The sequence below is a fragment of the Macaca thibetana genome, chromosome 9 (assembly GCF_024542745.1).
Source record: "Macaca thibetana thibetana isolate TM-01 chromosome 9, ASM2454274v1, whole genome shotgun sequence".
In the NCBI taxonomy this organism is placed as follows: domain Eukaryota; kingdom Metazoa; phylum Chordata; class Mammalia; order Primates; family Cercopithecidae; genus Macaca; species Macaca thibetana.
In genome coordinates, this window is record NC_065586.1 from 84,933,525 (window position 1) to 85,005,613 (window position 72,089).

The window sequence follows — 72,089 nt, forward strand, 5'->3', positions numbered from 1 at the left end:
CACTTTCTTAGATGTTTCTGTAAAGCTGTGTTTTGGATGGGATTAACATTTACATCTTTAAACTCTGAGTAAAACATTTGCCTTCTATAATGTCAACAGTCCTTATCCAATTAGTTGAAGACTTAAAAAAAAAAAAACCATACTTATATGGTATGGTTTGAAAAAGGATGATTGTCCAAAATCTCCAACATCTGGTAGAGTGCCTGAAATTCTATTATTAAGATTTTATTACTTTGCCCTTGAAGGACTCTCAGGAGTATGCTGGCAAAATAAAAATAACCTTTAGAGATGCCCAAACTGTTTTCCCTAGAAACACCAGCATTTATTAGGTGTTCATTCAATAGATTCTTCAAAGAGTTCCATAGACAAAGAAGTTTGGGGAACAGTATACATAATTACCCCACCCTTTAATATTAGCATGTTAAAGGCCCTGAGAAGTTTTGGATTAAGAAAGTTTTCAAATTAAATTAACCCAGAATTTTCTAAGATTATTTGACCATGAAACATATTTCTCCCCACACAGCACCTATTCCTATCTCCTTGAACTTGAGGATAATTAGATGTACAAGGGTAGGAGGTAGGGGAAGGGGGTATGGCATAGAAAGAGCAGGACCTTGGAAGCAAGAATAACCAAGTTTAATTCCTGACTCTGCTGTTTATTAACTAACCAACGTTGCCAATGTTGCTGAAGCTTTTTTTGGCTACTTTTTTTTAATTTGTAAAGTAAGTTTAATAATCACTCACCTCACTGGGCTATAATGATAAGTATTAAGTAAGGAAGATCCACATATGCGAGTTTCTGGCTTATAATTCACATTCAAGAGATACTGATTTTGTCAGTTGTCCTTTCCCCTTTTTTCTCTCTTCCCTCCTTCCATTCCTTCTTCCCTTACCTCTCCTTTTCTTCCTTCCCACCTCTTTTCCTTCCTTCTTTTTACATTTTTTATTTAAATGAACTTTTTATTTTGGAATAGTTTTGGGATTTCAGAAAAGTTGCAAAGATAATACAGAGAATGCCCATATACCATCCTCCCTGTCCCACTTGTTTCTGTGTCTATTAGATGCTCAGAGTGTGTGCACAAGGCTGGCACACCCAGGGTCTTCCTCATGGCACTAACAGTCTACTGAAGGGTGGAACAGAGACAAACTAGTCAACACCTACAAGACTGCTGGTAAGTGCAGTGACAGATGCAAAACACAGGATGATGGAAAGCACTCAGAAGGGTAACCTAACCTAGATTTGAGGGCCCGAACAGGCTCCAGAAGAAAATGTCAACTAAGAGGAAGCCTGAAGGATGAACAGTGAGCCAAGCAAAGGGTTATTAATGTGTTACTAATGGGTTGAATCTAACTGGGAAGGGAGAGAGGCGGCAGAGTGAGGTGCACAGCTTGGTGGATGATGCCAAAGGAATACTGAAACCTTCAGTGTGTCCAAATTCAGGTTCAGTAATGATGGTATTATCCAAACATACCTTCTGTAAAATTCATGCAAAACTACCTAAGAGCTATCTACTATTCCAAAAGAATAGTAACTTTGAACAGTGTTCACCAGAGCATGAAAGAATTAGAAGTTGTTTTTTTTTTTTTTCTTTAAAGAAAACTGGCCAGGAAATAATGAGTAACGAAGGACAGGAAGTAATTCTGAATGTTTAATATAGCTGGGGCTGTGCAATCTGCCTTAAGTTGTTAGCTTTGTTTTCCTCTTGAGAAATAAAAAGGGGCCCTCCCTTTTCAGAGCCCTATGGCGCAATATCTGTACTTTTTCATATGGCGACCTGTCCATTGCAGGAACGTCTGTGAGCCTCTGTTGCAGCCACAACATAGACAGCTCAGTCAAATGCCCCGCAAGTCTTCCTCTGACTGACTCCAGCTATTAGCCAAGGTTGTGCACCCAGGCAGGACCTGTGCACTCTGAGCTGCTTTCTCCTTCAAGACGTCCTCAACTTCCCAGGTTGAACTGCAGCGGAAGTCTTTAGAAGGGTCAGCAGGCAGGCTCTCGAGGTCCTCACCTGAAGTGAGCTTGCCAGCCACTGCAGGAACGCCCCGGGACGGGGAATGCCCATTTGTGCAACAAACCCTGACTCCTTCCTCACCCTGACTTCTCCCCCTCCCCATCCGCGCGCAGGCCAAGTTGCTGAATCAATGGAGCCCTCCCCAACCCGGGCGTTCCCCAGCGAGGCTTCCTTCCCATCCTCCTGACCACGGGGGCTTTTCGTGAGCTCGTCTCTGATCTCGCGCAAGAGTGACACACAGGTGTTCAAAGACGCTTCTGGGGAGTGAGGGAAGCGGTTTACGAGTGACTTGGCTGGAGCGCCAGGGGCGGGCACTGGCACGGAACACACCCTGAGGCCAGCCCTGGCTGCCCAGGCGGAGCTGCCGCTTCTCCCGCGGTTGGTGGACCCGCTCAGCGCGGAATTGGGGAGGCTCTTTCACTTCGGAGGATTGCTCAACAACCATGCTGGGCACCTGGACCCTCCTACCTCTGGTGAGCCCTCTCCTGCCCGGGTGGAGGCTTACTCGGTCTTAGTCCCGGGGATAGGCAAAGTGGGGTGGGCGCGGGACGCGTGCGGGACTGCTGCGGCAGCGGCGCACGAGGGCACCTGGGAGCGGCGGGCTGCTGCGGGAGGCGTTGGAGACTGGCTCCCGGGGGCTGTTGGGATCTTTTCTCGGGCCCGGGTGCTCAGAACGCTGGAGGACTCGCTTTTCTAGGGACTTGATGCAAAGTGCTGACCCCGCGGGGCAGGCGGGGCAGTTCCGGCACTCCTCGGAGACCACTGTGCTCCACGTAGAGGTGGGTGTGGGGGGCGGACAGGAATTGAAGCGGAAGTTTGGGAAGCTTTAGGGTCCCTGAAGGAGGACCCCGGTTGGAGAGAGGAGCGGAACTCCTGGACAAGCCCTGACAAGCCAAGCCAAAGGTCCTCTGCGGCGCTGGTGGGTGAGCGCGCGCCGCCCCGCGGGGGCGGGGAGAGAGCCTGTAGCCTTCAGAACAGATATTGCTCATTTTCTGGCAGTTCTCAGACGTAGGAAATAAGTCAGCCCCGAAGCAGTGGTTAAACCGGAGGGCTCGGAAGAACGGCACCGTTTCTTTCTCGAAAAAGTTATATGGGGGCTGAATGAGCTTCTGGAGGCTTGTTTACCTTTTTTTATTGTCATACAGAAAAAGAAACTGTCGTCTCCCTTCCGGGAATTCTCTCCTTAACACTGTAAGTCGCTGCCTGAGTGGTTTCATTTTGTTTTGTTTTTCTGCCCTTCTCTTTCTTCTTTTGCCCTTTCTTAGCTTGCACTCCCATGGTAGTTTCTGCTTGGTCTCCTGCTGGGGTGGTACCCGTTCCCACCACACAGAACCTGGCGCCTATTATTGGCCAAGAAACTTGAGTAGCCTGTTTTGAAAAGTCCCTCGCTCAGAAATGCCAGCTTGCGATGGCTGAACGAAGAGACGTGGATCCAGGAGGCTCATTGGAGTACCGGAGCCTCTGAGAGTCCATGGATTTTTTTTTTTTTTTTTTTTTTTTTTTTGGCCCCAACAAAGTGCCAAGCATAGCAAGAGAAATGTTTACAAATGTGCTCTCCGTGGATTCTCAGGAGAGCCATGTAGTAGGGAAGATGACCACATCCCCACTTTACAGAAGGCGAAATGAGGTTCAGAGAGCTTCAGTAATTCAACCAAGATCACACAGCTAGTAAATGGCAGATATGGGATTGAACTCAGATCTAACTCCAAAACTCAGGCTGTTCCCTGATTGCATCTGATATCCAGATTACTGATATCCAGATTACACCAAAAGGCTGAGATGTCTGGGTCCATTTTATGATTAGAAAAAAAAAAAAAAATCCTCCTGTGCCTTTCAGAAATAATGTGCACTATTTGGGCTTCTTTAGAAACTTCCTTGGAGAAAATTTATGATTCAAGATTGAGAAACCATTTATACAATCTCAGACCACACTCTTCTCTCCCTTGTTATTAACCATTGCACTAATGCAATGTTGGCTGCTTTGAAAATCTCTTAGTTCATGGACAGCAGTATTAGCAAAGTGTAAGAAAATTGCCAAAGCTTGGAGCTATGCTTATTGAACTATTGTACCAATAGCACCTTTACCAGAGGCTGCGTGTGTTTAAAGCCCGAAGAAAACTGCTTTTCTGAAAGAATACAGACACACACACACACACGCATATATAAATACACATACATTTATGTATATATACATATTATAATACCTATAAGTTAGGTGTAATTTATAATATTTGTATATGATATATGGCCTAGGAAATTAAGGCTTATTAAATAAAATTTATAAATGCAGATGAGTCAAATACAAAAATCAGACATAACCCTATCACCTAAGTAATCATTTTTTACGTTTTGCGGTATATCTTCCATTTATCCCCTTTAATAGAACTCTTTTAAATTTAGTTACACAGAAATTGGTTTTGCACTCAGGACATGCCTAACATCAGGCCTTTATCCTTAAAGAAGTTTCGACACTCTTGTGTCACCTCATGTGTCTCCAGAAAATGTTTGCTTTTATGCCTTCACAGTTAGTGCTTTCTTAGTAGTAGCAATAAATAAAATGGATGCAAAATGCTAATTACTTGGAATACAGAAGCAAATTTTAAATTCTATTAATGGGCTGGACGTAGATGGGTGGGGAGCTGTTTTCTGCTTTTCCCCTCTTTCCCTAGTCCTCTGACTCTGATGATAACTACAGTCAACAAATATCCCCATCCTTAACCCCTTTTGCTTCTCTTTCTCTTTCCTTCTCTCAACCTTCCTGGTATTAGTTTTCTCTTTCCTATTTCTCAGTGTTTTCACTTCGACACTTAACAATAACAAAGTTCGAAATCCCAAAATATTGGCAAATATCTAAAGGAGACAGAAAAAGAGTCAAACTTACTTTACAAATTTGTTTGAGAAATAGCTGTGTTTGCTTTTTTTTTTTTTTTTTTAATTGTGCATGACCCTGTTATTGGCCAAGAAACTTGAGCAGCCTGTTTTGGAAAGTCCCTCACTCAGAAATGCCAGCTTGCAGATGCCTAATCGAAGGGATGTGGATCCATGAGGCTCATTTGAATTCCGAAGCCTCTGAGAGTCCATGGATTTTTATTTAATTGGGCCCCAACAGGTTTTGTCTTGCATTATTTAGGACATTGGCCAGGCAATCACTGGACAGCCAGTTTTATCTCCTTTACATTTTTTAGAATGGTTATCTTATGGTCAAAGGAAGGGAGAGGGCCTTTGGAAAATAAAGCTGTATATTTACAAGTAGTCATACAGAATAGTTTTGTGGGGAAAATAAAGAAAGTTATTTAATTTGTAATTTAATCATTTTTCTTAAACCAACCCAATGAACATAAAACGGACTATTTAATCATTTTTGTAGTTTAATTTGTAATTTAATAATTTTTCTTAAGCCAACCTGATGAACATAAATTGGGCTATTTATTTTCATTTTTAATGGGCTGTACTTACATCGCAAAGGACTTGAGAAGTCTTATAAATACAATAAAATAATAAATGTGAATTAAGACATTAGCAACCAGGATGGAAAAACCCAAATTTATAAATGATGGCAAGGTTTGCAAGCAAAAATTAAATTGATAAATGGCATCACCCCCACTACCAGCTACAGTTAGGCTAATGAAAAATCCTCTAATGTTCGTGCCTGAAATACAGTTACCACCCTTAGTGGCAAATTAGACTTTAATTTAGAGAGAAAAAAAATTTCTTGCACTGACTTTAGAGAGGGGAAAAGATAAAATAATTAGAGGCAAAGAAGATCTGGAATTTAGACGTTGTCTCTGAGTAAGGTCTTTGAGACACTGGACAAGTAATTTCCTTCTGAATACTCTCAAATTAACACATAGAAGAAGTGACAATGTTTCAAAGGAACCTCTTTGAAGGCTACTAGAATGCTTTAGGGGTGCCAAATTACCAGAGTAAACCGCCAGTTTGAGAGAATAACTGTTTGTTAAGAGATGGTCTGAAACCTAAGTAAGGAAATCCCCCCACTTGAAAGCCCCTAGGAAGTTAATTGCTTTTGGCGAATTATCTTAGGCCCCAAAAGTCCCTTGGTGAGCACATGTTTTGTAATAGGGACTAAAGACTAATGACTTATGGTGAAAAATGAAATAACACCACTTAAAACTTGAAATTGACAAAAAGCAACTTGAAACCAAATTAAGGACAGTGAACCCATCCGTTTCTTCTTTTTAAATAGGTAAATGTAGAAAAAATGACCAGACAATGTAAAACAAAAAGCAAATATTTAAAAACTACATTTATACTTTATCTCACCCAACTAATGTAAAGAATTTTGATTTGACTTATAAATTCCTAGCCTTGTCTACACATATACATAATTGCATGTTTAATTTGAGCTATATATAGTCTGCTTTTTGTTCCTTTGAATGTTACACAAACCTTTTTCTATTTCTGCATAATTTTTATCTTGTGTTTTTTATTGGATACATTATAGAGAAAGCATTTATTAAATGAGCTGGGATTACTATAATTTTTATTACTTTTTAATTTATTTATTACTTATTTTTATAATTTACTATTAGAAAAAAGCATTTCTTGAATGTACTGATATATATATATGTGTGTGTGTGTATATATATGTATGTGTGTGTATATGTGTGTGTGTATATATATGTGTGTGTGTATATATATATATGACTTTTTCTTGTTACCCAAAAATTACTCATAGAACTTACATATGAAAATTGTAGTACTTATGATGAAAAATCATAAAATAAGACAATTTAAAACTTGATAAAAAGCAACATAATATTATATGTTGTACCTTGTACTTCCTTATAAGGTACAACACTGTAAGAACCTTAGTGTATAGTTTTCTTTTTGCTATATATGTATTCATAAAAGTGGAAAAATAGCATTTAACTAATAAATCCTCTTTATTTTCTGGAAAATCCTTGCTTTAAAAAAAGTCTTTAGCTTTTTATATAGTTAGACTTCTAACACCAATTAAATATCTTCAATTCAGTCTCAAGCAGGAACAAATCTTCAGTCCACTTGCCTACCTTTATTGTCTTTGAAACGACAGTGTGAGTAGTAAAGCCCAAATCAGAGAGAAGTTGACTTTTGTAAGATTGGTAACTTCACCTTCCCCGGAAGGAAATGAGGTGGTTCTTCCCTTTGATCAGAACTGCTTTCTTGATTTGAAATAAACTGTTGTACAGCCCAGTCACCCCATCTTTAGGCATTTAGAAATAGCAATCATAGTTATATAGGACAACTTGCCTGAGTCCCACTAAGTAGAAATGATAGTGAATTTAGTATAAGATTATACCTTTAGGCTGGGCGGTTGACTCACACCTGTCACTCAGCACTTTGGAAGGCCAAGGTGGTTGGATCATGGATCAATTGAGATTAGGAGTTTGAGACCAGCCTGGCCAACATGGTGAAAACTAGACTCTATTGAAAATACACAAGTTAGCTGGGTGTGGTAGCATGCCTGTCATCTCAGCTACTCGGGAGGTTGGGGCAGGAGAATTGCTGGAACCCGTGAGGCGGAAGTTGCAGTGAGCCAAGATCATGCCACTGCACTCCAGGCTGGGCGACAGAGTAAGACTCCATCTAAAAAGAAAACAAACAAACAAAAAATTGTATCTTTAGAGCAAGGCCAGCCTTGTAAATTAACAAATCTGACTACAAATTCAATCAGCAGATATACTCAGCCCAGCAAAGTGAGCAAGCTTACTGTAGGTTGTGTTAAGGCATGGACTGGGATAAACAGGCAAAATTAGAGTAAATTTGACAATTTGACATTGGATTCATTAATGACAGCCTGTCCTTCGATGAAGTCAGGCAGCATTGTGTTTCTATTCACCTCTGTGTTTTGTGAGGCTATAAAAATATAAGATGTGAGAAATGTGAATACTTTTTATTTGTGAGGGCAGAGATCTTGAAGAAGAGAGTGAGAGGAAGTCAGAGTATGAGGGTGAAGGCTCTTGTTTTCTGCTGAGGATTTAGCTTTGGTTTTTAGCCATTCTCACAAAGAGATCATTGGTCCTAATTAACTGGTTGTTGTTGTTTTTCACATGAATGTCTGTAAGGATTTAGGCTTGATTTTAAAAATTGGGCCTATACTCACAGAAAGACAAATACTGCATGATCTCACTTATATGTGGAATCTAAAAGATTCAAATCCATAAAAGTAAAGAGTAGAATAGTGGTTACCAGAGGCTGGTAGGGGGCAAAGTTGGGAGAGTTAGGGAGATATTGGTCAAAGGATACAAAAAGATACAAAATTTCAGTTAGGAGGAATAAGTTCAAGAGATCTAGTGTACAACTTGATGTCTATAGCTAATAACAATGTATTGTATACTTGAAAATTACTAAGAGTAGATTTTAAGTGTTCTCCTCACACACAAAAAAAGAAAATGAATAAGTATGTGAAGGAATGCCCAATGTTAATTAGCTCAGTTTAGCTAATTATCTTCCAAAATATGTACACAATTCAAGACATCATGTTACATACCATAAATATATACAATTTTTTATTTGTCAAATAAAAAACAATACAAAAAAACCCTGGACCTATACTGCCTACAGGCAGTCTTGTTAGCCTGCAGATAAAGCGTGTATGTGTATATGCACACGTGCATTTATTTATTTTTAGTATTAGTCACCACCGTCTAAGTGTTGGGGGATTTTGCTTTCACTTGAAAAATGGAAGATCTGGGCTCCCATACCACATGGCCCCTGTTCCCCTGGGGCTCAGCAATGGTTGCTCCTTTGCCCCTCCTCTCTCGGTAGTCTCTTATCCCAGGTTGCTTTATTCTTGTATGACCCAGGTGGCCCCTCTAGGCTTGTAAGGACTCTGGGGCTGTATTTTAGGGCTCTATAGCCCTCACATTACCCATTTCCTCTACCAAAGATCATTTCTTTTCTCTTACAGGCTTATTTTTGGAAGGGTCATTATTTCTTCATGAGAAGTCAAATTCTGATTTGCAAGTGCTGAACACAGATGCCTTTAGTCTGTAAAACTCATATTCTCACATGTAAATGTAGTAACCTGCTAACCTCAGATTTTGCTTCCTCTAACTTAGTTGCCCTGCAACTGTGATGAGCATCAGAATCACCAAGGGTACTTCCCCATTCTCAGAGATCCTGATTCCTTAGGTCTGTGTGGGGGCCTTAATAAATAATGCATCACTACAGGATTCTGATGTCTGTCGGGGTCTTGAGAACTATTTTTCTAACTCTAGCACTAAAATCAAAATGTAATTTCAGATGGAATTTCCTAGGCTCATTCGTTTTGTTTTATGTATGGCTTGGCCAGTCATGGATCTAATCAGTAACTTGCAACTGTTGCTTCAACTACCTCTGTCCTGGACTTTCCAGAGATTCGCTTTAAGAAAGAAAGAGGACATCCCTGGGATAAGACTACCATGTATATTTTTATGTACACATGTTAAAAAAACATATAAACAAATGGGATCTTTGCTTATCTCTTTCATGTAGAAAAATTTATTTCGCTTATATTTCAGGTTTTTGGTAATGTAGTAGGACAAGATGGCATCACTATATCCCTGTTTTTTACACAGATATATTAGAGATCTTATTGGAAATGTTAAACTATTCAATAATAAACTATTCGTCTTTTAGAATTTCTTTTTCCTCAAGTGTTGATAAGTACCTGAAAGTCTACAAGCAGACAAGAAGAATTAGTCAGTGGAACTTCATTTCTTGCTCCGTTTTTGTCCTCAGCAGTAGAGGGTGGTAAGATTTCAACCCAGCCTAGCAGGACCAATAAGTCTGGAAAGAAGTAGCTCCAGTTCATATTGGCACCTGCTAATTCTAGTTCCGAAGACCATGGGAAATCTCTTGCCTATTTAGCTCAGTGATCATCCAAGATGGAAAATTCTTGGGCTCAGCTGTGAGGGATCCCAAGTTTATAGGTACCACTAATGTCTCACAAATCAAGAATCCAAGAGAATCAAGAATCCAAGAGAATCAAGAGACTGTAGTTCATTCCTTATATTAAATTCTTAGACTGCTGACTGGGTCGGCAGTTTTGGAGGCTAGAAGCCTGATATCAAGGTGCCAGCTGGACTGGTTCCTTCTGAGGACCACGAGGGCAGGATCTGTTCCAGGCTTGTAAATGGGCTTCTTTTCCATGTGTCTTCACATTATCTTCCTCTGTTTGTATGTGTGTCCAAATTTCCTCGTCGTCATCTTCTTTTTTAAATTTAGAAGTGTATACTGTTTAATCTACAAGGTTTATATAGCTTTAGCTAAAAATAGAAAAAAAAGCAAAACAAAAACAGTAAAGCCAAGACACTCTTCCAAAGTCTGGACCCTTCCAGCCTTCCAAATACAAGAGCTCTGGAAGTTGTATATACCAAATTTCCTCTTCTTAAAAGGTCACCAGTCACATTGGATTAAGGCTCACCCTATTAACACCATTTTAACTTAATCACCTCTGTAAAGGCCCTATCTCCCGATACTGTCACATTCGGAGGCTCAGGAAGTTAGGGTATCAGTATCAATGTATGAATTTGGGAGTGGGGGGAGGACACGATTTAGCCCATGACAGTCCTGAATCTCCTTTGCTGGATGCATGACTGCGGGCCAGTCACTTCACCAGTTGGGACATTGCCATCTCTATCAGAAAAGGGGTTTGGGCTAGGTCATCTATAAAGTCCTTTCTGCTCTAAATTGTAAATACAATGAGATACCAACTTTTAGTTTAATTGTTTAAAATTTTAGAAGCTAACTGGATGTTTTGCTGGTGTCAACACCCCCCTTTAGAAAAAAAAATTCGGCCGGGCATGGTGGCTCATGCCTGTAATTCCAGCACTTTGGGATGCCGAGGCAGGCAGATCACGAGGTCAAGAGATCGAGACCATCTGGCCAACATGGTGAAACCCCGCCTCTACTAAAAATACAAAAATTAACTGGGTGTGGTGGTGAGCATCTGTAGTCCCAGCTGCTCGGGAGTCTGAGGCGGGAGAATCACTTGAACCCAGGAGGCGGAGGTTGCAGTGAGCTAAGATCACGCCCTGCACTCTAGCCTGGCAACAGAGGGAGACTCCATCTCAAAAAAAAAAAAAAAAAATTCTCACTTTTTGTTTCTATTGTCCTCTCAAGTACCCCTCTGCCTTCTGTTACTTCTTTGCTGCATTCTGAGAGGATTGGGGTGGGGAGCACTCTTTCCTGTAGAACCCCATAACCCATCTATTTTCATCAATCTATTTGAAATTCAAAGCCAGGGGTTAAAATGTCTGTTTTCAATTTGAGATGTCTAACTTTCAGATAAATCTATTAACATGCATTTCTAAGTGACTTTTAAGCTAAGCATTTTATTTTATTAAGCTTGTATAGAAGGGTAACCATTATACTTATATAATAAAGTGCACTTTCAAAAATAGTTCAAATATAAAATAATATTCATAATATTTTATGACAAACCTCCTAGAACTTATATGTGTCTTTCTCCCCAGAGTAGTCTCTATGGGTGCCTAAACAATACTGCATTATTAGATTTTTTTCAGTTTATAAGCCACACAAGAAAGTTAGCCCATGTCATCTCTAGAAGTATAAAAATAGGCAGTGTTCTGAGAGATATATCTGTTTATTCCTAGTTCAGTAACAGCACAATGAAATGCTAATTTATGAAGCACTTTTTGTTTATCTTATTGTCTCATTGGCAACCAGCAACTCCTGTTGCATTTTTGACATGGGAATCTATCAGGGTGTGGTTAATAAAGTACATTTCCATGGTAAGTATTCTCTAAGAAAAAATAAACCAAGATTTCATCAGAGACAAAAATTACTGCAAACTGTAGTTACCAGTTTCTGGTGATTTGTATAACTGAGCTTTTGATTTCAAAAATTAAAAAGTTCTCTTTAGTGTAACATATTTTTGTGTCCAATAATTTTACTTCAAAAACAAAAGAGAATTTTCTTTACCATCAAACAATGTTGCTATAATGAGTGGTGATATATTTAGTCCTAGTGGACCAAAGAGAAATAAAACGGCTTTGATTATGCTGGTTTAAGAAAATATATCCGATTAAACAAAGGTTAATATTTATGATGTTTGATTTAGTAAAATTATAAGACTACCAAAGAAAGCTAGAAGAGCAAAAGAACCCAAAATTTATATAAAGAATTAAATGTTAATAATTCAAAGGTTTAGAATTTTTTCCACCTTTCGAATACTAAGTTGCTGTTATAGATTTACTACCGTTATTACCCCTATTTTCCATTTTACTAAAAAATAATAACACAGGTGATTATGATAAATCAGTATAGATCTTTAGGCTCAACACAACCTTGCTAACTTTTAAATCTTTTTATTATACAACAAACACATATGCGTTATCAAGAAAAGATGAGTTAAGCAAAATGAAAAAAAAAATAGTCTTAGCAACTAGAAATAAGCACCATTAAAATTTCTGTGTATTAAAAGATAATATACTGCTGAATTTTTTTTTCTTGAAATGTCCCTCTTTTCTTTTGCTTTTCGTTTTCTTAATCCCTAACCTTCTAGTGTTGAATTTTCTGGACCACCGTTATACCCCCTCATCAAGAGGGCATTTTTTCCTGCAGTAGCTGAGCACAATGGTCATATTGAAGAAATTCTCTCGTGGGGCTTTGCCTAGAGGTAAAATCCTCTTGGCCGGGTGTGATGGCTCATGTCTGTAATCCCAGCACTTTGGGAAGCCGAGGCGGGAGGATCTTCTGAGGTCAGCAGTTTGAGAGCAGCCTAGCCAACATGGTGAAATGCCATCTATACTAAAAATACAAAAAATTAGCCATTATAATGGCGCATTCCTGTAATCCCACCTACTCCGGAGGCTGAGGCAGGAGAATCACTTGAATGCTGGAGGCAGAGGTTGCAGTGACCCGAGATCTAGATTGTGCCACTGCACTTCAGCCTGGGTGACAGAACAAGACTCTGTCTAAAAAAAAAAAAAACAAAAACAAAAAAAAACAAACCCACAAAAACAAAACAAAAACAAACAAACAAAAAACACCAAAGTAAAACCCTCTTCACGGTGATGACTATAAAGCTTGCTTTTGCCTCTCTCTGTCACAACAAACTGTTTGCAGTCTGATGCTGTGCTCAAAATTGAGAATTCTCACTGACTGTTCCAGGCATCTGTCTACTCATTCTTGCCATGCTGAGGGCTGTCATTTCTCACCGCTGAATGCCTTTTTTTTTTTCTGCTTTTTAAAAATCTTTTCCTGTTTGCTTTGAACTTCAGTAAGAACAGTTTTAAAAAAAAGTATATTAAGAAGGTAATATACTTTTATTTATTTATTTTTTGTTTTTTTTTCCTTCTTCTTCTTTTGGTTCCTTTTTAAATCCATTTGCCACACTGACACTGGAATAAGCCCTGAATGGGGGTCTGTATTTCTTCCAGTAGTTAAATTCAGTCACTGAGCTGTTGCTGTATTTGTAACTGCCATGCTAGATCCGGGGCTGACCATTCCTGAGAAAGTGTGGAGATCGTTTTAGACTGGCATGGTGCTGGGGCAGGGCGTCAGTCATTATCTTCTGTGTCTGCTAATTCTTGCATCATTTCTTCTACTCTGTAACCTGGTTGGCTATGAAAAGTAATTCTTCCTCACTGATGCTGCAGGCAATGGGTGAATATCCAATTGTTCTCTGAGTTTCTTGTCATGGGATACAAAGAACAAATCTCATGTGTCCCTGTTTCTGAGAGGTTCAAAGGGAATGCACAGATTCTGGCATAGGATGACTTCCAGCTTCTAACTATTTGTCTATGCATTCCATTTCCTCACCCCTGCCAGAGGTTACAATCATGGTCACGGCTGTTCTGAGAAATTCAGTGCCAAAACTGGAGGGAGGGAAATGCAAACTCAGCTTCTTCCCAAGCTTCTGGGCGCGGCTGGCAAGTTTTGCATTCCCTGCCAGCAAGAGCCCTGGCTTTAGGAGTCTTGCTACAGCTTTCCCAGACTGGAGGTCTTCCGGCTGACTTCTGGTTCTTAGCGAATTCCTGCCAAACACCTCCCCTTTCCCCAGTATCCATTTGTTTTGAAGGTTCTTTGCAGTCTTCTTGCCAATAATTGTCTATAAACAAATGGAGTTGTTTGCATGCCTAGGTGGAGTAAAATATTTAGGAAACTATTCTATAAATATGAAACAGCCCAGATTTGGGCCAGAAGTCCTGGCTCTGAGTCTCTTGTTAGCCACTCTTAACTGTGAGTTTTTGGACAAATCTTTTCTCGCCCTCAGAACCTGAGGTCTGAACTGCTATACAGGTGACCTTGCTGCCTTCTCGGAGAGAAATCTGAAAGACAACAGAGCCCTCACATTGGCTTTGCCTGTGCACAGCAGATACCACCAATTTTGGGCAGGTTACACTTGTTTACCATGTTACTTACTTCAGAAATCAATAAAACTTGTTTACCATGTTGCTTACTTCAGAAATCAATAAAATTCTCTTCATGCTTTTATTTTACAGGTTCTTACCTCTGTTGTTAGATTATTGTCCAAATGTGTTAATGCCCAAGTGACTGATATCAGCTCCAAGGGATTTGAATTGAGGAAGATCGTTACTACAATTGAGACTCAGAACTTGGAAGGCCTGCATCACGAGGGCCAATTCTGCCGTAACCCCTGTCCTCCAGGTATATTACACAAAACATCCAGAGATTACAGTGAAAGTCACAGTTAGGAATAGCACATAGTCATGGCTATAATAATTTTACAGATTTTGGTTCTCCTGTATTATATAGCATAACTGAGAGAAAAACAACTATGAAATTATTTTCCAAAGATGAGTTTTATTTATATTTAGCATGCTTATTTGATGTGGTTATGGATAAATTTAATTTACAAGTGGTCTATTTGGCTCCATTTTTTTCCTAAGAGAAAATGACTCATTTGTGAATATGAAAGCTTATCATGTCAAAACTGATGCATCTATCATAACAATAGTGGAACTCTGAAAGCAAGAGACTTCTACTCTTAAGGGATATGTCTCAGCACTTCCCTTCAATCAGAAGGTCTCTAAGAAAGCTGTCCTGGCACTGAAGCCTGCAAAATATATTTGCATTTTGCAGCTGAATAACTAGATGAATAAGAAAAGCAACAGGCAGAAACCAACAGCTTTTTTTTTTTAAATCAATACTTTGAATGGCAAACTAATTTCAGATGAGAAATCCTTCAAACACTGGTAAATTAAAAGCTAAGCAAAATACAATTGTGCAAACATTTCTTCAACTTTGAGTAGAGTCGAAAAAAGGAAAATAGCACATGGGTTCATGTGATAGATTAGTAGAACAAAAAAAGGACTGTAGTATGTTTCATGGTTGGCCTCCCAGGCTTCCAGCACTCAAGCTGCAAAACATGATGGGTCCTGTTTGTGAAAAGATTCTACCAGTCTCCCTATGCTTCCTGTCCAGATTTTAATAACCCTTATGGAAATATCTCCTTTGTAACCCAACCCGTTTTACTTAAATCCATTTACACTTAAATCTTCTCCGACACAAATAAAAAATGGCTTCCTGGCTTTATTATGACCTGCTAAGCACAATCAATTTGCCCTATGAATCGAAATCTTTGTTCATAATTTTAAAACCTAAAATGCAAATTAAAATGAACAAAATATGCTTTGCACATCAAACTGTCAAGGATTTTTGTCTATTGCTTTTTTGGTTTTGCTTTGTTCTATTTTCATTTAAGAAGTGAAGTAAATTGTTATAAACTTTTAAGAAAGACATTTGAATATATGAGTCAAAAATTTAAAAATGTTTAGACTCGCTAAGATAGCAATTAAATTTTAAGAAAATACCTTGAGAAAGTAATCAAAAATAAAGGAAAATATTGTACACATGATATTTCATTATCAATATGATGTGGGATTCCTTAGGTAAATTTTGGAATATTTAAAGATTGAAATAGTATGTATCAAACAAAGTCATATTTTCTGATACATTTCTAACATAATCCTCAATTATATAAATCTTCTTAAGTGATTTCCAACTGATCTGGCTGGATTCACTGATTCTCCCTGATTCCTCTATAAAATATCCTGGATGGCATCCAACCATGTTAAATACTCTTCCCACTTCAATTCCCTTTTTTTGAATTTTAGGCTTATCAATATTTAAGTTGCTTCCAAATCTGTTTACGCTCATTGGTGTTGTGATATTCATATGTAATTTTATTGAATATTATATAAATTAATGAAATACAAATACAGAGAAAAGACAGATTTTATCTCTATGAAAATTAGGTTCAGTGCTTTGGAGAATTTAGTAAAGATGAGATGCTAAAATGTTGTTGATGAATTTTGTGAGAGAAAAATAAAAGTTAAGTGGTAAGAAAAATCACAAAAATCTCTAAAGCCATTCATACAGATTATTGGTATGTCTATGTTTTCATTTCATCAAAAAGGAAGGCAGGGAGGGAGGGAGGGAGGGAGGGAGGAGAATAAAAGAAACAAAGAAAGAAAGAGAAAAACAGACAAACAGGAAATTATAAGTGATGCGTTATGGATGTGACTTAAGTAAGAAAGAAACTGGGATTCTAATAACTTCTATATCACAAAATTGTCAAATGATTATAAAGTTATGTTTTATAAATTAAAATAAAATATTTACAGTATTTTTAAATTGTTTCCTATGTAAATTGACATTTTTGATTAAATGATCAAAGAAGTCTTCCCCACATCATCATATTCAATAGAAGGATTCTGTGGTATACTGCCTACATATTTCATATATACACGTTATACATATATATACACACACACCTGTTATGTGTATGCTCATGCATATACATGTATGTATGTATGTATATGCATAGGAATGCAACAAAATAACAGGCAGTATCTCAAAGTTGTTGATATATAGTCTTTTGTTTGTTTGTTTGTTTGAGATGGAGTCTCACTTTGTAGTCCAGGCTGAAGTGCAGTGGCATGATCTCGGCTCACTACAACCTCTGCCTTCTGGGTTCAAGCAATTCTGCAGCCTCAGCCTCCCAAGTAACTGGGACTACAGGAGCACACCACGACGCCAGGCTAATTTTTTGTATTTTTAATAGAGACGGGTTTTTGCCATGTTGGTCAGTCTGGTCTCAAACTCCTGACCTCATTTGATCTGCCTGCCTTGGCCTCCCAACCTGCTGGGATTACAGGCATGAGCCACTGTGCCCGGCCTGATACATAAGTTCTTATTATACTTTCCTGTCTTATCCAACATTTCTATAATAAGCGTATGTACCATTATACTTAAAAAAGTATTTTAAAATCTGATTTCAATAAAACAACTACTTATTTTCTTATTTTAATAAATTTTGTTTTCATACTTTGGCAGAACCAAAGAACTTGTGGTTTATTGTCTCTCCATTATACCAAGGATGTTGTGCTAGGCACATTCTGCAAGATAATTTATTAAAGAGACCAATTCATTCAGAGACCAGTATAATACCATTAGCAAAAAATAAAATTATACTTGGACTTGGGCTGTGTTTTCTTTAAATATTGCTATAATGTTATATAGCCCCATGCACTATTTTTGAATTTTGTTCTGGGAATCTCCAGTTTGTCTTTTTTCTATTGACAGACTATTGTCTTTATTTACTAAAATAGCATATATATTTACATGTCATAATTTGCTCATGTAGTAAATATTTTATTTTATCAAAAAGAATAAAAAAGAATATATGAAGTTATTAAGGAATTCATGTTCCTAGGAAACACAGCAGAAATTAATTTTGCTGTATGGGTGAGCAGAGCAGATTAAACTGCTTATTTTTTTTAAACTAGTTATACCATTAACAATTAGAGTCACTAGTAATGTTTTTCTCAGACACTTCTCTTGGTATTTTCTGTCACTTTCTTCTTCATTCTCTATTACCTTACCTTCATCTAGCTTTCTTTTTCTAGCATTTTTTAGCACTTGATATCAATATATTTATTTGTGTATTGTTTACCTCCATCCTGAGAAGGTGAAGTCTTTGGTGATGAAGGCTTTATCTTATTTCCTGCATAATATTAAACTTCTAAAAAGTTCCTAGCACTCAATAGGCATTTAATAAACACCTATCAGATAAATGAATTTTTTAAGAGAACACATTACATGATGCTTACTAATAGCAATACAGTGACTCACTTTATTTTTAAAGTAAATTAATGCAAATGTGTATATTATTTAAAATTGTTTGTTTTAAGATAGCAAGCCTGATAGATAATAAATTTTGGTATAAATATGTTAATGCTTGTCAAAACTCATCAGTACATACCCTGTCTTTTGATGAAAAAGTAATAGAAAGGGGAGAACAAAGAGAACTGTCATGCTCACTAGGCAGGCCGAGTGCAGTTCTGACAGCAATGCAAGAGAAATATTACTATCTCCATCATATGCAGGATGAAATTTAGGCTTGGCGAAAACAACACTGTTAAAGATTTTATTGCTCTTCAAGATTTGACCAAGGCCTTTAAAACTTCAAATGTTCTTTTCCTTATTACACTATTTCTTATCAGGGTTTGTGGACTTTGGAAAGTAAAATGAAAAGTCAGAGCAATGTGAGTCAGTTTGATAATCTCAGTGTCCAGTAACAGCTATCCCCACTCTGAATATATACCCACCAACCTCTCCCCTTTCTCCAAGGAAGTTGGTTGTTGGCAAAGGCATTTCGTGCAGTGCACTTTGTCATTCTAACCTTCCTTGGTTTTGTATGCTCCTGTTGCTAATCATCCTATTTCTATGGGCTTCCGTCACTCTTTTAGTTTTTGTCTTGGGAGACTTCCTGGCTCTTGACATGACTTTTACAATAATCTTCTCCCCCATTGTATTTATATATCATTAGCCTACTCCGCTCCCCTTGTGTTTTAGAAGAGTTTTATTGTCTATCATCCCTGCATACTTCCCACCCTGTTACCTGCCTATGTCCTGTTCATACACTTGCTCCTCTTTCCCTTGGGCAGGTGAAAGGAAAGCTAGGGACTGCACAGTCAATGAGGATGAACCAGACTGCGTGCCCTGCCAAGAAGGGAAGGAGTACACAGACAAAGGCCATTTTTCTTCCAAATGCAGAAGATGTAGATTGTGTGATGAAGGACATGGTAAGAGTCTTAAAAAGCAATTGAAAGAGATCAATCTTGGAATTCCATGTAGAACCATTTATAAGACAATTTGAAATTGGGGCCTACTGTGGTGCTGTGTTGACACACAGGAAAGGGAAGGACAGGTAACTAGGGTACCGCAGGACCAGGTACCGAGCTAATTACTGGTCTAGACCTTTATGAGTAAGTCTAGGCAATTCTTCCAGATATAGGAGAATGACTAAATATGAACCCTAGGAACAGGGTTCATCAGCTCAAATCAAAATCTCAGAAATTATTTTGTTTCTGGCCTTGACTTATGCTTGTATAATAGTGCTTGTTCACGACCAGAAAAAGCTCAGAAGCCTGCAGATACAAGGACACAGAAGTCCAACAGTTGGGTAGGAATGCTCCTCATTTCTTTGGAGATTTAGTTGTTCTGATAATTCCAGCTGGGGACCTGAATTTTCATGGATATCCCAATGTATTCTAAGGGCCCATATTAAAATATAACACAAGTATTTCTAGTTTTGTTTGACATGGAGAAACCCCTGGACATAAAGCTTTTCCCCTCCCTATTCAGCCTATAAAGCAGTGTTTCTCGTCCCTGGCAGTGCATTAGAATTGCTTTGGGAGCTACTAAAAATGTTTCATGTTTAGGTCCCACCTCAAGGCAATTACATCAGAGTCTCTGAGTGAGGGCCTTGGTATTGGCTTGATTGAGTAAATCTAGGGTAGAGCCTAACATTCTACATTTTTACAAGCTCCCAGGTGATGCTGATGCTGCCAGTCCCCAAGTCACCCATTGAGTGTTAAGGCTGGAGACTAGAGGAACAGGGGAGACATCTAAGCAATGGCGAGGTTTGTCTTGGTTTGTCTGCTAAATGATTGCTGGCCATTTCAACCTGGGGTTTCCTGTTCTGTGTTTAAACACCAACTGTATTACTGGTGTCATGCTGTGACTGTTGATATAAGCAGTGGATCTCAAAAATGCATGCAGCTCCTGCCCACCATTTTCATAGTCCACTTTTAATTAGCCACTATAACTAATAGTTTCCAAACTGATTTTCTAGGCTTAGAAGTGGAAATAAACTGCACCCGGACCCAGAATACCAAGTGCAGATGTAAACCAAACTTTTTTTGTAACTCTGCTGTATGTGAACACTGTGACCCTTGCACCAAGTAAGTTGTAGTCTTTTTCTGATTAAACCACTAGCTATAACATGAGAGTTATCATTTTCCTAGGGAAGTAACACTGACTGAGAGTTAAGAATTAGGGTTCTAGTCTTGCTTTGCCACCAAGCAACTAGATGACTGTTTGCTCATTTAAACATTAGTGAACACTTCCTGTGTAGGTGACACTTTGCTGGCCACTTAAGCTAAAGATGTGAGCCAGACACATGCCTGGTATCAAGCTGTCAGTCCAGAAGATTATGAAATATTTGGAACTACTATTATTGTAGTCAAGAAAAGCAATGGCTGTTGTATTTCAGCAGCATGAGAATAGCATCAGAAGAGACTTATGTTCCAGGTGTTACAAATTATGCAGGAAAACTTTTCAGCTCTGCCTGAGGAGATGGAGGTGAAATGTGTCTCATGGCTTGAGTCTTGAAGAAAGAAAAGAAAGAGCATTAACAGGTGCACACGGAAGGAATGCACATTATAGGCAGGGGAACAGCAGCTGCAAAGAGACAAAGGAAGCACAGGAAAACAGAGTACATGGCTGGAGTGTAGGAAAGACTAAGAAGGGGTCAGGGCTCAATCATGAAGGGCCTTGTCTTTCAGGTTAAAGAAGTTGGTTTTGACCCAAAATTAGAGAACCTGACTTGTAATTCATCTTGGGAAGCTAATAGGCTTAAGAATTAAGGGCATGATGCTTTATGTTTTATTTGCTAGGAAAATTTTATGTACAGTTGTCCCAGGCTCTCCCCTGGCCCCAAGTGTCTGAGAATGCCCCTATGATGACAGGCTAGGTAGGCACTTGGGAAGCAACTGACTTAGTAAAATAATAACAATAATAGTAGTTCCAAATATTTCATAATCTTGATTTAATTTTCTTCTCATCATAACCTTTTGAAATAGATAATATTACTTCCATGTTATTGATGAGATAATAGGCTCATGACAGTCTGACTTCCCAAGCTCACCTAGTCAGGTAACGGGCAGAGGCTGTGAACTCAGACAACCTGACTGTGAATGTCTGTCTGTCTGAAAGAAATCACATATGAACCTCTTGAGTCTCCTGATCACCACCATATGCTAAAAGTAGCAGCCTCTAAGGGCCAGCTGAGTACCCTCCCTGAGCTGCATCATGGGCATGGCTATCACCTGGCCATTTTCTCAGCTATGGGAATTTTTTGGAATTACTCTTGGCAGTTTAAGAGCTAGTTTAAGCTGTAGGATTTATGTGTTCAGTTTATTACCAGGTTTAAGTTTATTTTTGTGTCTACTTCATCTCTCTTGTGTGTCACTATTTTCCTATCTTTCTTTAACTCTTGAAATCTTAAAACAGAGTCATTCCTTATGATATTTTTCATCCAGCCATCCAAATTATATCAACTTGTGCCTGCTTTAGATACTACTCTAGAAATATTTGAGGGAATATGTTTGCCAGAGATGCAAAGACGAATAAAATAGCCCCTAATTTATAACGTGCCATTGAAAATGATCAAGGAATCATTCCTCCAGGCTTTTGAATTTCCCCTGTATTTTGTTTTCTAGGTGTAAACATGGAATCATTGAGGAATGCACACTCACCAGCAACACCAAGTGCAAAGAGGAAGGTAATTATTTTTCGACGGTTATATTCTCCTTTCCCTCATCCCCATGGAAAGATGTGAAGAAAAACCAATCACTCTTGATTATTTGAGAGTCCTTTGTTTAATCTTAAAGATTGCTTATTTTCATATAAATGTCCAATGTTCCAACCTTCAGATTCCAGATCTGATTTGCCGTGGTTATGTCTTCTTCTTCTCCTAATTCCACCAATTGTTTATGGTAAGTTCTTGCTTTGTTCAAACTGCAGATTGAAATAACTTGGGAAGTAGTTCACAAAGATTTGCCTTATTCTTACCTATAAAAAGCTACCAGTTTGGTAGATTTATGTATTGTTAACTTCTTGCCTCCGAATGCAGCCTTGAGAGCTGATAGATAAGAACAAATGAAATTATCCCTCAGCTAGTTTCTGAGCAACGGTTTTGGGGCATTGAGTGGTATTCTAATCCTTCCTATGAATAAGGGTTCTCTGCAGCAGTAGAGTTGGCCAAAAATCAGAAGTAATTATTCACTATTCACTGAGATCTCCCTATGCAAAAAGAGAACACAAGAAGCAAAGGCATTCCCAAGAAACACATTGCAGGGAACGGTTAAAAAACTTGTACTTCTCTGCCTCCTCTTCCTTGGCCTAATGGCTTGTTTTTAATTATTTCTCCTCATTAACTTAAAATACTGTGGGAACACATGTTATACAAAGGTGACTCAGTAGAGTCAGTAGAAAAGCCAAAATTAGGTATAATCATAATTAGTCTAGAAAAATCCCTTTAAGTCATTCATCAACTACAGGGTCACACCAACTTTCGGTAACTTAGAAATATCCAATTTTCCCTTCTCTGTCAGAACAATTCTCTGTTTCTTCGGTTCAGTTGAAGAAGAAAGTTTGCCTTGCCATTAGCAGTTGTTTAGCTGAAAATACATTTGGGATATTTAAACACTCTAATTGTGCTCAGAGACATACAGATTCTTCTATCTCACGTTGACGTTAATGCATACACCTACTGAGTATGTATACTTGAGTTATTTGTGTGTGTATTTCAATTTCTGGGCATCCATAGCAAGTTGATGTTGACTTGCTTGTTCTGCAGCTTCTGTGTCCTGCCATAGTCTTGCCATCCACATCTTTGCTGGACAGGGAGTGATGCTTGCCATATAAGTCAAAAACCATCTTCATGCTAGGCCAGCTCGTGGTAATTAGATGACTAATTAAGATATGTCCTTTCACTAGAACACTTGACTTAGTGGTACGAAAGTTTCAAAATCAGCTGCCTTCTGTGGTGTTTGGCCACTTTTAAGTTTCAATGAATTTCTCCTTTTCCCTTCTTATACTTCTCTTAGTATGAAAGTATGTTCTCACATGCATTCTACAAGGCTGAGACCTGAGTTTGATAAAATGTCTTTGTTCTTTCAGTGGTGATAAAGAAAGCATGCAGAAAGCACAGAAAGGAAAACCAAGGTCCTCATGAATCTACAACCTTAAATCCTGTAGGTATTGAAATAGGTATCAGCTTTCCTTAAAAAAAAAAAAGAAAAATAGAGAAATTAGTGATTTGGCTTTTTGTTACTTCCTTTTACTTTTTTGTTTCTTGTTTGTTTGCTTCATTTTGTTTGAGATGGAGTCTTGCTCCATAGCCCAGGCTGGAGTGCAGTGGTGCAATTATGGCTCACTGCAGCCTCAAACTCCTGGGCTCAAGTGAACCTCCTGCCTCAGCTGGGACCCTGGGACTACAGGCATGCACCACCATGCCAGGTTAATTTTTTTTTTTTTAATTTTTTATAGAGACAGGGTTCACTTTGTTGCCCAGGCTGGTCTCAAACTTTTGGCCTCAAGCAATCCTTCTGCCTCAGCCTCCCAAAGTGCTGGGATTATAGGTGTGAGCCATCACATCTGGCCTGTTACTTTTTTTATTTAAACATTGCTTGTGTTTGTGTGTGCATAGGTTAAAGGGGCCTCACAGATGAATTATGATATGGTACCCAATTTAAAAGTAAGCTTCTACACAAAAACCGTAAGAATCAACAAAGGAGGGAATTGAGAGTGTGCTGAAAATGAGCTGAAAAAAAAACATGGCCAACCTCCATGGTCCGTGTTGTTGTTATCCCTGCAGAGAAACAGCCTTTACCAGGCATGGGTTCAGTATCCAAGCCTGAGCAGAGATTGCTCTTAAAGTTTGTCATAAAGGCTTAACTTTCTCTGGCTGCCGGTTGACCTTATGTCTCACCATATCTTTTCCCAACATGGTATCAATACATTTCAGATAGCAAGAAATACGTCGAGAAAAGAAACCAGGTGCGCTTGATGGAATTATTTTATTTGGGACCAGGGCTCAGTGGGAGTTAGGATTCTTTAAATTAATATGGTAAAAAAAATTTCAATTTGAGCCATTTTCTGGTATTAAAAATAAGAATAGTTACAGGGAAGAAAATTTTAGAGTGGTTATGTTTATCGTTTAATAAGTCTACATGAAAAATAACCTCAACCTATTTTATGAATTCTTCAGGTTTCTTGCCTTTAAAAACTGAGACAATATTGCTCAGTTTCTGGCAAGGCTGGAACCTTTCACAATAAAAATTGAATGGTAAAAGTATGCTTCTTAATCACTTAATCTAGCTTCCTAATTTTATACATCAAGCAACTGATTGTACTTCTTTCTGAATTAAGGAAAAATTAGAAGTTTACATTTAGAATATGCTAAAGATATATTTTTATTTGTCTTTCTCTGCTTCCATTTTTTGCTTTCTAGGAAACAGCAATAAATTTATCTGGTAAGGCTTTTATTGTTTTATTTCATAGAGATGGCTTCCTTTAGAGTAATAGGCCAATTTCAGAGTAAAATAATGTTGCTACTTTCAGTGACATATTGTGGGATCTTGTTATTTCTCATACAATTTTACGTGCTCAGCATAAAGCATTTATCAGGCAATTTGTTTAAATTTATAATGAATATTCATAGATAAAATAATCAAGTAACAATAGGACACAATAGTCTGAGGCTTAAGAAACTTCTCCTACATAATCAGCGAGATGTATTACAGAACTCCTGCCTAAACGGATCTAGAGGTTAAAGTGCACTGTAGACTCAGGTATTATCGGTGTACCCAACTCTGTAACAACATACATGATTCCATTCAGTTGTTCTTTGATCTGTGATTTAGGGATAAGATGATCATAAACTCTTTGCTTATACTTTTAGATTTGTGGATCATTGATCATTGGATCCATGAGAGATGTTATAGATGATCTTTTCCAATCCTCTTATTTTAAAAATGAGAAAAGAAGACACAGAAATGTTATATATTGTGCCCAGGTTATTTAACAAATTACTGGGTACATGGCAGGATTTGGAGTTAGAACTCAAGATTGCCTTGTTTCTGTATTCCCGCAGTCAGCTCTTCACAGATCTTTAGGACTTAGCTATATTCTGAAGTACTATAAAAAGAGAAATAAACATGGTTTTCAGTAATGGGAATTTCATTTAGAAAAACAAATTTTTAGACTATTTTCTATTTTTCAGATGTTGACTTGAGTAAATATATCACCACTATCGCTGGAGCCATGACACTAAGTCAAGTTAAAGACTTTGTTCGAAAGAATGGTGTCAGTGAAGCCAAAATAGATGAGATCAAGAATGACAATGTCCAAGACACAGCAGAACAAAAAGTTCAACTGCTTCGTAATTGGTATCAACTTCATGGAAAGAAAGATGCATGTGACACATTGATTAAAGGTCTAAAAACAGCCGATCTTTGTACTCTTGCAGAGAAAATTCACGCTGTCATCCTCAAGGACATTACTAGTGACACAGAAAATTCGAACTTCGGAAATGAAGTCCAAAACTTGGTCTAGAGCAAAAAATAACAAATTCAGTTCTGAGTATATGCAATTAGTGTTTGAAAAGATTCTTAATAGCTGGCTGTAAATACTGCTTGGTTTCTTACTGGGTACATTTTATCATTTATTAGCTCTGAAGAGCCAACATATTTATAGATTTTTAATATCTCATGATTCTGCCTCCAAGGATATTTAAAATCTAGTTGGGAAGACAAGTGTCATCAAGAGTAAATGCAGTGGCATGCTAACTACCCAAATAGGAGTATATGCAGAGGACGAAAGATTAAGATTATCTTCTGGTATCTAACATATGATTCTGTAGTATGAATGTAATCAGTGTATATTAGTACAAATGTCTATCCACAGGCTAACCCCATTCCATGAATCAACAGAAGAAGCTATGACCTTCTGTTGGAATGTCAGTTACTGAACAGGCCACTGTGCCTCTAAATTACCTCTGATCATTCTAGAGATTTTACCATATTTCTAAACTTTGTTTACAACTCTGAGAGGATCATATTTATGTAAAGTATATGTATTCGAATGAAGAATTTAAATAAGGCTCTACCTCAAAGAATTTTGCATAGATTAATCGTATCATAGAATACAATATTTCAATTGTGAATTCACATAGAAAACATTAAATTATAATGTTTTACTATTATGTATGTATATGCATTTTACCGGCTCAAAACCACCTACTTCTTTCTCAGATGTCAAAAGCATTTCGAGCAGGAGAGTATTGCTAGAGATTTGCCACCTCTCCATTTTCTCCTTGGTGCTCATCTTAATGGCCCAATGTACCCCCAAACATGGAAGTATCATCAAAAAATTACTTAATCCACCAAAAGGCAAGACTACCCTTAGAAATTCTAGCCTGGTTTGGAGATACTAACTGCTCTCAGAGAAAGTAGCTTTGTGACATGTCATGAACCCATGTCTGCAATCAAAGATGATAAAGCAGATTCTTATTTTTCCCCCACTCCCCAAAATGTTCAATAATGTCCCATGTAAAACTTGCTGCAAATGGCAGCTTATACATAGCAATGGTAAAATCATTATCTGGATTTAGGAATTGCTCTTGTCATGCCCTGTAGGTTCTTAGATTTAAAAGCCTTCTCATTGCTGCTATCCTACATTTAAATACCTTTGAAAGTTTGTATTAAATGTGAATTTTAAGAAATAATATTTATATTTCTATAAATGTAAACTGTGAAGAGAGTTAAAAACTGAAGCAGATACCTAGAACCACCTAAAGAACTTCCATTTATAGAGATTTTTTGCCCCTTGTGTTTGGAATTATAAAATATAGGTAAAATTTTCTGGTTTTCTCTTTTTTGGTAGGGGCTTGCTTTTTGGTTTTGTGTTCCTTTTCTCTAAATGCTGCTAAATATAACTTGTTTATGAATCTTTAATGCTTCTTGGGTTTCTTAGAAGATACTTCCTTTTTAACCTGAACACTTTTAGCAGGTAAATAATTATTTCCATAAGTTGCAACTGCCAAGAAGACCTCTTCCAAACAGCACATGATTATTTGTCAAACAGCGTCATATTCCAGATACTGGAATGTGGATAAGAAAGTATAAATTTCAAGGGGTAAGTTTTATTATTATTATTACTATTATTATTATTATTTTATTATACTTTATGTTCTAGGGTACATGTGCACAATGTATAGGTTTGTTACATACATATACATGTGCCATATTGGTGTGCTGCACCCATTAACTCGTCATTTACATTAGGTATATCTCCTAATGCTATCCCTACCCCCACCCCAACCCCACAACAGGCCCTGGTGTGTAATGTTCCCCTTCCTGTGTCCAAGTGTTCTCATTGTTCAGTTCCCACCTATGAGTGAGAACATGTGGTGTTTGGTTTTCTGTTCTTGCAATAGTTTCCTGAGAATGATGGTTTCCAGCGGCATCTATGTCCCTACAAAGGACATGAACTCATCCTTTTATATGGCTGCATAGTATTCCATGGTGTATATTTGCCACATTTTCTTAATCCAGTCTGTCACTGATGGACATTTGGGTTGGTTCCAAGTCTTTGCTATTATGAATAGTGCCACAATAAACATACGTGCACATGTGTCTTTATAGCAGCATGATTTATAATCCTTTGGGTATAAACCCAGTAATGGGATGGCTGGGTCAAATGGTATTTCTAGTTCTAGATCCTTGAGGAATCGCCACACTGTCTTCCACAAAAATCCCACCAACAGTGTAAAAGTGTTCCTGTTTCTCCATATCCTCTATTGTTCCCTGACTTTTTAATGATCGCCATTCTAGCTGGTGTGAGATGGTATCTCCTTGTGGTTTTGATTTGCATTTCTCTGATGGCCAGTGATGATGAGCATTTTTTCATGTGTCTGTTTGCTGCATAAATGTCTTCTTTTGAGAAGTGTCTGTTCATATCCTCACCCACTTTTTGATGGGGTGTTTGTTTTTCTCTTATAAATTTATTTGAGTTCTCTGTAGGTTCTGGATGTTAGCCCTTTGTCAGATGAGTAGATTGCAAAAATGTTCTCCCATTCTGTAGGTTGCCAGTTCACTCTGATGGTAGTTTTTTTTTGTGTTTTTTTTTTTTTTTTTTTTTTTTTTTTTTTTTTTTTTTTTTGCTATGCAGAAGCTCTTTAGTTTAATTAGATCCCATTTGTCAATTTTGGCTTTTGTGGCCATTGCTTTTGGTGTTTTAGACATGAAGTCCTTGCCCATGCCTACGTCCTGAATGGTATTGCCTAGGTTTTCTTCTAGGGTTTTTATGGTTTTAGGTCTAACATTTAAGTCTCTAATCCATCTTGAATTAATTTTTGTGTAAGGTGTAAGGAAGGGATCCAGTTTCAGCTTTCTATATATGGCTAGCCAGTTTTCCCAGCACCATTTATTAAATAGGGAATCCTTTCCCCATTTCTTGTTTTTGTCAGGTTTGTCAAAGATCACATGGTTGTAGATGTGTGGTATTATTTCTGAGGGCTCTGTTCTGTACCATTTGTCTATATCTCTGTTTTGGTACCAGTACCATGCTGTTTTGGTTACTATAGCCTTGTAGTATAGTTTGAAGTCAAGTAGCATGATGCCTCCAGCTTTGTTCTTTTTGGCTCAGGATTGTCTTGGCAATGCGGGCTCTTTTTTGATTCCATATGAACTTTAAAGTAGATTTTTCCAATTCTGTGAAGAAAGTCATTGGTAGCTTAATGGGGATGACATTGAATCTATAAATTACCTTGGGCAATATGGCCATTTTCACGATACTGATTCTTCCTATCCATGAGCATGGAATGTTCTTCCATTTGTTTGTGTCCTCTTTTATTTCATTCAGCAGTGGTTTGTAGTTCTCCTTGAAGAGGTCCTTCACATCCCTTGTAAGTTGGATTCCTAGGTATTTTTTTCTCTTTGAAACAATTGTGAATGGGAGTTCACTCACCATTTGGCTCTCTGTTAGTCTGTTATTATTGTATAAGAATGCTTGTGATTTTTGCACATTGATTTTATATCCTGAGACTTTGCTGAAGTTTCTTATCAGCTTAAGGAGATTTTGGGCTGAGACAATGGGGTTTTCTAAATATACAATAATTTCATCTGCAAACAGGGACAATTTGACTTCTTCTTTTCCTAATTGAATATCCTTTATTTCTTTCTCTTGCCTGATTGCCCTAGCCAGAATTTCCAACACTATGTTGAATAGGAGTGGTGAAAGAGGGCATCCCTGTCTTGTGCCAGTTTTCAAAGGGAATGCTTCCAGCTTTTGCCCATTCAGTATGATATTGGCTGTGGGTTTGTCATAAATAGCTCTTATTATTTTGAGATACGTTCCATCAATACCGAATTTATTGAGAGTTTTTAGCATGAAGGGCTGTTGAATTTTGTCAAAGGCCTTTTCTGCATCTATTGAGATAATCATGCGTTTTTTGTCTTTGGTTCTGTTTATATGCTGGATTACATGTATTGATTTGCATATACTGAAACAGCCTTGCATCCCAGGGACGAAGCCCACTTGATCATGGTGGATAAGCTTTTTGATGTGCTGCTGGATTCGGTTTGCCAGTATTTTATTGAGGATTTTTGCATCGATGTTCATCAGGGATATTGGTGTAAAATTCTTTTATGTTGTGTCTCTGTGAGGCTTTGGTATTAGGATGACGTTGACCTCATAAAATGAGTTAGGGAGGATTCCCTCTTTTTCTATTGGTTGGAATAGTTTCAGAAGGAATGGTACCAACTCCTCCTTGTACCTCTGGTAGAATTCGGCTGTGAATCCGTCTGGTCCTGGACTTTTTTTGGTTGGTAGGCTATTAATTATTGACTCAATTTCAGAGCCTGTTATTGGTCTATTCAGGGATTCAACTTCTTCCTGGTTTAGTCTTGAAAGAGTGAATGTGTCCAGGAGTTTATCCATTTCTTCTAGGTTTTCTAGTTTATTTGTGTTGAGGTGTTTATAGTATTCTCTGATGGTAGTTTGTGTTTCTGTGGGATCAGTGGTAATATCCCCTTTATCATTTTTTATTGTGTTTATTTGATTCTTCTCTCTTTTCTTCTTTATTAGTCTTGATAGTGGTCTATCAATTTTGTCGATCTTTTCAAACAACCAGTTCCTGGATTCATTGTTTTTTTGAAGGGATTTTTGTGTCTCTATCTCTTTCAGTTCTGCTCTGATCTTAGTTATTTCTTCCCTTCTGCTAGCTTTTGAATGTTTTTGCTCTTGCTTCTCTAGTTCTTTTAATTGTGATGTTAGGGTATCAATTTTAGATCTTTCCTGCTTTCTCTTGTGGGCATTTAGTACTATAAATTTTCCTCCACACACTGCTTTAAATGTGTCCCAGAGCTTCTGGTGTTGTATCTTTGTTCTCATTGATTTCAAAGAACGTCTTTATTTTTGCCTTCATTTCGTTATGTACCCAGTAGTCATTCAGGAGCAGGTTGTTCAGTTTCCATGTAGTTGAGTGGTTTTGAGTGAGTTTCTTAATCCTGAGTTCTAGTTTGATTGCACTGTGGTCTGAGAGACAATTTGTTATAATTTCTGTTCTTGTACATTTACTGAGGAGTGCTTTACTTCCAACTATGTGGTCAGTTTTGGAATAAGTGCAATGTGGTGCTGAGAAGAATGTATATTCTGTTGATTTGGAGTGGAGAGTTCTGTAGATGTCTATTATGTCTGCTTGATGCAGAGTTGAGTTCAATTCCTGGATATCCTTGTTAACTTTCTGTCTTGTTGATCTGTCTAATATTGACAGTGGGGTGTTAAAGTCTCCCATTATTATTGTGTGGGAGTCTAAGTCTCTTTGTAAGTCTCTAAGGATTTGCTTTTTGAATCTGGGTGCTCCTGTATTGGTTGCATATGTATTTAGGATAGTTAGCTTTTCTTGCTGAATTGATCCCTTTACCATTACGTAATGGCCTTCTTTGCCTCTTTTGATCTTTGTTGGTTTAAAGTCTGTTTTATCAGAGACTAGGATAGCAACCCCTGCCTTTTTTTGTTTTGCATTTGCTTGGTAGATCTTCCTCCATCCCTTTAATTTGAGCCTATGTGTGTCTCTGCGTGTGAGATGGGTCTCCTGATTACGGCAAACTGATGGGTCTTGACTCTATCCAGTTTGCCAGTCTGTGTCTTTTAATTGTAGCATTTAGCCCATTTACATTTAAGGTTAATATTGTTGTGTGTGAACTTGATCCTGTCCTGATGATGTTAGCTGGTTATTTTGCTCGTTAGTTGATGCAGTTTCTTCCTAGCATCAATGGTCTTTACATTTTGGCGTATTTTTGCAGTGGCTGTTACCGGTTGTTCCTTTCCATGTTTAGTGCTTCCTTCAGGAGCTCTTGTAGGGCAGGTCTGGTGGTGACAAAATCTCTCTGCATTTGCTTGTCTGTAAAGGATTTTATTTCTCCTTCACTGATGAAACTTAGTTTGGCTGGATATGAAATTCTGGGTTGAAAATTCTTTTCTTTAAGAATGTTGAATATTGGTCCTCACTCTCTTCTGGCTTGGAGAGTTTCTGCTGAGAGATCCACTGTTAGTCTGATGGGCTTCCCTTTGTGGGTAACCTGACCTTTCTCTCTGGCTGCCCTTAACATTTTTTCCTTCATTCCCACTTTGGTGAATCTGACAATTATTTGTTTTGGAGTTGCTCTTCTTGAGGAATATCTTTGTGGCATTCTCTGTATTTTCTGAATTTGAATGTTGGCCTGCCTTGCTATGTTGGGGAAGTCCTCCTGGATAATATCCTGCAGAGTGTTTTCCAACTTGGTTCCATTCTCCCAGTCACTTTCAGGTACACCAGTCAGATGTAGATTTGGTCTTTTCACATAGTCCCATATTTCTTGGAGGCTTTCTTCATTTCTTTTTACTCTTTTTTCTCTAAACTTCTCGCTTCATTTCATTCATTTGATCCTCTAGCACAGATACCCTTTCTTCCAGTTGATCAAGTCAGTTACTATAGTTCTCATGTCATGATTTTCAGCTCTATCAGGTCATTTAAGGACTTCTCTACGTTGGTTATTCTAGTTAGCCATTCATCAAATCTTTTTCAAGGTTTTTAGCTTCTTTGCTGTGGGTTCGAACTTCCTCCTTTAGCTCAGAGAAGTTTGATCGTCTGAAGCCTTCTTCTCTCAACTTGTCAAAGTCATTCTCCATCCAGCTTTGTTCCATTGCTCGCGATGAGCTGCGTTCCTTTGGAGGGGCAGAGGCGCTCTGATTTTTAGAATTTTCAGCTTTTCTGCACTGTTTTGGTCTTTGATGATGGTGACATACAGATGGGGTTTTGGTGTGGATGTCCTTTCTGTTTGTTAGTTTTCCTTCTAACAGTTAAGACCTTCAGCTGCAGGTCTGTTGGAGTTTGCTCGAGGTCCACTCCAGACCCTGTTTGCCTGGGTATCAGCAGCAGAGGCTGCAGAAGAGTGAATAATGCTGAACAGCAAGTGTTGCTGCATAATTGTTCCTCTGGAAGCTTCATCTCAGAGGGGTACCTGGCCCTGTGAGATATGAGGTGTCAGTCTGCCCCTAGTGGGGGCTGTCTCCCAGTTAGGCTACTCAGGGGTCAGGGACTCACTTGAGCAGGCAGTCTGTCCGTTCTCAGATCTCAAACTCCATCCTGGGAGAATCACTACTCTCTTCAAAGCTGTCAGACAGGGACATTTAAATCTGCAGAGGTTTTTGCTACCTTTTGTTTGACTGTTCCCTGTCCCCAGAGGTGGAGTCTACAGAGGCAGGCAGGCCTCCTTGAGCTGTGGTGGGCTCCACCCAGTTCGAGCTTCCCTGCTGCTTTGTTTACCTACTCAAGCCTCAGCAATGGAGGGCGCTCCTCCCCCAGCCTCACTGCCACCTTGCAGTTGGATCTCAGACTGCTATGCTAGCAATGAGGGAGGACTTCGTGGGCGTGGGACCCTCTGGGCCAGGCATGGGATATAATCTGCTGGTGTGCCGTTTGCTAAGACCCTTGGTAAAGCGCAGTATTAGGGTGGGAGTGACCTGATATTCTGGGTGTTGTGTGCCACAATTTCCCTTGGCTAGGAAAGGGAATTCCCTTCCCCCTTGCACTTCCCAGGTGAGGCGACGCCTCGCCCTGCTTCGGCTCTCGCTCGGTGGGCTGCACCCACTGTCCTGCACCCACTTTCCAACACGCCCCAGTGAGATAAACCCGGTACCTCAGGTGGAAATGCAGAAATCACCGTCTTCTGTGTCGCTCACGATGGGAGCTGGAGGCTGGAGCTGTTCCTATTCGGCCATCTTGGAACTGCCCCTCAGTTTTATTGTTAAGAAAGCCAAACGTGGATTTTGAAATATTCTTTCCTGCATATTATCCATTCTAACTACATGCTGGCCAGTAGGACAACTTTCTTTTCCAAAATTTAATTTTAATAATATATTCTATTTAACCCATGAGTCCCAAAGTATTATCATTTCAACATGTAGGCATGTCAGTGAGATAGTTGTGCTTTGCTTACGGTTCCCTCCTGTGTTATGGTCTGGAAAGTGTCTTTAGGCAGAAAGTCTGAGCGATCATAGGGTTTGCTCATTAATTTCTCTTCTCTGAGCGATCACAGTCTGTGCTGCCTGCTCTCCAGTTTTGTATCTCTAGACAGAAGGAGGGCACGTCAGGTACTAGTTATTCTTCATGGCCAGAAGTGCAAGTTCTACTTTGCAAGTCAAAATTAAGTTAGAGAACACTCTATTCCACTTTGGTGAACTCAAAGCAAGAACTTTTAGTTCCTTTGGGAGAAGGGCAATGGAGAAGTCTTTGTACTTGGTGGTGTGGCTTTTTTCCTCATGGCTTCACCTAGTGGCCCCAAGCATGACTTCTCACATGTCAGTGATCACAGCCATGTTCCCGAGTTGAGGTGACCTCATGGTCCAGAATCATCCTCATTCTGGTGAACCTGGTTCTCTTTGTGGTGGGCATATTGGGTAGGAGAATCACTCAAAGGTCACCCATGAGCTTCAGAAAAAAGGCTATTTGCAGAAGGAGTTCACAGATCACATTGAAAGCATTGCATATTCAAACATCTTGGTCTTCCTTATTGTCACGCTCACAGGGTCTTCTGACCTCTGATTAGATCAGATGCTTTTTAGATATTGAATCATCAGTTTCTGTACAGCTATCTGAATAAGGCACATAATTAATGAAATTTAGAATTTTTTCTATGCTCACTCCTGAATGGTAATTTGTTTTGGTTTAGAATTCTATACCAGGCCATTTGTAATTTTCCTCAGCACTTTAAAAATGTTAAACTATGTTTCTTAACATCTGTTGCTGTTGATGATGTTTGCTGTTGGTGTAAATATCATTCCTTTGTAGGTAATCTTTAACTTTTTTCCCCTGGTAATTTTTAAAGCTTCCCCTACCACTTTCCTATGTGTTCTGCAGTTTCACAGCAACGACTTTCAATGTGGATTTAGTTTTACTTAATCTATTTAATCAGATTTAATTTAATTAGAAAGGCAGAGGCTTTCATCATTTCTGTAAAAATTCCAGCTATTTTCTCTTTGAATAGAGCATCTTTACCATTCTCATTCTCTTCTTCTGAAACTGTTATTATTATCTGTTGAAACTTCTTGAGTTATTTTCTAGGCCTCTTAATTCTTTTTAAACTATAATTGTCTCTGTATGTTGCATTTTAGGGAATTTCTCATTACTCTCTTTAAATTAACTCTTAGTTTTTACTAAACCAGGCTAGAATAGTGTATCCACTGAGGTATGTATTTTGTTTTCTGTATTTTTCATTCTTAATATTTCTTATTGCCCCTTTTATATTTTTACTTGCATATGTTTCATTCCTGCTTTTTAAATTTTTTTCTTCTTTTTCTTTCTCTCTCTCTCTCTCTTTTTTTTTTTTTGCAATGCAGACAGACTTTATTAGTACAGCAGAGGTGCCCACAGAGCAGGCAGAAGGGATCAGTGCCTGGATCTGTCCCTTCCTCTTTCTGCCCTCACTGGGCCCTAGGAGGATGGGGCCTGACTTGGACCAGTTTCTCTTGTTCCACCTGAAACACATGAGAATGGAGAGCTCAGGGCTGGCCTTGCTTCTGGCTCCTCTTGTCATAACTCTAATGTTATCACTTCATTGAAGGGTTTATACTGCTCCTTCCCCAGTCCCTAGGCAGGGAACTCTAGCCACTTGGGAGAGACAACTTTGTGAGGCCTGGGCTTAGGCATATCCTTTAGACACCTCCTACCCCACCCCACACCATTTAGTTCTCTGGGACTCAACATACTTTCTTTATTTTATTGACAGTTTATCATAGTTTAATATATTTTATTCCATTATTTATCTTCTTGAAGATCCTACTGAGTTATTTTAAAGTATTTTTTAGAGTTGCTCTATTATTTTAATTTTAACTGCAGTGATTTCATGCTGACTTTGTAACCTGGCTTTCCTCATGTGATTTTCCTCATGAATTTTTGAAATTTGTAGGCTCATCTTGAATAGTCCGTTTTTTTTCTGTCTGCACTCACTTCTCCTTATCTAATAGTTTTGTGTGTTCTTTTGCCAGTTCTTCCAGAGTCACCAGTTCTGAGCCAGGATTTACTGAGATAATCTTGAGGCTCATATATTTTGGTGATATCAGGACTATCACAGATTCAGTCATGCATTTGGGGGCAGCTTGGCTCAGCCACTGGTCATAGGCTGTGCCAAATCTTCCCAGATCCTTAGGCCTGTAGCTTTCTAGAAGCCACAGTCCCAGGGAGTGTTTGGCAGTAGCTCTTAGCCATCTTCCACAAGACAGAAAGTTCTAAGAGAGAAGAAGGAAAAGAAACTGGTTAGGCAGACAGTTAGGATGGGTCCTTGGTAAAATTCCTTCAAACAGAGAAATAGCCTGAAAAAAAAAAAATATCAAAGCTACAGGCAAATATAGAGCAGCCTGGGGAAAAATTAAGATTTAGCTGCAGAGATAAGGGAGCAAGGCCTGACAAAGAAATCTTTGTTCTTTGGATAATCAGCAGGCTCTCAGGAAAAAGTTTCCTCCCCTTTTCAGACATGTACATTATGGGCTCCATGGGAACTTGCACAGGGAGAGGGGCTTACCTAAAACATACCTACAGTTTCACAAACAAGAGAAGTTATACTTTGTGCTTACCTAAGACATACATGCAGCTGCACAGGTAAGGAGAGTTACACAGGCAGCTACTACACAGTTAAGGGAAGTTACACAAACAGCTACAGAGATGAAAGGAGTTTTTTCTTATAAAAGCTTTTGGATTCAACGGTAAAAGTGGCAACCCTCTTCAGGGCCCCCTCTTTGCTGTGGAGAGCTTTCTTCTTTCAATTATTAAACTTTTACTCCAACCTCACCCTTGTGTCCAGGCTCCTTAATTTCTTGGTCATGAGACAAAGAACTCTGGGTACTATCTCAGACAAGACTGAAACATTGTGCTGCACTGGCAAGACTGCACACTTCTACATCAGCCCATGGTTTTAGGAAGGGAGCCTGGTTCCTGTTCTGCCTCAGGTGGGGCACATTTATTCTTTACCAAACCTAAAAACAGTCTTTGCTTTGCTTCCAAGCATTGATCCAACTAAGCTTTGGCTTGTGCCCAAGTCATCATCTTGCAGTTGTTTCTATTCTTATAGCATGAAAGGATTGATCTTATTTTTGAGCTTGGCTATGCCTTTTTATTTTCCTTTAAAGATGTCTTATGTATCATTGCTATTTGCTCAGATTGGTAGGAGGTGGCCCTCAAGAAATGAACTTACAATTCTGTATTAACCCCAGGCTCCATTAGATAACTAGAAACTGTTTTGTTTTGTTTTACATTTTAAAATTAAAACTAAGGATCAAGTTGTTTTTCAGTTATATAGGGCCCTTCGACAGGACTTGATGTGGTTTGGATCTGTGTCCGCACCCAAATCCCATGTTGAATTGTAATCCCTAATGTTGAAGGTAGGGCCTGATGGGAGGTGATTGGATCATGGGGACGGAGTTCTCATTAATGGTTTAGCACCAATCCCTTGGTGCTGTTCTTGTGATAGCGAGTGAGTGAGTGTGAGATCTGGTTGTTTTAGAAGTGTGTAGCACCGGCCAGGCACAGTGGCTCACACCTGTAATGCCAGCACTTTAGGAGGCTGAGGCAGGCAGATCATCTGAGGTCAGGAGCTCGAGACCAGCCTGGCCAACATGGTGAAACCCCATCTCTACTAAAGATACAAAAAACTATCTGGACATGGTGGCATACTCCTGTAGTCCCAACTACTCTGGAGGGTGAGGCAGGGAGAATCACTTGAAACCAGGAGGCGGAGGTTGCAGCGAGTTGAGATCGCACCATTGCACTCCAGCCTGGGTAACAGCGTGAGACTCCATCTCAGAAAGAAAAAGAGAAGTGTGTAGCACCTCCCCTGACCCTTGCTCCTGCTCTCGTCATGTAAGACATGCATGCTTTCCTTTCACCTCCCGCCATGTTTGTAAGTTTTCTGAGGCCTTCCCAGAAGCAGAAGAAGCTATACTTCCTGTACAGCTTCCAGAACCATGAGCCAATTAAACATCTTTTATTTATAAATTACCCAGTCTCAGCTGGGTGAGGTGGCTCATGCTTGTAATTCTAGCATTATGGGAGGCCAAGGCAGGCAGATCACAAGGTCAGGTGTTTGAGACCAGCCTGGCCAACATAGTGAAACCCCATCTCTACTAAAAATACAAAAAATTAGCCAGGTGTGGTGGCGGGCACCTGTAATCCCAGCTATTCGGGAGGCTGAGGCAGGTGAACTGCTTGAACCCAGGAGGCAGAGGTTGAAGTGATCCAAGATCGTGCCATTGCACTCCAACCTGGGCAACAGAGTGAGACTCCATTTCAAAATTTAAATAAATTAATAAACAAAAAATTACCCAGTCTCAGTTATTTCTTTATACCAATGCAAGAACATACTAATACAGGACTCACGAGACAAGAACAGAGACTGTGGGGTTTCCCACATAGATGTGCATCTTATGATAGTGGTGAATTGAGAGTCATACAGATCTGGGATCAAATATTTACTTTCTTCATAAAGGTAGAAACAAATGACTTAATCTCTTTGAGTCTTAATTTCCTTATATATAAAATGGAAAAAAATGTTTCAACATTTTTCAGTTTTTGTGAAGATTGAAGCATATATAAAGTATCTACCATAGTATTTAGCTCTGGACCTTGATAGATGGTAACAACAACAATAAAAAATCTCAGATGCTTAAGCAAAATGGAAATTTATCGACATATCTTACTAGGTGTTCAGATATGGGGTGGCTTTGACTAACCTAAACCAGTGCCTCCAGTCAAGATTCCTTGTTATTTTCTTGAATCTAACCTCTTCATTTATCTACTTCTTGTCCATCTCTTCATATATTTGCTTGCCAAACTGATAGTGACAAGGTGCCTGCAACCATTCTCGACCTATCTACATATCACAGTCCAGAAGAAATGACACTTATGCCCCTAGTCCTCCAAGCACCTCCCCTGACCCTTGCTCCTGCTGGTCCTTGCTTCTGAGAGCCATTATTATTGAACTGTTTAGATCACAAACAGCCTCTGAATTAATGACTTATGATTGGGGAATTGGATAAGTCGATTGGCTTAATCCACAGGCCTCATTCTTGGAGGCTGGGGTAGAATCAATTTCCCCTGAGTGTCAAAAGATTAAGAGTGGAGAGGCAGGAGGACTTCTGTTAAGAGGATGATAGAGGGTTCTGGGTAGGAGTGTCAGGATGTATTTAGGTACTCAAGCTGGCTTAAACTATAGAAAAAATGTATTACCTCATATGACAGGCAGTTCAAAGGTGTGGCTCACTGAAGCCTGCTTGTACCAGCTCACAAGAGCCAATTATTACATTCTTAGGAATTTTGAAAGCCAGTTGTTAAATCGTTGATAGCTTGATATTGTCATACTGGGAGTATTTACACAACAGAAATTGTCAAAGGCTACAGATCAGGAATCTCCCCCGACCCCCACAAAGACAGTTACTGGTTACTGGGCAGAAGTCAGGGTTGGTGGCTGATTCAGTGCCTCAATGATATTATCAGGGACCCAGGATTATTTTCTAGTTTTCCAATCTGTAGCTTCAACATTGGCATTAGACTAGAGTTGTTTGTTTTTGCACGGTCATCCAAAGGCTTTATCAGTGAATCAACAGTGTGATTCCTTTTCCATATCAAACAGCAAAGAAAAAGAGGGAAAAACAGGAAAAAAAAATTCTTCCCTCAGATATATACCTGGCCTTTTAGTATGATTGAGCCAAATTTAGTCATCTGCCTACCTGTGTGGTCTGCCATATACTGATTGACTTAGGCAACTCAGGAGCCACCTCTGGAGCTGTGGACTGGATCAGTTTCTCCTAAGCTTTATGAGTTATAGGAAAAGTAGGTCAAAATGGAAATTCTACTAGGAAAACAAAAGGGTGAAATGGATGCTGGATAGTTTCCGCTGTAGAAAAGAATGAACAATATCAACTACACATATTCTCCACGTCCCTCACAAGTTGAGTAAGCACTTACAGAGAAAATCTGGATCCTAGGACAAAAGGAAGTTCATTGTTATTGACCTTACTATGTTTCAGAACCCCCAAAATAGACACATGGACTTTTTTATGAAGTAAAGAGATCTTCAGGAATCTTTACACTTCTTAAATGACTCTCAACTGAGTCTAGGTCAAGTCATGGCTGCTGGAAAATGTTTTTGATTGGATATCTTTGAAGGAGGCCTTGAGGCAAAGTTTGGGTACACGTGGTTCATTTAAGAGGTGATTCCAGGAAACATGATGATGATGTTGTAAAGTAAGACAGGGAATAAAGAAAAGCCCATAGTGCAGGCCCTGATAACCATGCTATTGCTATAGACAAGTGGGGCCCAATTCTACTGGGGTCCCTCTGAAAGGCTACGTAGGACAAACCTCCACATTGCACCAACAAGGCACAGGGAAGCTGAGTCTTGACACCAACCCCAGTCTTTCATTGGTTGAGGGGCCTTTCTAGGGCATTAACTCCCTAATACTTCTGGCCTATCTTCTTCCCTCCAGTTTTGGTAGCCTGAGGACAGGCGTCTTTAGGCAGAGAGATGCAGGAGGCCATGTGTCACATTTGTTAGCAGGTGATCTCTCAATGACCAAGTGTCCAATAGTGTCTATGGCAAAGAGCAGGCTGTTGAGATGTCTAAGTATAGAAGGACTGGGCTGTCTCATGGGATAACTCATTCTGCGTGAAAAAGGTAATGGGCATGGTGAATTTTGTTTAGTAAGAACACTTTAGTTGGTGACGTTAGTTTTCAGTATAGATTGGCATCTATTGCTTAAATCTCTTGCCCGTGGATGAAGGCCTGGGTTCCAGGCAAAGAGAAATCAATAAAGAAAGTTGAAAGAGCTATTCTACAAAGCTTGGAAAAACACTGGTCTCTCATCCCTGTGACAAAATATAGTGCAGATTTATCCAGACATCCAATCTTCCTTTTCTTTCCTCCCTTTTCCTCCCCTCTCCTCCATAACACATGCGTATTGTCCAAACCACCATCTTGCTTTGGAATAATGGGAATTCCACTCTGGTGGGTGTCCAAAGGCCACTTCCTGTGGAATTCCTACCCTTATGCCATCTAAACCATGCACCTCTGATAAGCGCTCACATATAATTCTCTTCTGTAGGTGTTTAATTATCTCCCGTTTGCTAGGCCATAAGCCACCTGAGGGCAGAAATCATGATTAGCACAGAATAGGTGTTCAGTCAACATTTCTTGGATGAATCAGTTAATGAAGGAACATGTGTGTGCAGTAGTCATTTGTGTTCCTGTATGACTGGCATTTGATGGAAAAGTCATAGTGTTAGGGAAGTTGAACTTTTTTTTTTTTTAAAGATCGTATCATTAATTTATCACATGTATCCAAGCTCCTTTGAGTTTCCCTGCCCCCATCCCTGTGTTTAATTCCAGTCATATCCAGCTTCTTCTTCCATGCTTCCCCCATTCTTGTTTCTGACTCTGTTACTCCCAGTCCAAATCCTGCTCTTCATCATCTGCATCTTGTGCTCTCCTCTCTCAAAAAAATCTACCCAAATTCCACCCATCTTCACAGGCCGAGGAAAATCACTAGTTCCTACAGGAGGCTGTAGGCTGTAACCAACTCTCTGAAAGCTCTGAGTCCTCTCTGAGGTCACCTGTGCTTGTCCTCGTTCCATCAGGCACTCGTATGTTATTTGACCTGTGATCTGTATGTAAAGATCTTGCACCCCATATACATTGTAAGGTCCTTGAAGGCAGAAAAGGAGGCATAAAGAAGTGGGTAGGAGTGTAGGCTCTGAAGACTGTGCATTTGGATCCTTGCCATTCCTAGATTTGGGACCTTGTCACCTTGGGCAACTTATTTACCTTCTCTGGACCTTAGTTTTCTCGCTTCTAGAAGAGGGAAAATGATAGTATCTGCCATGTAGTGCTGTTCTGAGGATTAAATGAGATACTTCACTTAGAGCACATGGAATGGTATTTGGCACGTGGTAAGTGCTAAATATAGCTTTCCTATAATTATAGTAACGCCCAGGGCTCCACAGGCCCAGCCCGGCACCAGTACATGAATGGTATGACATTGATGCTAGAGTTGGTAGATTAAGGAGAACACACAAAGAGCTAATGATGTTCAAATACACATCAGATTTCATACAGAGCTTTGGGCTTGACTTCCCCAGCTGCAGAATTCTTCTAGCTATCTGCTTTATAAATAAAAAGCACGAGTCTGCAGTAAAATGCAGGGAAGTGACCAAGAAGGCTCATTCAAAGGTCATGACAAATGAAATGGCCACAGGTAAAGTCTCCCTTCATTGTGTGCTCTCCTTCCATTCTTCTGGATGTTGCCGCAGCAAGCAATTCGGGAAAGGGCCATCAGTGGGAGCAATGTGTCCTAGTCACCAAAACAAAAGATGCTGAAGTGAGTGCACACTGAAGTGAGTACAACAAAATGGACTTTCTTTTCCAGTGTGACACCCTCCCACCAACCATCCAAACCCCTCTGTCTAAAGTGCACGGCTTAACCTCTGGATTGCAGGGATTTCAGATTTGTTTCCGAAATCTGGAACTTTCTCCTCCTCAATCTGCCCCCGACAACCTTGTCTCTTTTGAAAGCCTTCCCTACAATTCTAACAAACTAAACGATTCGTAACTTGACATCATGAATGCCTCTCCGCTATACGTTTTCTTTTGACCTGGAATTCCCTTCTACCCATCCGTGAAGGTCAAATGCCACCCCTCTTTCAAGTCTTAGTTGGAGGCCACCTCTTTATGAAACCTTCTCTGGTGTCTCCGGCTAAAGACACTGCAGGCCCCATCTGTTTATTAGGGCCAACAATGCCTCCCTCATTTTTTGTGGTATGGATTAAAGACAATTCTGAAAAGCACCTAGAACAGTGTCTGGCTTACACAAAAGTGGTAGACATTATTGTCATTATCACTCTCATCCTAATTAATTATATATGGAGCTTATTATCCTAAAGGCAGTGGAAGGGAGTAAGAATTACGTGTGACTAATTTTATAGGTCCAGGCATCCAAGAAAAGTTCGCTGTACAAATGATCATATAAATTAATGAGCGAAAAGATAACTAACTCATCCCTGAGACAACATAAGGTGCAAATGACTTCTGGTGCTGTGTGTTTCTAAATCTGCAGTACAACCCAGCAAGTATATCATTGTTTTTCCTCCTGATTATGAAGCCAGTACACAGTCATCTAGAAAATTCAAGCAATACAAAACAGTTTTAAAAAGAAAGTGCAAAAGGCTGGGCAAGGTGGCTCATGCCTGTAATCCCAGCACTTTGTGAGGCCAAGGTGGGTGGATCACCTGAAGTCAGGAGTTCAAGACCAGCCTGGCCAACATGGTGAAACCCCGTCTCTACTAAAAATACAAAAATTATCTGGGTGTGGTGGCATGTGCCTGTAATCCCAGCTACTCAGGAGGCCAAGGCAGGAGAATCGCTTGAACTTGGGAGGCGGTGGTTGCAGTGAGCCAAGATCATGCTATTGTACTCCAACCTGGACAACAGAGCGAGATCTATTTTTTTTAAAGTGCAAATTAATCCCAATCTCACTGTTCAAAGGTAACTCTTGTGAATTTTTAGATATCTACATACACACAAAGTTAAAGAAAGGTGATCACATCATACGTGCTTAAAACATGCTTTTTACTCAACAATGGGTTATGGTTGCTATTCCATGTTAGTAAATAAAAATAATTTCTTTTTAATATTCCTTTTAAACATAATTATTATGGTTTGGCTGTGTCCCCACCCAAATCTCATCTTGAATTTTAGCTCCCATAATTCCCATGTGTCATGGGAAGGACGTGGTGGGAGGTAATTGAATCATGGGGGTGGGTCTTTACCATGTTGTTCTTAGGATAGTGAATATGTCTCATGAGATCTGAAGGTTTTATAAAGGGGAGCTCCCCTGCACATACCCTCTTGCCTCCTATCACGTAAGACATGACTTTGCTCCTCATTTGCCTTCATCCATGATTGTGAGGCCTCCCCAGCCATGTGGAACTGTGAGTCCATTGAACCTCTTTCCTTTATAAATTACCCAGTCTCGGGGTATGTCTTTATTAGCAGTGTGAAAACAGAGTAATACAATCATATTATTTTTTGGTACATAGTATTTCACTGCTTTAGGGTACCATATGTTGGTAAAATACAAATCTTATCGTAATTTATTTTGCTGAAATATAAATGTTATTAAAGAATGTGAAGACATTTAACCACTATAGGTCATGAACACTTTAGTTCTTACTTGACTTGTTTAATCTTAAACTAAAGACTTAGTGGGGGAGGACAAGGAGGCAATGCCCCAGGAATTGGGCATAGGTCTGCTATGTTAGCAGGCTCAGGTGAACAGAGTATCTCCAGATGGCTGAGGAAAGGGAGAGCTCTTCAAAGGATGAAAGAGAACAGGTTGATGTTGAAATGGACTTCTCTAGGTAGATATACTTGGGTTGGCCCTGTCTGGGGCTTTGGTTCTCTCTAACTCTCGACTTCCAGTATAAGCCTAAGCCAAGTTCAAAGGTGAAGGTTCTGGAGCTGCTCTCGGCAGAATGAGGTCGTTTCCATATGACTCAATACTGGCCAAACAGCTAGCCAGGAAGTTATGGGGAGGAGGAAAAAAAAAAAAAGTACTTAAGGAGGGAGGAAATTAACTTTACTGAGTGCCTACTATGTACCATGGTATATGCTTACACAAAAAAGTATTTGGCAAAATTCATTATCTATGTATGACAAAAATTTTTATGAAACTGGAAATAGAAGGGAACATTCTCAATTTGGTGAACAGCATCCAGGAAAAACCATTGACTAACATCAGACTTAATGGAAAAGAATTAAATGTATGTTATCTGACTACTCCATCCAATGGTTCTGTTATCCCCACTCTATAGAGGAGGCAAGGGCTGAAAATATCAATTAACTTGTATAAAGTTATACAAAAAAAATTCTGAGAAATCAGGAGGCTATTGTTAAGAACATTTGCAATCTTTAAAGTCTTTCTAGGACATAAAATTGTGTGTATCCTCTCCCCACTTTGAGATTTGAGTTTGATAGATACAGCTTCATCGGCAACTTGGGAGATGCTAAACAACAAATGATATCAGATTCACTCTGGAGGCTGCAGCGGAAAGTTTATCAAAGATATGGTTTGGAAGATGTGATTCGAGGGGAATAAAAATGAAGTTATTGAATCAAAATTAGCCCTGTTTATGGGTTTTTTCCATTCATTCAGTAAATGATTATTGTATTTCTACTCTGTGCCAGGCGCTGTGCTAGGTCTGGCTTATATACATGGTTACCTCCTGGAACCATGAGTCAAGAGGCAGACACTAATGGGATAGTGACACAGTTAAATGCTAAACACAACTTTGACAGATGTCATTAGATGAAAACGTAATGCGGGAGCATAACAGGAGGATTTGACTTAGTGTGTGAAGTCAGGAAAGTGACCAAGGATCTGAGATCTCAAGAAAGGAAGAGGTTGCTAAAGATTCCCTGGCAGGAGCAAGCAAGAGGAGCAGAGACTGGAGGAAAGGCGATCAAGAACAGCCTGAAGCCTGGGCATGTGGGGGTGGTCACTGACTGTGGCTTCACTTATACAGCAGCTTGGGAGCTTTGCCATTCAAGGCAGGAGAAGTACTTGTAAAGATTGCCCAAACTGAGGACTTATTAGTAGCTGACAACTTCCACAGATTCCTGGCATGGCTTGAGCAAACTTTTTTGTTATCTTGAAGGCTGAATATTTCATGTTTCACATCCGCCTAGCCATACAGCACTAGCTGTGTTTAGGGCTCTCCATGTAGTTCTGTGGTCTGTATCATGTGTCTGCCAAGTGCAACCCCCATGAAGATTTTCTTGTGAATTTGCAGAGGTTAGTGTGTTGAAATTGAATGGAGAAGAGTTCCTCTTATCTCTGTATATTCCCCGGAATTGAAAGGGAGGGCGGTCCCTCTTTCCAACATTGAAATCAGCCTTGGCTTCTTCAGGAAGATTTTGTAACAAAATATAGAAATATATATATATATATATTTAAAATTTTCATTTTAAGGTCAAAGTTCTAGAAATCTAAACATATGTCAGCTGCAGAAAGTATCCACCAAGATGAATGGTCTTGGCTCTGCTGGCCGTTACATGGCATGATGACCTTGTGTTCCGCGCCCTAAATGAGTACATTAGCTTCAGCTAGGAGAAAAAATCTTAGCTACAAAACCAAAACCAAAGTCCAAAGTCCAAAGGACGCATCAGCTGCATCAGTAGAGAGTGAGGTTAGCTCAACACAAATCCGTCACTGAAAGCAGTGCAACCAAGACAGGGGCGAGGGGGGTGGGGGCAGGGAGGAATCAACTTCTCCAATGACAGAAAGGGCTGTGCTTCACTTCCAGATGGCCACAAGGTGGCAGTATTTCTCCTAGTACTAAATTTGCCCAGCTTGTATAAAAAAGACTTGTTCCCTATGGAAATAATGTCTGTCGTTTCACATGTTGGTTTCTTCCCCGCCCCCCCAACAGAGAAACAGGCCAGCATGGGGTAAGGCAAGGATTAAATGTGAAATCAGGTAGTCCAGGTTCTAATTCTAGCTCTGCCGTGAAATAACTGTGTAACTCTGGATTTAACATATCTGAGTTTCAATTTGCTCATCCACAAAATGAAGATGCATCTCGCCTGCTCTTCTTATAATTGTCAGGCACAAGAATAAACTATATTGTAATCAATTATAATGTGCTATAACACTGGTTCTTAACTTTTAATATAAGAATCACATGAGGAAATTTTAAAAATACACACCCTCAGGCCTATCTTCTAAAGAAGTTTCAAGGAGTCCAGGCCTATGCCTGAGAGTTTGTATACTACTACATATTCATCTGTAGGTGTCAAGATGATGAAGGCCCAGGGACCACAATCTGAGAAACTACACTATGCGAATACTTACCAGTAGAAGGTGAGAGGTTAAGGCACAGCAGTTTCTCTTACCTTTTCATGTAATGGTATTTATTTTTCTCTATTTTGAATAAAAGTTTTACAAACACTCTACTACTCTTAGATTAACTGAGGGCAGAAGTCTATATTTTGTTCACCTCCTTATGTTCACAGCAATTGTTGGGGTGTTAATTGGATAATAGTCAGATAACAATAGTTATGTGAATCTTTGATGGAGGTAATCTGTAGAGCATCCCTAGAAATGTCACTCCATTTATAGGGATATTTAGTGATAGGACCCAGTAGACTCAATAGAATTGACTTGAGCTTTACCTTTGTACCCACATGGGCTCATTTTTGTCACCTAATAAGTGGCCAGTGCCATTTAGTAATGGCTGAATCATGGGCTCCACTCTGCTGAAACAGTTGTGCAGGAAATTTAGCAATGAGGTTCCATAAACCTCCCAGAGTTTTCTGTCACTACAGATGTCACAGATCACCAGGGTTTTTCAACCAGCACTGGCAGCATTTTCAGGGTCTTTAAGAGAGACTTAGCCCCCTTACTCCTTAGAGGGTGCTACCTGCTGAGCTGTTGCCCTAAGAGAGGATATAGTTTAAAGGTGAATATAGCAGGAGAGATGTGCAGTCTGGCACATTGGGCCTGTGGCCAGGGTGCAATAGCTCAAATGTGATATCCCCAGCACCTGGATGTGGATTTTCAAATCTCCTCTTAGATAACAGCAAAGAGGACTGTTAGCAAAATTGTCAGAGGCAGCTACAGAAACTTGCTGTATTCAAATTTCACATTGATAGAGAAAAGAAAGTGCTTAAATTGAACCATGGGCTTTTAAATCTTTCAGCAAATATTTATTGAGCAGCAATTGTTTTTTTAGCAGGAACCATGCTAGACCTGTAATTAAAATGTGAGTAAAATATCCAAAGACTGCTATTGTGAGGCTGAGATTCTAGCAGCAGGAGATGGATAAATAATAAACATAATGATTGCATAAAATACTTTATGTTTGGAAGGGATATATGATCTGGTAAGTAATGCAGCGTATAGGAGATTGGGGAGAAGTCAGTGAGGGGAAGAAGCAAGGTGTATTATTAAATAGGATGGTGAGGAGAGGCCTCTGTGAGATTGGAACAGAGACTTGAAGAACAGTTGTCCAAACAGAGAAAATCACTAGAGTAAGGGTCTAGGGCCAGAGCATGCCAGGCACTCAGGAGGCATAGCAAAGAGGCCAGCACAGCTGCAGTGGATGAGCTCACGGAGATCACGGGAATCCAGACCACATAGACTTGGTCCTACTGGAGATCAAGGACTTTGCTGAAGGCATCTTTGAATCCTCAAGGACGAATGTTGTGTTTCGCATGCACCAGATGCTCAAATGGATTGGCCTCAGGATAGGACAAAGCCTTGGGGGAGGTCATGCCACAGGAAAAAGCTGAAGGGCTAGCCTTCAGGAAATAGACACCCCTTTGGGAAAAGAGATAATTCACGAGAAGTGGGTATGGCATGAATGCCGAACTCAATTGCAGTGCGGAGAGCTGCAGAAGAGCATTTGCTCATTAGTGAGACCCTGAATCAGTATGAGGGACGGTCCCCACTGCAGCACTTTCTACACCCCATCCTCCCATATTCTACTTGTGCCTGTGGCCTTTTTCCACCCCGCCCCCTGCCCACTCAGCATTCAACTGACCTATGCATAACACCTTAGTCATCCTTTCACTGAGAAAGGACTTTCTTAAGAACTCAGAATGTGGAAAGTCCCTTTCTCCTTTTCCCCTTTTTGTTTTCAATTGAGGTGAAAATCACATAAAATAACAATTAACCATTTTAATGTATACAATTTAGTGGTATTTAGCACATTCACAATGTTGTGCAATCACCACTTCCATCCAGTGCCAAAACATTTTCATCACCTCAAAAAAAAATCCATTAAGTGGTCACTCCTCACCCTTCCCTCTCCTCAGTCCCTGGAAACCACTAATCTGATTTCTGTCTTAATGAGATAAACTCTTCCAGATATTTTATGTAAATAGAATCCTATTCTGTGTAGCCTTGTGCGTCCAGTTTCATTCATAGACATGCGTTTCTTAACTCTAAAAACAATCCAGTAAAGACGCAACTTTTAATTACCGCGTAGTCAGAAAGGTAATACAATGGCAGCTAGTTATGTCTGATGGCAGCAGTCCAAGGCTTTCAAGATTTCTTCAGCTTCCAAAGAAGATGACATGAGGAAAATGAAATGTACATAATGCTTGTCAGACTTCTATTTCCTAGAGTCAGTGTGTTTTGGATAGAGATGCAGAATATGGACGACATCAGTAACAGCTCTGATAGATCACCTCACAGCCTTCATGTTCTGTCCTTAACTGTTAATAACAGCAAGTGTTAGAAGAGGTAAGTTTACTGTGCTGGTTTCCTGTGGGAGGTGGGAGTGAAGAGAGGTTTGAGGTTGTCTTCTTCTTCAGTTTGTGCTGTGTTATCATCAGTCCATGCAAGAACACTTGAAAACATTTTTTCATTTATGTAGTTTATTCCCAGACTCCACTTCCACTGGCATTCCTAATAGGTAGCCATTCTAATGTATTTTAAATGCACCTTTCTCTTTGTATGTAGTGATGTGAACTATTTATTGCTGTCTTATGCACCTAATTTTTTTTTCTGAGACAGAGTTTTGCTCTTGTTGCCCAGGCTGGAGTGCAATGGTGTGATCTCAGCTCACTGCAACCTCCGCCTCCCAGGTTGATTGTATGTTAATATATCTCATGATATTTCCACTCAATATGATGTTTTGAAGATCAATCCATCTATGTGTATATAAATAAGTCAATAAACTTTTTATATTAATCTGTATATATAATTCATATATTTGTATGTATCTTGTATATCACATACATGCATACACATATATCTAAATATGCATCATATATCATACATCATATGACATAATATACGTCATATATATCACAGCACCTTGCACAAACCTGGTGTTAAATAAATTAATATCAACAGAAGGATCAAGTTTTGCTTTTCATGCCCACAAAATAGTTTCTTTCTAAACTAATCTACCTTTTTGAACTGCAGTATAAATATAATACTATTATTCAAGATAATAAAATCACTTCATACACACACACACACATAAATATACACATATATGTATATACTGGAGGACAAGGACTTTGCTGAAGGCATCTTTGCATCCTCAAGGACGAATATTGTGTTTTACATGTACCATATATATATTCCATTTTGCAGTGGGTCTTATTACCCTCATTTTAAAGATAAAGAAACTGAGGCTCCAAGAAGATGACTTGCACATATTCACATGTCTTTCTGCTGACAATTCAAACTGAATTCTTGTACTCCAGAGAGATTCCTAATATCATGAGTAGTGTCATTTCTAGGAAATCATGGTCATGCCTTCACTGGAAGCCTAATGAACTTTCACTGAACACCAACAGGCATCTGGCCTGAGATCTAGAGTTAGCTGAGTGGGTGCCTGTCCCCCACCCTGAGTCAGTTCTCAACTGATACTTTTTTTAATAGTGAACAGACCAGGGTCAGGTCAACCAGGTACCTTCTGTGCCTCATACTGTCTTTCACAAATGTGTGGTGTGCGTGTGTGTGTGTGTGCATGTGTGTTGTGAAGTACCTATTGAGTATTCTGTTTCAAGCTTGCAAGATCCAGTGGTTTCTAGCAAGAGCTACACTGGCCTCGTTTGTTTCCAGGTGATTCTTTCTTTATGGCATTTGGTAATAAGATTAAGATGGCAGCTCACTGACTTTAGAAACATATGTACACACTCGTAATGTCACGTTTTGTTAACTGAAAAAATATGTATTGAATATTTGTCTAACTGTATCCTAGCACTCATCTAAATGCTGGGCGTATAGCCATGTACTCAATACTCAATGTCATTACCACAATCAGTTTATCTCACGAAGAATAGATGCAGCAGAAAATAAATATAATAATTAATCAAATATTTTCTACTCTAATAAGGAATATCAAGAAGAAGTACAGATGCTATGAACTGATCTAGCAGGAAAACCTCATTTAGACTGGGGTGTGGGTGGAAGATCAGGGAGAGGCTTCCCGAGGAAATGACCTATGTTTCTTTCCATATCTAAATGTATCTCTATATAGACGCGAACGGATAATCATGAAAACTTAAAGGTGACTATCTCCAGGCAGTGGAATGACGTGTGATTATTTTTTCCATATATATTTATATAATATGGGAGGAAGTTTTTCCTCAACCCTCTTAGGGTCCCTGACAGAGCTGACACAGACAGATTAGCAGGAGAAAAACACTACAAATTTATTTAATGTAAGTTTGATGTGACACAGAAGCCTTCAGAAATGAAGATCCAAAGACCTGTTGTCCCAGCCACTGGGGAGGCCAAGGGTTTGAGGCTGCAGTGAGCTTTGATTGCAGCTCTGCATTCCAGCCTGAGAGACAGAGCTAGACTCTGTCCTAAAGAAAAAAAAAATCCAAAGACACAGGTAAACCTGTTTATTTTTAATGCTGGGCTTGATGAGGTGGATGGACATGAGCAAGCAGGATTGGACAATGGTGGTATGATCTAACGGTAGTAATTGAGGAGAACTTAGCAAAGCCTGTTTGTCCAGATTCCTCTTGACATTTCTGTGTCTTTGAAGGTAAGAAAGCTTCTTTCCTCTGGGTATAGGGAAGGTACCTCTTGAATGAGGGTCTTATGACCTACTTCAGGGGAGAAGGGCAGTGTAAGGTGAGAGTGACCTTCCTGCTTCTGCTATTTTTTCAAGTTCCAAGGTGCCATATCTTGGGGCAGTATATTCTGAATCCCAACAATATCCACAAGAATTATATTTCAAAGGCATTTTTTAAAAATTTTTTTATTTTTATTATTATTATACTTTAAGTTCTGGGGTACACGTGCATAACGTGCAGGTTTGTTACATATGTATACTTGTGCCATGTTGGCGTGCTGCACCCATCAACTCGTCAGCACCCATCAACTCGTCATTTACATCAGGTATAACTTCCAGTGCAATCCCTCCCCCCCTCCCCCCTCCCCCCTCCCCCCTCCCCATGATAGGCCCCAGTGTATGATGTTCCCCTTCCCGAGTCCAAATGATCTCATTGTTCAGTTCCCACCTATGAGTGAGAACATGTGGTGTTTGGTTTTCTGTTCTTGCGATAGTTTGCTGAGAATGATGGTTTCCAGCTGCATCCATGTCCCTACAAAGGACACAAACTCATCCTTTTTTATGGTTGCAGAGTATTCCATGGTGTATGTGTGCCACATTTTCTTAATCCAGTCTGTCACTGATGGACATTTGGGTTGATTCCAAGTCTTTGCTATTGTGAATAGTGCCTCAAAGGCATTTATTATGCAGATAAAGTACATAGGCATTTGTTGAAGGCACAGTTGGATCAAATCTATAGGGGATTTAAACTTTGCTGATTTTGTGTCTCTGACTTTGTAGCACTGACTTAACCAGGAACTATTTGATACTCACAGAGGGACTTGGGAAATCTCAGATACTGCATTTTTTCCAAGGAACAGATTGCAAACTATTCATTCATTACAAACTCAAATACAGACAGCGTCTGCTGGACTCTAATAGAAGCCATCACACGTGGCTAATTTTCCTGCAACACCAAGAACTGAACCTCCTTAATGAAGAAGCCACTCAAGTCAGAGCACCTATACCATGTGTGCATGCAAAGGAAGATGTTGAAGAGAGTTTCCACTACTTGGGAGCTTGCTGTCTGGTTGAAAAGCCAAGCCAAGCACATACAAACACATTCCAAGTGCACGTTGGTAGCATTCTTCTGCAGCAACCCAGGCTGGCAGGTTGGGCATCTTAACTGTGGTCATTTAACATGAGGCAGTGAGTGTGCATGAATTACTTGGTGGGAGGGATGTTTAAAATATGGAGGACTGTACTCATGCCTGAGATTTTAATGCAGAGGTGCAGCACAGAGATCTAAATCCCTAATGTGTTCCCACTGATAACCCCTTGAGAAATAAGGAACCTGTAGATGGTCTTCAAGGAGCTTGGAACCCTCTAAAATTATATATTAAATTTGGCTTGCAAATAAATTTGTCTAGGAAGCAGTGCACTTTGTTCATCAGCTTTTTAAAATCCACGTTGAAAATAAGTTAAAAATCACCACCAAGAAGAATAAATATTGCTGCACAATTACCAAGTGCCTGGCCCACAGCTGGACATTTTAGATACATTGTCTTATTCCAACAAAAACCTGTAAACTAGGTATTTATGTCTCCATTTTACAAGTTATGCAACTAAGGTTTAGAGAAGTTAAATATTTCCTCTTCTCCCGAAACCCCCACCCCTCTAGTTACATAGCTCATAAGGTAAAGACAGAATTTGAACTTCAGTCTTTTTTTCTTCTGTCGCTTTATTTTGTATGTGTGCGTGTGTATGTGCACATGGTTAATTTTTTTAAAAAGAATTTGTGGGTACATAATAGGTATATATAGTTATGGGATGCATGAGACATTTTGATACAGGCATGCAATGCATGAAAATCATCACATCAGAGTAAATGAGTTGATTTTCTGTCTGGATGATCTGTCCAATGCTAAAAGTGGGGTGTTGAAGTCTCCAGCTCAATGTTGTATTGAAGTCTATTATTCTCTTTAGCTCTAATAATATTTGCTTTATATATCTGTTGAGTGAATATATATTCAAAATTGTTACATCCTCTTGCTGAATTGACCCCTTTATCATTATATGATGACCTTTTTTGTTTCTTTTTATACTGTTAGTCTTGACATCTATTTTGTTTGATATCACTGCAGCTACTCCTGCTCTTTTTTGAATATCATTTGTGTGGAATATCTTTTTGCATGACTATTCTATGGTTTTGTTTATCTTTTCCAAAAACCAAAAACTATTTTATAGTCATATCAAAAGATATGTGTGCATTTATAGGTAAAGTGTGTTTCTGGTAGGCAACACATCATAAGATCTTGCTTATTTATTCATTCACCCACTCTATGTCTTTTGATTAGAGGGGTTGAGTACATTTACATTCAATGTTATTATTGATGGGCAAGGACTTACTCGTGGCATTTTGTTATGCGTTTTATGGTTGTTTTGTGGTCTTCTCCTCCTCCTTCTTTCCTTCCTTCCTGTCTTCTTTTTTTGTGAAGACAGTTTTCTCAGCTGGTATGTTTTAATTTCTTGCTTTTTATTTTCTATGTACCTGTTGTATGCTTTTTGATTTTAGGTTACCACGAGGCTTGTAAATAATACCTTATAACTTATGCTATCTTATTATTTATACTATCTTTAAACTGATTACTTATAATTTATACTATCTTTAAACTGATAAGAACTTAACACTGATTGCATAAACAAACACAGAGAAAATGAATAAAAACCTCCACACATTAACTTCATCCCCCTACTTTTAAACTTTTTTGTTGTTTCTTTCTATATCTTATTATATTGTCTATTTCTTGAAAGGTTTCTGTAGTTATTTTTGGTAGATTCATCTTTTAGTATTCTACTTAAGATACAAGTAACTTACACACTACAATTACAGTTTACAATATTCTGTGTTTTGTGTACTCACTATTATCAGTGAGTTTTGTACCTTCAGATGAGTTCTTATTGCCCGTTAAGGTCTTTTTCTTTCAGATTGAAGAACTCTCTTTAGCTAGCACTTCTTGTAGGAAAGGTCTGGTGTTGATGAAGATTCTTTGTAATTATTTCAGTCTCTTTGTTAAATTTATCTGACAGGATTCTGAATTCCTTCTCTGTATTATCTCGGAGTTCATTGAGCTTCTTCAAAATTTTAAATTCTCTCCCTGAGATGTCATAGATGTGTGTCTCTCCAGGATTGCTCTTGAGGTCTTATTTAGTGCATTTGGTGAAATTATGTTTTCCTGGGTGGTCTTGATGCTTGTGGATGTTTGTTGGTGTCTGGGCATTGAGGACTTAGTTATTTATTGTAGTCTTAGTCTGGGCTTGTTTGTACCCATCCTTCTTGGAAAGGCTTTCCAAGTATTTAAAGGGACTTGGGTGTTGTGATCGAAATCTTTGGTCACTGCAGCTGTATCTGTTTTGGCCACTGCAGCTGTATCTGTAACACTGTGGCTCTTGCAGACTCATAAATTTACTGTCTTGGTGGTCTGGGGTAAAATTCAGGATAATTGCCTGGTTTACCAACAATTATTCTTCTTCTCTTCTCTTACTTTCCTATTGATAAACAGTCTCTCTCTCTGTGTGTGTGTGTGCTGAGCTGCCTGGACCTGTGGGAGTGTGTGACACAGCACCTCTGTGGCCTCCATCCCTGGGACTACACTGGGTCAGACCCAAAGCTAGCACAGCACTGGGATGCATCCAAGACCTGCAGTGACAAATGCCTGCCTATTGCCTATGTTTACTTTAGGCCCAAGGACTCTACAATCAGCAGGTGGCAAGACCAGCCGGGCTTGTGTCTTTCCCTTCAGGGCAGTGAGTTTCTCCCAGCCCTGAATGGATCTGGAGATACTCTCTGGAGCCAAGGCCTGGAGACAGGAACCTTAGGAACCTACCTGGCACTCTATTCTACTCTGGTTGAGCTGGCACCTAAGCTGCAAGGCAATGCCCTCCCCACTCTTCCCTACCCTTTCCTCAAGCAGAATTCCCCATGGCCACCACCACTCAGGACCATGGCGAGTATTGCCCGACACTGCCAATGTTCACTCAAGGCCCAAGAACTCTTCGGTCATTATTTGGTGAATGCTGCCAGGCCTGGGACTCTCTTTAGGGAAATGGGCTCCCCTCTAACCCAGGGCAGTTCCAGAAATGCCATATAAGAACCAAAGCCAAAAGTTGGGGACCTCAGGAATCCACTTGGTGCTCTACCCCACTGTGGCTGAACTGGTACCCAAGCTGCAAGGCAAAGTCCCCTTTACCCTCTCCTTTCCTCAGGCAGAAGGAGTCTCTCCCTGTAGCCACCACAGCTGGAAATGTGCTGGGTCACACCTAAAGCCAGCACAGCTCTGAGTCTCACCCAAAGCCTGCAGCGAGTACTACCTGGCTACCATTGCTGATTATGGAAGGCCCAAGGACTCTTTAGTCAGCAGGTAATGAATTCTGCCGGGATTGCTTCAGTCTTTTCAAGGCAGTGGCTTCCCTTCTGGCACAAAGCACATCTGTAAATGTTGTCTTAGGAGCTAGGGCCTGGACTGTGCCTGGTGCCCTATCATACTGTAGCTTAGTTAGTATCCAAGTTATAAGACGAAGTCCTCTTTTCTCTGATTTCTCTTCTCAAGCAGAGGGCAGGAATCTCTCCCGTAGCTGTGAGCTACACTTTTTGGGGTTGGGGAAGGGAAACACAAGCACTCCCTTGGCCGCCTCAGCTGGTATCTCACTAGGTTGTGTGCTCCCAAAGTCCACTGTCTCTCAGCCAGCCCAACACCAGGACTTGCCCAGGAATTGCAGTCTTTGTGGACTAGACTATTTTTTAAGTTTATTAAGACCCTGGGGAAATTTAGGTCATAGTAGCAGGGCTTGACAGAACTCAGGTTCCAAAAGCAGGGATGGATGATTTGCCTCTGGTTAGAGCTGGTCTAAATTCTTCCTCTGCATATGATGGCTAAGTTCTGCCTGGTATTGCTTTCCGCTGTGACAGGTCCACACTGGGCTCCAATGCAAAGTCCTCCAATCATATACTCTTCCTCCCCTAAGTTCGCAGATTGAACTTGGCTCTGTGCCATGCAGCCACTGTAGGGGAATCAGGGAAGGGTGGTATAGGCAATTCAAGACTACCTTTGCGCTCCTCTTCAGTGCCTCTTTCCTTAATTTGACGTCAAAACCAGGTATGATGATTGCTAACCTGATTTTTGCTTCTTATAAAGGTGCTCTTATTTGTAGGTAGTTGTTAAATTTGGTGCTCCTGTGAAGGAACTAAGTGCTGGAGACTTTTATTTGACCATCTTGCTCTGCCTTTTCTGCATAACTTTTTAAAAACAAGCAAATTTTATTTTTTTTCAACTTGTATTTTAGATGCAGGGGGTCTTTGTGTGGTTTGTTAGACGGGTAAATTTTGTATCACCATAGTTTGGTGTACAAATGATTTCATCACCCGGGTAGTGAGCATAGTACCCGAAAGGTAGTTTTTTGAACCTCACCCTCCACCTACCCTCTCCCTGTAAGTAGGCCTCAGTGTCTATTGTTCTCACCTTTGTGCCCATGTGTACTCAATGTTTAGCTTCCACTTATAAGTGATAACATGTGGTATTCGGTTTTCTGTTCCTGTGTTAATTCACTTAGGGTAATGGCCTCCAGCTGCATGCATGTTGCTGGTAAGAACATGATTTTGCTTTATCTGTGGCTGCGTAGTATTATATGCTGTATATGTACCACATTTTCCTTTTTCCAGCCTACCACTGATAGGTGTCTAGATTGAGTCAGTGTATTTGCTATTGTGAATAGTGCTGCAATGAAGATATGAATGCATGTATCTTTTTGGTAGAATGATTTGTGTTCCTTTGGGTATATACTCAGTAACAGGATTGCTGGGTCAAATGGTAGTTTTGTTTTAAGTTCTTAGAGAAATTTCCAATCTGCTTTCAACAGTGCCTGAATTAATTTACAGTCCTACCAGCAATTTATAAGTGTTCACAACCTCACCAACATCTGCTATTTTTTGACCTTTTTTTTTTTTTTTTTTTGAGTCTCACTCTGTCATCCATGCTAGAGTACAGTGGCACGATCCCGGCTCAATGCAAACTCCACCTCCCAGGTTCAAGCGATTCACCTGCCTCAGCCTCCCGATTACAGGCGCCCACCACCTCGCCTAGCTAATTTTTGTATTTTTAGTAGAGACAGGGTTTCACCATGTTGGCAAGACTGGTCTCAAATTCCTGAGCTCATGATCCACCCGCCTCAGCCTCCCAAAGTGCTGGGATTACAGGCATGAGCCACCGTGCCCGGCCTGACTTTTTAATAATATCCATTCTGGCTGGTGTGAGATGGTATCTTATTGTGGTTTTGATTTGCATTTCTCTGATGATTAGTAATCGTGAGCGTTTTTCATGCTGGTTGGCCTCTTGTAAGTCTTCTTTTGAGAAGTGTCTGTTCATTTTCTTTGCCCATTAGTAATGGTGTTATTTGTTGTTGTCGTTTTTTTTTTTTTTTTTTTTCTTGCTTGTAAATTTAAGTTCCTTATAGATTCTGGATATTAGACCTTTGTTGGATACATAGTTTGCAAGTATTTTCTCCTATTCTGTAGGTTGGATACATGGTTTGCAAGTATTTTCTCCTATTCTGTCACATGGTTTGCAAGTATTTTCTCCTATTCTGTAGTTGCCTGTTTACTCTGTTGACAGTTTCTTTTGTTGTGCAGAAGCTCTTTAGTTTAATTAGGTCCTGCTTATGAATTTTTGGTTTTGTTGCAGTTGCTTTTGGAGTCTTTTTCATGAAATCTTTGTCAAGGCCTATGTACAGAATAGTACTTCCTAGATATTCTTCTAGCATTTTTATAGAGTTGGGTTTTACATTTAATTTTTTAATCCATCTTGGCATGATTTTTGTATATGATGAAAGGAAGGAATCCAGTTTTAATCTTCTGCGTATGGCTAGCTAGTTATCTCAGCATCATTTATTGAATAGGGAGTTCTTTCCCCATTGTTTGTTTTTGTCAACTTTGCCAAAGATCAGATTATTGTAGGTGTATCACTTTATTTCTGGATTTTCTATTCTTTTCCCTTGGTCTATGTGTCTGTTTTTGTACTAGTACCATGCTGTTTTGGTTACTGTAGTCTTACATAGTTTGAAGTTGGGTAGTATGATGCCTCTGGCTTTGTTCTTTTTGCTTAGGATTGCTTTGGCTATTTGGACTGTTTTTTGTTCCATATAAATTTTAGAGTCTTTTTCTCTAATTCTGTGAAAAATTATGTTGATTATTTGATAGAAATAGCATTGAATCTGTACATTGCTTTGGGCAGCATGGCCATTTTAACAATATTGGTTCTTCCTATGGATGAATATGGAATGTTTTTTAATTTGTGTGATCTCTTATTTACTTCAGTAATATTTTTTAATTCTTGTTGTTGAGGTCTTTCACCTCCTTGGTTAGCTGTATTCCTGGGTATTTTGTTCTTTTTAAGGCTATAGTAAGTGGAATTTTGTTCTTAATTTAGCTTTTAACTTGAATGTTATTGGTGTTTAGAAATGCTACTGATTTTTGTACATTGATTTTATATCCTGAAAGTTTACTGAAGTTGTTTATCAATTCTAGGACCCTTTGGGCAGAGACTATGGGGTTTTCTAAATATAAATCATATCATCTGTGAAGGGAGATAGTTTGACTTCTCCTCTTCCTATTTGCATGTCTTTTATTTCTTTCTCTTACCTGATTGCTTTGGCTAGGACTTCCAGTACTATTTTGAATAGGAGTGATGAGATTGGAAATCCTTGTCTTGCTCTGGTTTTCAAGGGGAATGTGACCAACTTTTGTCCATTCAGTACGAACATGATATTGGCTGTGAGTTTGTCATAGATGGCTCTTATTATTTTGAGGTATGTTCCTTTGATGCTTAGTTTGTTGAGGATTTTTAACACAGAGGAATGTTGAATTTTATTGTAAGCCCTTTTGGTGTCTATTGAGATGATCATGTGGTTTTGGTTTTTAGGTCTGTTTGTGTAATGAATCACATTTATTGATTTATGCGTGTTGAACGAACACTGCATTTCAGAAACAAAGCCTACTTATCATGGTGAATTAGCTTTTTGATATGCTGCTGGATTTGGACTGCTAGTATTTTTTTTTTTTTTTTTTTTTAGGATTTTTGTGTCTATGTTCATCAGAGATATTGGCCTGAAGTTTTATTATTATTCTGTTGTTGTTGTGTCTCTGTCAGGTTTTGCCATCAGAATGATGCTGGCCTCATTGAATCGGTTAGGGAGGAGTCGCTTCTAGATTTTTTGAAATAGCATCAGTCAGATTGATACTAGCCCTTCTTTGTATGTCTGGTAGAATTCAGCTGTAATTCGATTTGTTTCAGGGTTTTTTTGGTTGGTAGATTTTGTATTAACAATTCAATTTCAGGACTCACTATTGTTCTGTTTGGGATTTCAATTTATTCCTGATTCAACATTGTGTGTAGTTTTTGGGATACCATTAGCTTCATAATTCTTTAATAACTACAGAAGCCAAGAATCATTGCATATGTAAAGTAACTCTTTTTTTTTAAAATTTATTTATTATTATTATACTTTAAGTTGTAGGGTACATGTGCATAACGTGCAGGTTTGTTACATATGTATACTTGTGCCATGTTGGTGTGCTGCACCCATCAACTCATCATTTACATCAGGTATAACTCCCAATGCAATCCCTCCCCCCTCCCCCCTCCCCATGATAGGCCCCAGGTGTGTGATGTTCCCCTTCCTGAGTCCAAGTGATCTCATTGTTCAGTTCCCACCTATGAGTGAGAACATGCGGTGTTTGGTTTTCTGTTCTTGTGATAGTTTGCTAAGAATGATGGTTTCCAGCTGCATCCATGTCCCTACAAAGGACACAAACTCATCCTTTTTTATGGCTGCATAGTATTCCATGGTGTATATGTGCCACATTTTCTTAATCCAATCTGTCACTGATGGACATTTGGGTTGATTCCAAGTCTTTGCTATTGTGAATAGTGCTGCAATAAAGTAACTCTTTTATTCATACTATGTAGATTCCTACCTACTTCATTTGTAGAAAATATATGAAAATGAGCAGGAGATTTTAGTTTAGTTTACTGAGACATTAAATTTTAACATAGGAAGTATGTTATAATGTAGCCTATAAGAGGACAAAAGCATAGAAGTTTAAGCCTCATAAACAACTTTTAGTTATCTACTAGATCAGTGTGACCTATAGAAAAATCTCAGGTGTTAGAACCAAGCAAACTTGGTTCGAATTCTAGCCTCAACACGTACTAGCCATGTGGCCTTTGTCAACACATATTATGCCTCTGGACCTTAATGTCCTTATGTGTAAAATGTGTATAGGGTTGATGTGAAGGTCAGGTGATATGTATCAAACACTTAGTGTGATACCTCAGGCAGTGAAAAAAAAGGATAAATTATGTATGAGGCAAGAATCTTTTGACCCCTTCAGTTTCCTCCAACTCCACCTATTTTCACAACTACTACCCCACCTGTCACGACCCTAATTTCTCCTTAGTCCTCATTGTTCTGCTGCTGAGAACACTCAGTAACTTTCCCTGAGTGTGTTGGATCTTTTGCCTTGGCTGACCACATGAGTTTCCGGCTCTTACCATCAGTTCTGGTTTTAAATAAACACTACACAGCCAAGTTTGGGACCTAGTATCTCAAGATGTCACTGAAGAAACTGGATGACACAACCCAGAAGTGCAGGGGCATTATCTCCTTGTGGGACAAAAATTTGACCATTGGGAAACAGCAGTTGGGAAGAATCTTGGCAGACAAATACTCTCTACATCCTGTTTTCTTACAGGATAGTTTCTCCTTGCCACCCAAATGGAGAATATCCAATTAGACATGCCTTCTGAGCAATACTTATGTATTTTCATCACTTGCCTTGGAGCAGTAGGCAGTATCATTTCAGAGCACATCCTGCCTGGTCAGGAATACTTAGACATGCATTACAGAAGAGTTCAGGTCTATATGATATTGCCATCACTTCCCATCTTGGGCTAAGATGCTTTCATGCAGATTCTGGGCAAGAAATTGCTAAGGCCCGTGACACAAACTGATAAACTAACAGAAAGCTCATTTCTTATTCATAATGTTCCTGGAAACCTCTTTTGCAGATTAGCCTCTCTGGAAAGCTGGAAATAGTAACATAGAAAAGAAACATCCCAGCTGTGTGTTTCATCTTAATGAGGAATTATTTAAGCTAGAAAACTCAAGCATCCTCACCTTTTTCTCTTTCACCTTCCACATCCTATTTATTACCTATGCTGGTCAATGTAACTTATGAATACTTTCCCTGTTCTTTGTCTCGTTATAGTCCAGACTCATCACTTTTCTGGACAAAATGCTCAGACCTTCTGATCTGCTAGCCTCCCATCTCACCCTACTTGACCCTTTTCTCCGAACTGCTGTCAGGTCAGTCTTTCTAAAATATAAGGCAGATTCCTTTATGCCTCTACTAACAAATCCCTAATAATCCCTCACTGCCTTTTGCAGAAAGCCTCAGGTTAAACTCATTCTATGACCATTCCCCAACCCCTGACCCCCTGCTATTACAGAATAATTCTGAAACAATGTAATAAATATTGCAGAGAGAAATGCTAAGTGCTATTCTCTGTATTTGTCATAACAGTATGCACTCATGAACAGGATTAGTGCCCTTAATAAAAGAGACTACAGAGAGCTCTCTCACCCCCTTCCACCATGTGAGGGTGCAAGGAGAAGTTGGCCATCTATGTACCAGGAAACTGGTCTTCACCAAATACTGAATCTGCTGGCCCCTTGATCTTGAACTTCCCAGCCTCTAGAACTGTAAGATATAAATTTCTATTGTTTGAAAGCCATCTAACTTATGTTACTTTGTTATAGCAGCCAGAACAAAGACAGTAACTTCAATTCCACCTGAAAGTAGTGTCAATTCATCTTATCAGGTAATGTCATGTTAATAGTATTACTCTGGTTTTCTTTATGGAAATAGTTTTTCATTCCTGGGAAATTAATAATAAAAGGTAAGCCAAACTTGTATGTGCTAGGTTTAAGAACAAGTGACCAGCCTGGCCAATATAGTTAAACCCTCTCTCTACTAAAACTACAAAAATTAATCAGGCGTGGTGGCGCACACCTGTAGCTTGAAGGAGGCAGGAGAATCACTTGAACCCAGGAGGCAGAGGTTGCAGTGAGCCGAGATCATGCCACTGCAGTCCAGCCTTGGCAACAGAGTGAGACTCTGTCAAAAAAAAAAAAAAAAAAAAAAAAAAAAGAATAAGTTTTGTAATCAGTGGGATAGTCTCCTAATATTTGAATTTAAAGTGTTTGTAGCATTTAAGAGATTGTGACGTATAAGGCTTGCAATTCCTAATAAACTATGTAATTAATTTTAGAGTTTTGGATTTAAATTGAATGTTATAAAATAATTTGCCAAAATAAATAAACTGTATTGTGTACTTAAGGTATTTGAGATTAACTATATTTGTAAGTTAATTTATTAAGTGTATGATTAAGTATTTAGGAAAAACATGATAGGGCTCCAAATTTTAAAGTGTTCAAAAAGAAAATTATTAGGAATGCATTTAAAATATTTAAATAATTTAATTTACTAAATTTGTAAATACTAATTTTTAAAACTTGAGGTGATTGAACACTTATCAAAGCCTCTCCCAGAAGTAATAGTTCTTATTTGCAAAACATTGACTCAATACATAAGTTTATAAGATTGACAAAAGACATAAAACCTTGAAAAAAACTAGGTCTTAAAATTTCTACTATAATAAATGAATATTAATTTAAAACTCAGGTAGCTTCAAATAGTTTATTTAAACTTGAAAGCTTTCCTCCGAAGACAAAAACTGGAGATCAGAAACTCAATTTCTAATTTTAAAAGTATAGAAATTTCAAGTGAAAAACCACTACAATTAGAATTAAAGTTATTTTATTTATGGTGACAACAAAAGAATAGTCTGCGAGATTTTGCAAAGACTCAAAAAATATGATAGACATATATACTTTTTAGGAAGAAAAATGGTTCAAACGTAAACTTTTAATGGCAAAGAGATTTATTAAAATTAAAATATCAGGAATAAAAATGCAAACATACATATTCCTTACAGGTCTTCATCTTTACCATCAATTTAAAACTAAAATTTCCAGACCCTGCTAGGAAGATTCTAGAGTTTGGGGGCCAGTGCTTGGCTGTGTAGTGTCTTACTTAGTTTTCCTCTTCTGCTTTATTCTCAGTACTGAGAAATATGTTTTCTGGAGCCACATTCTTCATTCCATCAATTGGTTGGAATCTCTTTTTTTGAGTAAAAGTCATAATCATCCTACTGGTAATATTCTATTAAGTAGCTGTACATCAACAATGGCTTAGCTCTTTATACTTTTAGGTATTGGTCTGTATGAATGACAAAGAAGAGATATACAATAACCATTTTAATTGCCAAGTAATTTGCAAAACTTTTTAAAATAAAGATATTATACTAAGTGATGTGAATCATTGATCACATCTTACAAAAAACACTTACAAAACACACAAAAACTTCCATTCTAAGAGTTTATCCTTGTGTTTGAATCAAGTAGGAAGTTAAGATTTACAGCCTCATAAAAATTAAAATGACAATTACAATACAAAATTCTAAGAAATAGGAACTTATTAAAAATTGTATACTTAAGAGAAAAGAAAAATATTGCATGTGTTTCCTCTTAGAGTATTAGGAAGTCATTTACTTGAAAAAAATACAGAAACACTAAAACACAATATTGGATCTACCTTTCCTGGAAAAACAATAGAGGTGCAAACACACATACACAGACACACCCGCACACCCGCTCACACTCTCTCTCTTTCTCTAATTTGCTCCAGTGTTTTTTTCTTCCTGGAACTTCCAAAATCATCAAGAGGTCAAATTTACTTTGTTTCTAATTCCTTTGGCTCTTACTGTTTAAACAACCATCACCTTATCATTTATTACGATATTCCTTGATTTAGACAGTTAAATGGTTTATTACATAACTTTATAATGCTATTAGGTATCATCACTAATCATTTTATAATTTCCTGTCTTATCTCTTCAACTGGGTTATAAATTATTTAATAAGAGCCTGAGTATTATTATGATTTTGGAGTCTCAGAGGTTACTGATTTAAGAAACTGTGCACATTGTATTTATTGAATCAATAAATATTGCTTAAATGAACTGGGATTTTTAATCTACATGATCAATGAGTTCTTTCTAAACTTCCTGTATTAACTCAGAGCAAATGCTTTCTATTCCTGAGACCATCTCTAAATCCTAAAGGTCCATCTCAAGCCCATACTTCTGTATGAAGCCTTCTAAAGCCCTCCAAAACCACAGACATTGACATTTTTAATCTGTACAGTTCATTTGGAAGTTTATCATGTACTTTTGGAGGATAAATCTTATATTTTAGTTTACTTAGTGCATTAAAACTTATATTTTCACATTTTGTAACCGTATTGTGAGCAGTTTGACAGCAGAAATACCACATTCTAAAGTCAGAGGCCTGGCTTGGAACCATGGTTCAGTCACTGACTGGTTATGGGACCTCGATATGATGCCTGGTAGGTGCTCCCTGAATGTTTGTGGGATACATGAATACATAATTTAAACCATCTGAGTCTCAATTTCTTCATTTATTAAGCAGGTGTAATTGTACATAACTTAGAGGAATGTTGTGAAAACTAAGAGACATACTGTGTTAAATACAATAATCTATCATATAATATGTTTATTTCAGGACATACTACAGGCATTTGCCTCCCTTTACGTCTTCCATAGACTTAGTGTGTTTTCTTTGTTAGGATTCCCAAGACACCTTTCTTTTTGCCTTTGAAAGAAAATAAACTCAATTCATCTTTTATTCCTTCCCTCATTGTACCCCATTTATTGCCTTCATGACATTTACCCTGATGCATATTTCTTGGTGTTCTTAGGACTTTATTGTCAGTGTGCTTCTCTAAACATCCAACCACACGGTGTCATTCACCTCTATGACCCATGTGTATCTTGGCCAGAGCCTGCCAACCCACTTGGAACTTCTTCTGAGGCTTATCACTTTCAGGCTGATTAAATATAGGCTGTACTCCTGGGTCACTTGTGTGAGTCACCCTCAGGATAACAGGAAACAACCTCTGCTGCTAGCCCAACCCTATGGTGAGACACCGAGAATGAATTATCCTTCCCTGGGAGGCTGTGTTGGAGGGTCCCTGGCAGGAGTTTGTGGAAATTTCCCCACCAAGGCCTAGAAGTGCATTTGCTCCCAAGAGAGGTCTATTAACTCCTTCAGAACAAGCAGACTCATTCCTCAAGGACCATCTTTAGCAGGAGTGTTCTAATATTTGAATACATAAAAAAACCACCAAAGGAATTTGTTTAAAAATTCAGATTTCCCAGATCCCACTTGTAGGAGGGCTAATTTGTGAGGAGTATCACCCGGGAATCTGCATTTAACAATCCCAACTCTTTCCCCTGCCCATTATGTTGATGCAGGTGGCCCCAGTTCAGGAAGGGTTGTCAGGCTACCAATAATTCTTTTCTCCACATTGGCCAGCACTTTCCTTGGCAGGGCCACGTCAGTCCCAAAGCCACATATAATACTAATTGTGCTGGTAGGATGATTTTTTTTTTTTTTTGAGATGGAGTTTTGTTCTTGTTGCCCAGGTTGGAGTGCAATGGTGCGATCTTGGTTCATGGCAACCTCTGATTCCCGGGTTCAAGCAATTCTCCTGCCTCAGCCTCCTGAGTAGCTGGGATTACAGGTATGTGCCACCACACCTGGCTAATTTTGCATTTTTAGTAGAGACGGGGTTTCTCCATGTTGGTCAGGCTGGTCTCAAACTCCCGACCTCAGGTGATCTGCCCGCCTTGGCCTTCCAAAGTGCTGGGATTATAGGCGTGAGCCACCGTGCCCGGCCAATATGATATCTTTACTATTTGATTGGTTGCTTTGGCAACATTAATTCTAGCAGAACCAGAAGCAATCAACAGACTTAGCCTTTCGGATTTTCAACAGTTTAAAAGATAGACTCATGACTACCTAAAAATAGTTTCTAGCTCTCAATGACTTCTGGTATATGTTCAGGAAAAAAAAAATCAAGACATATGTGTAGTGGCTGGCAGATCTGAAGGGTCTGGGGACCATGGGAAGAACATTGTCTTCAGATAGCTAAACCAATGTTCTCACAATGTTGTGAGAAGTTGGAGTGGGTGGCAGGGCATTTGTCTGTGCAGCGCCAGGAGCACAATGAGCCCAGCAGATTGCATCCTGATCTACACCCAAGTCTCACTGTGTTCAGCTCAATGATTTGTCTCACAAACAGTGCTGTGACTACTGTGGTATCAGTTTATAGCCAAAACAAATTTAAATAAAGATCAAAATGTGGTCAACTCTTTGAAGTTGAGAATACTATTTTACTCTCTAAGTAATTTCAAATTGTCCTTGTCCTTTTGTCATTCTATCTCTAGGTCTTTGCTGACTGAGTGTTCACTCTCTAAAATGTCTTTCTTTCTGCTTCTGTACCTGGTGAATTCCTACTTATTTTTAAAATTAAACAATTCATCCATGAAACCCTCCATAATTTCCAGGCAGAGCTAATTCTCCATGGGTCTTGTGTTTCTGCCTGCCTTGTGAGTGAGGCACCGGCTGTCCTGTTGGTCCTTTCTTTTTAAGAATGTTTACATGGCAAATAGCTTTGGAAGATAGATGTAATGTTTCTCTCTGAAGGAAATGGCAGATTTCCTTACCGTATGGTATGAAAGATGCAGGCTCCCTAAGCTCAGGGACCCTCCGCTGTGAAATACATCTACTGCTTGTCAAACATCTATCTAAAGTGCTCTTGTGGGAATGGTTGGGAAAAACGAACTGAAGCAAAGAAGATACTTAGGTTTGTGTCATGAGTAATAGAATTATTCGTCTTTGATGCTATAGTCTTGTGTCTTTTGCCAGCTTCTATGAAATTGTGTTAGATTAATTTGTTAGCCTGCTAAGAAAATAAAATTCCAAATCCTTCACAGTTCTTGATAAATGCTCCCCCTGTTGACTGCTTTTATGATAGTATTGTTCATCTTACTTGTTGAAATACTCAGTTTATATTGTGAGATCCTCAAGGGAAGTGGCTGTTTTATTCATCTTTATTCTTCCAACATCTAGTACATGATGAGCTCTCTCATTATATAATAGAAGGGCTTCTGGGCCCAGCGCGGTGGCTCAGCCTGTAATCCCAGCACTTTGGGAGGCAGAGGCAGGCAGATCACTAGAGGCAGGGAGTTTGAGACCAGCCTGGCCAACACGGCGAAACTCCGTCTCTACGAAAAATACAAAAATTAGTTGGGCGTGGTGGCAGATGCCTGTAGTCCCAGCTACCTGGGAGGCTGAGGCAGGAGAATCGCTTGAACCCAGGAGGCAGAGGTTGCAGTGAGCTGAGATTGCGCCACTGCACACAAGCCTGGGCAACAGAGAGAGACTCCATCTCAAAAACACCGGGGGAGGAGGAAAGCTTCTGCTTAAGAACAAAGGAAGCTTCATAAGGCTGTTTGTTTCAAAGTTTAAAGTGACATACTAGTGAATGAGAAAACTGTCTGTTAGTGGTAGAAAGGGTTGATATGCTTTTGCTTGTATGTATACCTTGTGTGAATGTTTATAAATTTATAAATTTATAACTAGAGGAATTTGATTCACCTCAACTGACCAATGAATTGTGTTGAATTAAATTAAGTTATTATTTGCAATTTCTCCCTTTAAATGTACTTATTGAAAGTAAACTTCTTAGAATAGAGAAGACTAGGAGGAGTGAAAATGAGGGTGAAGTTACGAAAAAATCAGGAGCAATTTAAGGACACATATTTGGGGCTGGGAGAAACGTCCTTCAGAGAACAAGAAATGGATTGGTCCAAGGGAGCATTCTTACATCCAGCCAGCCCAACGTGCAGTCAGGATCTCCCCACTAATATTTTTCACCTAATTTTTAACCCTACTTATTTCCTAATGGTTATCACTTATCTCCCATGCCTTTTCTGATTAAGTACCATAAACAACAAGAACATATGACCCAGGATCAGAATCGGTACTTACCCCAACACACATCCATAATGAACATCTTAGCATTCTTTTCTGCCAAAGCAGGAATCAGTGTATTAACTTAGTTCTCCAGCTACCCATACTCATCAAGAGGAGTTGATATATGCATTAAATCAATATGCCATTCCAGACAAATCCCTCAGAAATAATTCTGTGGAATGTGGTATACATAAATGATAAACCCACCCAGAAGGGTAACTCTGAACTAATGATAAACCTAGGCACCAGGCCCAGAAGAAGTGCAAAAAGTAATTTTCAGAATGAAGAATCAAACTCCCATGGAGATGAGCACCATATTCCATAAAAAGCACAGATACCCTTGACCACAGCAGCTCCATAGCTCTTTGACTCACTGTTGTCCTTTGCCCTGTCAGCTGCTTTTTCCTCAAAGAGAAAGGAGTGAGGTGAGGCAGGAGGATTTACTGTCCTGCCTGCTCACCATGTAACTAAGCCATAGTCCTTGAAACCCAACCATTTATTCTCTCTCAAGGGTTCTTTCCCCAGCGTAGAACTTATATCCCTAAGCTGTACCAACACTCCCAGCATAGCTCCAGCTCTGTGATTACCGTCTCTCACTGCGTGCCCCTCAAGTTTCCCCGCAACATTGGTACTTGGCCTGTTACAGGCCTACACAATCTAAGTCAATCTCTCTGTGCCTTCAGTAAGGCTAATCTGATTTAATTCATCCATGGTACTATACTTTTGCCATAGGGCCTCACTCTCCTCAGAGGTTACAAGAGTATTTTAGCAACAGTCTTCCAAATGAAAGGCCAGCAACTTTGTAGTCTGCTCAAAAGTGTGAGTCTTTGGGGACGGTTCAGTATAAGCAGGATTATCTCTGGATTGTGTAGAAGGTTCACTGAGTGAGGAGGAATAGTGGAACAAAGCATTTAAGAACTTTGGCTGTCCCATCAGATGGACTGCGTTCAAATCCTAGATATGCCACTTATTAACTGTGCGGACTTCAGCAAGTCATTTGGTTTCTCCCAGTTTCCTTTTCTATAAGGTCAAAATGAAAAGTACAGCAAATGAAGTCCTGCATTATACTTGGCATACTGCCTGGCACATAGTAAGTACTCAATAAATATTAACTTGTCTCATTACTTTTATTATTACTTATGTCACATCTCATTTCACATCACAGAAATAGCAACATATCTGACAGTATAACCTATCCAGATGGATCCTTTTCAGGAAGTCTCCTCCTTAACATTTCTACTGGTTGCTAGAAGGCAGAGATCTTGCCATTTTGTTTGTCCTTTCTTTTCCCATGGAATATCACAGTATAATTTTTTAGTAGAGCCTACAAAAATTGTGGATGATGAATGTGAGCTTTTTCTATATTGTTGGTTGGCCCAATGCTTTCTTTGAACTACTTGGGAAATCATACAGATACAAACACTTGAAGATTTAAAATTTGCTTCTCGAAGTTTTACTTGATCTGCTCAGACAGCTATGGTGCCAGATAAATGACTTTCGGACCAGGACGGTCTTTTTCTTTTATGACAGAGCTACCATCTTGACATCTGAATCTGAAATCCTAGTAGCTTTTACCTCTTTTTCTTCCCCTTTTGCTTTATTTCATTTTAGGAGTGACCTTTTTATTTGTAAAAGTATCCTTATAAAAGAAATAAATGTTCACTGTAAGAAAGCTAAAGCAATTAAAACATACAAAAGGTAAAAACAGACGTTCACTCTGCTCAACAATAATTCCACTTCCCCTGTATTTCCCTCTAGGCTTTTCTCTCTCTCTCTCTCTCTCTCTGTGTGTGTGTGTATGAAATCACATATAGAAGTGTTGGTATAACTAAACAGTAATTTACTTTTTCAAGATAATGGAGTAATATTCTAGATATTGTGGCAGACACTGCCAGTTGCCCACTCAATGTCTATTACCTTTTCTTAACTAACAGAAACTCCCATTTTGTTCAAAGCAGCCTTGTATCCAATTCAAAAACTACTTTTCCTAACCTTACTGACAGCTAGGGATTGTCTTGTGACACAGTTCTAGCTAATGAAATGGAAGCGGAAATCTGCTGAAGATTTCTAAAGTTTTGCTCTCCTGAGGTAGGTGCCATCCCTGCCTCTTCATTTTTCCTTCTGCCTCCTACCTGAAAGGAAAATGAAAACCCAGAGCTGGAAACTCGTGACCACTTAGTGATGACCAAACCTTCCTGTTAAGGAGCACAGAGAAGAAATATAGGAAGGAGCTGGGTCCCTGATGAAATTTGTGGTGCTTTACACTGAGTTCTCCCTGGGTTTCTGCCCTTTGATTCCTTGTTATAGAAGCAAAGTACGTCTTATTATGTATAGCAGGGCCACAGTTGGGTTACAGCTATGCAGAGACATTGATCCTTACAGCCCTCTGAGTTGAAATGTAAAAGAGAGGATGAGGGGGCCTGGGAAGAGAGGTCCTTGGTTGACTTCTTCAGTCCACAAATAGCCCTCCCCTCCCATACTTTATTAAAATAGAATTGTGTGAGTATCTCGATGTAAAAAAGAAATTAAACCTGCATGTGTAGATTTCTGTATTAGATTTGAATCAATCCTAATTGATACAGCTATTGGTCTTCATTTTCCTTTTTGTGCTACAGAGTATCTTAACTATCTATTCATTCATATATATAGCATCTTCTTTATATATCAATACAGTATTCTGTGCCATGGATCTACTATGGCATGGCATTCTCTACATGATAGTAGTTCATTTTCTTTTTTCTTTCATTCTCTCTTTTTTCTCCTCATTTCACCAATACTGCACTGAGTATTTCTATGAGTATTTGTGTACTTCTGTAATTTTCCCTTCAGAAAAAATTTACAAAACTGGAATTGCTTGGTGAAGAATATGTATCATTTAAGTGTTTAACTGCTCACAGATACTGACATCATCAAATTGCCTTTCAAACTGATACCAATATACATTTCCACCAATAGTAAACCTGCTTGTTTTCCCAACCCTACCCATTATGAGTTGCAATCCATCTTTTTATTCATTATCAGTCATATTTTTTCTGTTTTGCCCTCTTTGGTCTGAAGGTTGAAAGGAGAGAAAAAATAAAGATTGAGATACCTAAAATCTTCATCCTGTCATATGACTGTAATATGAGAAAAACACTAGAGGAATACTAACCATTAAGCTCTATCTCCTAAAGAGCTTATGTGGCACTGAAGTTTTCAGGGGAAACTTGGAAAAATGCATTTTATATTTCTGGGGGGAAAATTACCAAATGTAGTTTATTGCCAACATCATTTGGTGTTCCAGAGAAATGGGCCTTTTCTTACAATGTTGTGGTTTATATCAATTGGTGTTAACATTTCATAGTAATTTAGCAATGAGAATTAAACATTTAGAACTGCATCCATCTCTATTTCAATATTTTTAGAAAGCTGTAATAGTCATAAAACCAAATATTTATTTACAAGGGTGTTTGCTACAGCATTACTCAGAATAGAAAAAATAATCTAAAAATAAAATTTGAAACTACCAATAAGTACTTTATTAAATAGTTTATTTGATACCCACACATTTGATACCCATCGTATTATTTAGTAGTTTAAAGAGTCATGTTTAAATGATAATTTTTGAGCAAGAAAATACTTCTGAAAGATTGTTAAGAGACAAAGGAGGATACACAAGAACATATATATATAATATGATACCCTTTTAATGGTATATATGGAAGATATTTACACCAAAATATTCACCGTGAGTATACAAGATATGACATGGCTTAGATATGTGACTCTGCCCAAATCTCATGTCAAAT

General features: G+C 39.0%; 1 protein-coding gene across 5 annotated transcripts; it reads left to right on the top strand.

Annotated features, from left to right (window-relative positions):
* Window positions 1-1,646: 1,646 nt before the first annotated feature.
* On the top strand, window positions 1,647-34,397 carry FAS (Fas cell surface death receptor). Of its 5 annotated transcripts, none has more exons than XM_050805276.1 (9): window positions 1,647-2,485; window positions 14,465-14,630; window positions 18,935-19,072; window positions 20,125-20,233; window positions 21,773-21,834; window positions 21,986-22,048; window positions 23,235-23,308; window positions 24,568-24,589; window positions 25,339-34,397. In XM_050805276.1, exons 1-9 carry the CDS (start codon window positions 2,456-2,458, stop codon window positions 25,668-25,670), a joined length of 996 nt encoding a protein of 331 aa, XP_050661233.1. In that variant the 5' UTR covers window positions 1,647-2,455; the 3' UTR covers window positions 25,671-34,397. The 5 variants fall into 5 exon arrangements, with proteins under 5 accessions (XP_050661233.1, XP_050661235.1, XP_050661232.1 ...); XM_050805275.1 differs by lacking the exon at window positions 1,647-2,485 and adding an exon at window positions 2,600-2,791; XM_050805274.1 differs by lacking the exon at window positions 1,647-2,485 and adding an exon at window positions 2,809-3,203.
* The last annotated feature ends 37,692 nt before the right edge of the window (window positions 34,398-72,089 follow it).

Excerpts from the sequence above, each read along its gene's own strand:
- FAS (XM_050805274.1), top strand. The coding sequence starts at position 3,114 with ATGAGCTTCTGGAGGCTTGTTTACCTTTTTTTATTGTCATACAGAAAA. Across the intron at positions 3,204-14,464 it reads GGAATTCTCTCCTTAACACT|GTTCTTACCTCTGTTGTTAG; the intron begins GTAAGTCGCTGC and ends TTTATTTTACAG. Across the intron at positions 20,234-21,772 it reads CACTGTGACCCTTGCACCAA|GTGTAAACATGGAATCATTG; the intron begins GTAAGTTGTAGT and ends TTTGTTTTCTAG.